At 39.0% G+C, this 72,089-nt stretch overlaps 3 protein-coding genes across 10 annotated transcripts in view; 2 read left to right on the forward strand and 1 right to left on the reverse strand.

The window, feature by feature from the left end:
• LOC103718345 (protein argonaute 4B-like) overlaps positions 1-2,904 on the forward strand; it is an 8,519-nt gene extending 5,615 nt beyond the window's left edge. For 4 of the 5 annotated variants that reach the window (XM_008807123.4, XM_008807121.4, XM_026808956.2 and 1 more), the window contains exons 16-24: positions 1-123; positions 321-451; positions 689-754; positions 1,211-1,274; positions 1,383-1,497; positions 1,625-1,698; positions 1,984-2,078; positions 2,170-2,201; positions 2,472-2,904. The exon at positions 1-123 is cut by the window's left edge and continues 15 nt beyond it. In XM_008807123.4, coding sequence (XP_008805345.1) covers positions 1-123; positions 321-451; positions 689-754; positions 1,211-1,274; positions 1,383-1,497; positions 1,625-1,698; positions 1,984-2,078; positions 2,170-2,201; positions 2,472-2,647 — 876 coding nt within the window. In that variant the 3' untranslated portion in view covers positions 2,648-2,904. The remainder of the gene's footprint in view (positions 124-320; positions 452-688; positions 755-1,210; positions 1,275-1,382; positions 1,498-1,624; positions 1,699-1,983; positions 2,079-2,169; positions 2,202-2,471) is intronic. The other variant, XM_039130996.1, reaches the window with a different exon arrangement.
• Positions 2,905-9,928: 7,024 nt separating this feature from the next.
• Positions 9,929-35,591, reverse strand: LOC103718344 (la-related protein 1A-like). Of its 4 annotated transcripts, XM_039131002.1 has the most exons (15): positions 34,997-35,590; positions 25,795-26,371; positions 25,556-25,715; positions 24,916-25,006; positions 24,712-24,783; positions 23,871-24,562; positions 19,885-19,954; positions 13,261-13,365; positions 12,718-13,058; positions 12,469-12,612; positions 12,273-12,336; positions 11,596-11,741; positions 11,373-11,477; positions 10,193-10,441; positions 9,929-10,107 (listed from the first exon to the last, which is right to left on the reverse strand). In XM_039131002.1, exons 1-14 carry the CDS (start codon positions 35,339-35,341, stop codon positions 10,237-10,239), a joined length of 3,117 nt encoding a protein of 1,038 aa, XP_038986930.1. In that variant the 5' UTR covers positions 35,342-35,590; the 3' UTR covers positions 9,929-10,107; positions 10,193-10,236. The 4 variants fall into 4 exon arrangements, 3 of the variants coding, with proteins under 3 accessions (XP_038986930.1, XP_026664756.2, XP_038986931.1); XM_026808955.2 differs by having other exon boundaries at positions 9,929-10,441; positions 34,997-35,589; XM_039131003.1 differs by lacking the exons at positions 11,373-11,477; positions 11,596-11,741 and having other exon boundaries at positions 9,929-10,441; positions 34,997-35,591.
• Positions 35,592-52,950: 17,359 nt separating this feature from the next.
• LOC103718355 (NAC transcription factor 32-like) lies at positions 52,951-54,223 on the forward strand. The gene is made up of 4 exons (XM_008807138.1): positions 52,951-53,116; positions 53,250-53,617; positions 53,762-53,899; positions 53,993-54,223. Exons 1-4 carry the CDS (start codon positions 52,951-52,953, stop codon positions 54,221-54,223), a joined length of 903 nt encoding a protein of 300 aa, XP_008805360.1.
• The last annotated feature ends 17,866 nt before the right edge of the window (positions 54,224-72,089 follow it).

Raw genomic sequence — 72,089 nt, forward strand, 5'->3', positions numbered from 1 at the left:
TCTTTACTGCAAATTGAAGATTCTCCAACTATTCCATTTGTTTCCAAGACTCCCACCATTATTTTGGGTATGGATGTTTCACATGGCTCACCTGGTCGATCTGATGTTCCCTCGATTGCTGCGGTATGATGCGCATAACCTGAACTTTGTTTGCTAAGTTTTTCTCAGGGTTCGGAGTGATAGCCTTTTAATTGAATAGTGCAATACTTGTTGCTTTACTGCTATTTCCATTTGAGTAAGCTTCTTTAAATGCCTGGTCCTTGTTTTTGCTAGTTCTTGTTCATTTACTAATCGTGATTTATTTTTGTTGTTCTCGTTAGGTCGTAAGTTCGCGACAGTGGCCACGCATTTCTAAATATAGAGCTTCTGTGCGGACCCAGTCGCCGAAAGTTGAAATGATAGACAACTTGTTTAAGCCTTCAACAGATGGTGATGATGAAGGCATAATTCGGTAGGATCCTAGGTTATAGTGATGGCTTATGTCTTTTCTTGTAGGCTGTTGAGTTTCAGATGTCTCTGATTTTTATTTATGAAATCTAATTTGTTGCCTTGATGTTAAAAAAAATATCCTATACGAAACATGATGGCCATTATCTGTCTTTCAATTTTTTTTTTTAAATTTTACATCAGTATTATCTGCTGACATGATTTATTCGATTGCTCACTTGATTTCATTTGATAACTAAAGGGAACTGCTGATTGATTTTTACACCAGTTCTGCGAAAAGAAAGCCTGAACAAATTATTATTTTCAGGTATGCTTTTTTGCCGAGGTTGTCCCAAAGTCCTGTCTTTTTTTTAACCTGGTTGAATGCAATGTTATGATCATTGAATTTTACTATCATTTTATGGATATCATTTGTTTATCTCTGTTGATTGCTACCTATAGTAACCTTTCTTGCTTTGTTCTGATTGATCTATCATGTCATCTTTTCACTGATTTGCAAGAACTACTAATTTAACTCCTAAGTTGTAAAAGATGGTCAAGGTGACATTTGGTGTAAAGTGAGAGCATTGCGTTTTGGTTTTCTTGCATAATTATTGTAAATCAGATTTGCAGAAAATTTTAGCTGATTTTTCCAGTTCTACTTTTTCTTGATTATATGTGGTTGTGGTTGCACCTTTGCAATTATATCTTTTTTTAACCATAAATGTGCTTGGTTTCATTGTTGTCCACTTAATTCTACCTAAAGTCAGTAGTTGGATTTTAGGGATGGAGTAAGTGAGTCGCAGTTTAATCAGGTCTTAAACATCGAGCTGGATCAAATTATTGAGGTACATAGTTGCACAACTTGTTTTCTTTTGCAGGGCAAACTATGTCAGATTTACCTTGATTTCTTTTCAAAGGTCCTTATGTTGGCATTTTCTGTTTTATTATTTAAGGCTTGCAAGAATCTTGATGAACAGTGGTCTCCTAAGTTCACTGTGATAATTGCTCAGAAAAATCATCACACAAAGTTTTTCCAAGCTAATAACCCTCAAGAGAATGTTCCACCTGGTATGCCTATTTAAGCTTGAACTGTAGTATTTAATTTCACAATCTACTTTGAGTTTTCAGTGGTTGAAACCTCCAAGATCCTTGAAACATGATACACTTACATTTTGCTTTCTTTTTCAATGTACAGGCACAGTAGTTGATACCAAAATATGCCATCCACGAAACTATGATTTCTACATGTGTTCACATGCAGGGATGATTGTAAGATTTCTGCACGTCTTAATGCTTGGTTTGGCTATATATTCTTATGGATCTACTGCTAATGACTGTTTAATTTTGGTATCTTGTTTTGCTTTGTCGACCTTTTGTAATTCTAATAATATTTTGGGGATACATTATTATGTTCTCTTTTTTGATAAATTTGTCCTTGTCATTTTGCTATTGATGATTAATCTTCTCACATGTACATATAAAATTTGTGGAAGCTTATGATTTATCTTTGTAATATAACGGTTTTCCTTTTCTTGAACCAAAATTATCGCACAGGGTACCACTAGGCCAACTCATTATCATGTTCTTCATGACGAGATTGGTTTCACAGCTGATGATCTGCAGGATCTTGTACACTCGCTTTCCTATGTGTACGTGTTTGTGTCTGAAAATTTGCTTATTGACTGCTCTATTATACAAAATTGATGTTTTTGACTGATACAAATTTTGGCAACTGTTCAGTTACCAGAGGAGCACAACTGCCATTTCTGTAGGTAAGCCTTTGCACTAATTCTTGGTGAACTGAGTTTTGAACCTATATATATATATATATATATATATATATATATATTACTGTGGACTCCTAAATCATCTCTCTGATATGCTATTTCTGACTGAGATTGATCTTTACTAGGTACTGAGATTACTGATCTCTGTGGCTTACATATTTGTCCTACATTACCTTTTTTTGAAAAAGTGTCTTGATATATGAATGCATGATTGGTTTCAAAATATTCACACCCGAAGTGTTGCATTTCTCCCAGTTGCACCCGTTTGCTATGCCCACCTAGCGGCGACGCAGCTGAGTCAGTTTATCAAGTTCGACGACATGTCCGATACTTCTTCAAGCCATGGTGGATTCTCAGCAGCTGGGGGTTACTCTGTTCCAGAGTTACCCAGGCTGCATGAAAAGGTGTGCAATTCCATGTTTTTTTGCTAAGGTGGCTGTGCTGTGTATGGCAGAGCCATTTTTTGTTTATCAGGATAGAACTAATTTAGCAGTTGCTGGAAACTGTTTGCGCATGTCTTGGCCCTTGTTGAATTTGGATTATGCAAGACACTTGCAGCCAGGAGATTTGGAAAACAGGATGCAAGTTTTGTCCATAGTGGTTTATGTCTGCAGATTATTCTGTATGAGCACATATTATTACTCTGTCACTGGAAGCTTCTTAGTTTCTCTTTTGCATACAGCTATCATTCTGAATTCTTAAATGCCACATTGACCCTCTATTTAAGGGGCAAGGTAGTCCTTCCCAAATCCCAGGAGGTTGGCCGTTTGAACTTGTTCTTGGTCCTTTTAACGTCCATGTTGCAAAATTGTTCTCCTTCGATTTTTTTTTGGCTGGTCCTCTGATATGGGTTTTGGTTAAGGCGTTATTGTAGTAAATCTTGATAGAGGTTAAAATCATCCACATGGGTTTAAAGTTATGCAGACTATTTGAGGTTAAACATTAGGGATTATGAAGGATTTGTTTGTTTTGCGGAATTTTTTTTTTATTGAAATATTTTTTTGGGGAGAGTAGGTTTTGTGTATGTGGTTGGTTATGGAAAGATGGTATATTTCAAAATAACTAAGGAAGTTGTATAAAGTATCTGTTTTACTCTTAATAAAAAAGTTATCTATCTTATCTAAAAGCCCATGTATTTTTTAAAATATTTTAATTTTTAGCCAAAATACAAGTTATTTATTTTAAGCAAGATTTTTTTAATATTTGATTGGGTTATTTATTTTTTTGAAAATTTTAACCAAATACAAGTTATTTTTTCTTTCATGTTGTGGAAATTATTCTGCCATGTCTTGAACCCTCATTAGTCTTTCCAAAATATCCTTCCATCCCATTAAACCGTCATTTCATTTTCGAGAGTTGCCTCAATGCCGGTGCCAAGCTTCTGCTCGATATATCTGACCATTTTTATTTCTGTATTCGTTTCAGGTCTTGTTTAGATATTATTTTTTTGGGGATGTGGATGTGGATATATTTGATTTTTCTGGATTTGAATTTAGATCTGAAAATAAATGAAAGAAATATAGATATCGCGGTCGCTCATGACAGTAATTAAAATATATTTAATTAGTTTTTTTTTATAATTCTGTACATTGCTCAAATTTTTTATCCATTTTATTTTTTTCTCTCTTTATTATATGATGAAAACCGAAAGAACATAAAAGAAATAAAGGTCCGGTTGGCGTTACATTTGTTTTTTGTTATCTTTCCTTTTAAAAAATCATAAAGATCAAGAACTTGTGTGATATTATTTATTTTTATTTATTATTTTTAAAAATTATTTTATTTTTTTTCTCACACAATAAATTAAGAAAATTTTCTTCTTAATAATTTTAAGAATAAGAAAATTTATGATTTTTATCACTACTGCTGACTTCGTCTCTACCACCGTTATCATCTGCGAAGTGTGCTACCATTGCCACATTTATAATAGCATCTCATCTATTATATTTATCGTCATCTCTATCATTACTATTATTATTTTTGCCACAAAATCATTGTAAACATTGCTAGCTCCACCGCATAGCAACTACACTTGCTTCAGCAACTACTCTCGCTATCATTACTATTATTGTTTTCAGAACAAATTTCCTTTTTCTTTTTTCATTCAAGCTTCCTACCTTTCATTCCCTTTCTTTTCCAATTCCACTGTGATTCATTTCTTTTTTAGGAACCAAGCATGGTATTAGATTTTTAATTCAAGAAAAGGAAATACATACCATGGTTATTAGACAAATAAATGCAAACCTTGCTAGTCGGGCAAAAGATTCCTTGGGTATGTTGATGCGGCAACCAATGGCATTTTCCATATAATTTTAGAGTCACACCCTCGAATCCTTGTTTCAGGGATTTGGCCCTACATGTGTCCCACCAGTTAATGAATTTAGCATAACTTTGCTCACAGGGGTTTGTCCTTATCTACTCTTGCTAAAAGATGTTACTAGTCTAGTTTTCAAGTCTGTGGATCTACAAAGCTAAAAGGCGGAAATAATGACCAAGCAAATATCAAACAAATTGAGCTCAACAAATCTATATAATGAAATAATACATTTTCACCAAAGTGAAAATTATTGTATTATCCATGTAGTGAAATCATCCATTTTTACTAGGGTAGAATGTGACATCCAAATTTCATATTTAGAATTGTACTCGTATTCAGAATTTCATATATATATATATATATATATTATATATATATATATATATATATATATATATATATATATATATATATATATATCCAATACAAAATATTTGCTTTTACAATTATTAGGACAATCCAAGCATTTCAAAATTGAAGCCTAACTTGGGCTTCATGGGATGGGATAGGATTGCCATTTAAGCCAGAAAACTTGCTTTCATGTATCCGATCTCAGACTAAAATGAAAAAAAAAAAATTTAAAGCTATTGACATAACTAATAATTAGAGGATAAGATTAGTTTTTTATTCTTCAAGTGTTTTAGTATTTCCAAACATGCACAATTTACAACAATATTTCAACATGCTATTTTATTTGTAAAATGATTTTTATAACATAAAATTTTACATGCTCGATCCAATTTGTGTAAATATCTGAAATATTTGCAAAATAACGTGTAGAAACAATGCATGTAATTAAAAGATATAATTTAACATACATCAATCATGAATTTAAATATTTTCTGAATATATCTAATAATAGTAAATCTAAGAACTTAGTTCATACAATTGAAAAGATTTCTTATGTGACAAAATTTGAAGTTACGATAATTTGCACATTATTTGGCAAAAGATATTTTACAAAATTTTAATAAAATATTTTATGAGTATAGAATATGACCTACCTTGTATGCACTAACAATTAAGTAGATCGGTTACCTCACAAAGGTCTCCGAGACGTAATAATCCCAAATCGTAAATTAATTCCAACTCTAAACTCTAAAGAAAAAACTAATGAGTCACACACTAAGTATAGCAATATACCATATAGAGCAAGAATTATTGTGTACACTGCGTGCATGGCCATGCCGGCATGTCACCAGTCGTTCTGATAATATTATGATAGGCCATCACCGAGATGAGCGCATGATGAATGGAACCCATGCTCACACATCTTAGTGATTGGTGGTGTGTACCAATATGGGTGTGCATGCAGAGCATGCAATAATTTCTCCATGGAAAGAGACGGGAGGTGCGATAAGGGCTATCTAAATTAGGTTAGAGAGAGGGTCGCTATAAGTGAGAGAGAATAATAAAGAAAGAAAGAGAGGGAGAGTAAAAGAGACAAGATAGAGAGAGAGTAAAGAGAGGGGCTTTGTACCCTCTCACCTTCTTCCTTCACTCGTAGACACAGAAAGAGAGAGGGGATGAGGGAGAGGAGAGAGAGAGAGAGAGGGTGGATGAGAAGGTTGTAAGGGCGAGGCGGGAGTATGAGAGAATGAGCGAAATGGGAGACACTGGTAAGTATAGGTGGCAAGGCAATTTTAGAAGCCACTATAACAACCCTTTCTAGTATTTCAAATGGACCAATAAATATAGGGTTCAGCTTATCTCGAATCCCAAACCTTGCAATACTTTTTGTAAGGGACACCTTCAAAACACATGGTCACCTACCTAAAAACTGTAGTTCACGCCATTTCATATCTTCATAGCTTTTTTGTTACTCTGTGCCATATAGAGCCATTCTCCAATCAATAAGATCTTTTTCACTATTTATTGTATAAGTTAAGTCCTATAAATTTTTTCTCACCAATATCATCTCAACATATAGGTGATCTATATTTTCTTCCCCTTACAAGGTGGCATTTCAATACTAGCCTGGTAACTATTATTATAGGCAAATTCTACTGGAGGTAAATGTTCTTTGAAGGAACCCTTCATATTAATGACGCAAGCTCTCAATATATCCTCCACTATCTAAATTGTTCTCTCTGATTGTTCATGTGTCCGAGGATAGAAAGCATTACTAAAAATAAGTTTAATTCTTAAGGCTTGATATAAACCTTTCTAAAATTCATATGCAAATTTAGTATCCACCATGTGATACAATAATCATAGGAATGCTATGCAACTTCACAACTTCTTTGATATAGAGTTTAACCGACCTTTCAAGAGCATGACCAACTATGCAAGCCAAGTAATGAGTTGAATAGTCGATCCACAATCACCCATATTGCATCATTGCAATTAAGGGATTTAGGCAAGCCTATCACAAAATCTATGGTGACGTGGTTCTACTTTCACTTAGGGATGGCTAGAAGTTTCAAATATCATTTTGGTCTATGATGCTCAGTTTTTACTTATTAACGTGCTAGATATTATACAACAAACTAAGTAATTTCTTTCTTCATATTATTCTATCAGAATATTTTCTCCAGTTCCATGTAAATTTTGGCACTAGCAGTGTATATTATATAATTAGAATTGTGAACCTCCTCCAGAATTTATTTTGTCAAATCTGAATTATTTGGTATTGCTCACTTTTCTAAAAGTTAAAGGGGTTGGACCAAGATGCTTAGCTAGACCAATGCGTAGACGTGCCACCAGTTTAAAATGGAAAAGATAGCAAAATAATAGTAGGTCATGCTATTTTAAACCTCTAAGAACTTCCGCTACTTGAGGAGTTGTAACTAAGCAACTAGACTAAGAGAAATAAAGAATAATATTAATTAAAAATGAAAAAGATACAAATAATATAAATGTGGTCATGATTCTGGAAAAAAGGTCCTTCCTCCATAATTACAAGCCTTCCTAACTGCTGGATAAATATCTAATTGTTAACTGGCCATTTACCGACTGGCTTGCACCATTCCACCTACTTTTTGAGAGTTACCGCTCTCGGTTTAATTTTTGTGCATCATCTCCACTCTTCACATGTCAACTTTCGGTAACCATCCACTGAGGTAGTTACATCCAATGCCTTACCCTGGCCTAACATTTCATCCATTCGGATCACATTCCAAGTACCTTGCATCAAGTTAATAGTCACTTATGCTCCTCTAAGTGTGTAAGCTGAGGCTGATATCCTTTTCCACTTGGCCTAACATTTCATGTTTGGCTTGCACTCCAATATTCATTTTAGCATTCATCCTTACTGCCAACACTTTGGCTTTAGTCAGCGGCTTCCATACTTGACTTGTGAAGTCAAAACTCGGTGCTGGGTCTGTTCCTCGTATCTTGGTATATCGATCTATTTTCATTACTAAGAACGAGTCCTTTCTTCTATTATTTCTTGGCTTCTATTGTCATCACATGGTTATTACCTAATTGACCTTTGGACTTCTATTATGGGCTAGGATGTGGTGTAAACAATGCTTTCCGAACATCCCATCAATGGATGATGATCAGGAGGGTGATGGTATGTGTCGGGAAATACATCCACCGTTATGATGCGGTGACAGTTTGATTCAGCATTTTTTTTTTTTTCAAATTATGTTACCCCATGGACTCCTCATGTCCCTCATCCTTTTGTTTAGTTATGACGTAGTCCCGTAGACCTTTTTCACTCATCCGTGGCAATTTCTGTGCACCATATGTCTACATCATGGAGGTGATCCCGAATGGCATGCATGATCTCGTTACGTTTGTTATCCTGTAATCCACTGGAATCCTTTTCAAGTATACCTTGGTAAGGCACGCCTAGCCTTATTAAATATAGCCCATCTTTTTTTTTTTCCTGCATTTCATCCTCCCTTGTAAATCCTAGCAACCATGATCATCTCCTTCCTCCAGCTTTCCCCTTTACAATTGAGTCTTCTCTCTTAGGATCTTTCTTTCCACCCAAGATGAACCAGGATACCTCCATGGTTAGAATTGTAGCCAAGCAGGCTGAAGTAAGGTAATAGCAAATGGCGATCTCGGGCCTTTTAGGTCCAGTTTCACTATGTTCCTCTTGGCTTTCTCATCCCGCGCCCTATTTCGAAATAGGTGTCCCTCCATCCGAGGTCAAATTTGAAACTTGTGTCTAGAAGGGTTAACAGCCCTCATGGATCTTGGCCCACTAAATTGAACCTCTGGGACCGATCTGGCTTTATCATCTTTCCAGCCAAAAGGCCTCCATTTGGGAGATAAACTTTGAATCCCTCCTGTTACCAATCGATCCCTCCTTCTTGCAGCCCTCTGTTTCTGATCGTCTTTGACCAATGCGTTAAATTTGAATCATGGCATGTCTAGTCCTAGTCTTTGGGATTTAGAAATTCTTCTTAATCTCAAGCCTACTGGTGAGGAGTTTAATGCTAACACCCTTGTTGACATCCCGAGGAGGAGTTTGGGCTAGATCTAGGCAAGAAGGCTAGTAGCTAGTATGTTTATATGGGGACTTACGGTTAGCGAACCAGCCATATAACCAAACAGGAATACATAGATTTTTTCTTAGTCCAGATTTGCAAGTATCTTCTTTCACTTGGTGACTGCCCTTGCCGAAGCTCAGCTCTTTGCTTCAGGTCCACTGGTTTTAGATAATTAAAACGAAGGTCTTAGAGAAGTATTCTGCAGAGCTTTATGACATCCACTAACTAATTCTTCTGGGACCCACCTGCTAGGTTTTCTTCTTGCTCGATTAGAAGGGCCTTTCCTCTCTTTTTTTCTGAGTACTTCAAAAAATTTCATGAGGCTCTTGGCTCGTTGAACCAATCCCTTCTTCTTCCCAATCATGCGGGCTCCAAAACCTTCTTGGCTCTCTTTCCATGCAGCTGACATCTTCTGTCGTTTCTTATTTAGACCGCCATTTCACAACCCAGCTTTCCGGAAGGCAACCTTCTTGGATCCATTCACACGGCCAGGCATCTGTTGTAAATATGATGTAAATGCAATGCAATGCTTGCATCTTCAAATATTTATCAACCAACAAGATAAGTCTTCATCATGACCAGAATAAACTAATAGCAAGTCACGGACCGTAATCCTCCAACCACCTCTTTCTTCGTGTATCCTAGTTATTCATGCGTGCTATAAGTTCCAACTACAAGCACAGCAATGAAATCTGCCAGATCTCGTAGCATCGAACTCAATTCACACAAATGACAATTGATTATTAATAGTAATGTGCAGCCACCGAAAGAACAGCCGCTCATACCATCAACAAGACGTGCGCTTGGACAGAGTCGAGTCCAGAGACCGCGCCATGTAACCTTCCGTTGGTTACACGACTCTTCCCTAGTTCACTTATATTCATGGAGTACATGAGAGAGATAGGATATTTTACTACCAAAATCTAATTAGGAAAAGCAAAAGGAAGTAAGGGCATAAATTTTTTTAAAATAGCATGGCTAATTCCAAGCTCTCTTATTTGTCATTTCCACAATTCCAGATACAGTCATTATTTATATTCCTTTACCTTATGTACAAATCCGGGATGGAGGGAAAAAAGAATTCCTGACCCAGCCACCTTTAACTACCGGCAGAGGACTCCAAAATCTGCACAAGATAAAAGCCTACTGACTCTGAACCCTCCTAGCCAAACCAAAGTTTTCCATGTCAACAGCCCAAAATTCACACCAACCTATGCCTTGGTTCGTGCACAGAGAACAGATGCTGCAGCCATAACTAACAGTTGGTTGATCTATCTCGATCGTTAGAGCCACCGCTTCTGCTGCTGCTGCTGCATTCTTTCCCTGATGCCTTCTCCACCTTTTCCTTGGCCTTGAAATTTTCCAAGCTACGATATTCTTCCCTAAGTAGCCTATCCAACTCTGGGTGCTTCTTTAGAGGCCGATTATGGCCCCGCATCTCTCGGAAATGGTGAAATGCCCTGCCATATGAACAAGAAAATCATAAGAAGTAGAAAAAAAAAAATAAAAAGATGGCATAGTGGCAATCTCTGTTCATGCTACTACCCAGTTACAATTTTGTACCAACATTATTTTGCTCATGTAACTACCCTGTGTGTGTGAAATGATATCAAATAAAAACCGCATAATGTGTGCATCCAATGACTCTGATGAACACCAAGTAGATAGAATAACAAAGTAGCAGAGATAATAATGGCTGCCAAAATGGCTAACATGAGAGTTCAATACTGAAGCTCAAATGAGTATTATCAGAATGGTTCTGATAGTTACAGCAGCAGGCTATATCCGTCCATCAGAACAGTAACATATAGAGGGAGGACTACAGGTGGTACAAGTAGAAGCAACCAACAAGCCTCTCAAGCACATAGCACCTGATGACAAAAGTATGTAGTGCACTCTCCTAAGGTTGCAAAAGAAAAAAAATATATATACGCAGAGATAATCAGACATAGCTTTTTGATATGGATTTGGCGCACAGATTATATAACCAAATTCTTAGGTCAGGAATTACCATCTCTATTTGAAATATAAAATCCGAGCCTCATGATTGAAAAGGTGGTGGTAATTCCTGACCTAAGAATTTGGTTATATAATCTGTGCGCCAAATCCATATCAAAAAGCTATGTCTGATTATCTCCAGTCGAGGATGGAGCAGCCTCCATATTACAGTTATTACAAAAGTCTACACATGAACTGTGGGTCAAGCTAGGAGTTACTTTTCTAGTGCAAGGAAAAGGTTTTCTTTTAAGATAGTATTGGTTCACGTGAAAAATTTCTTGATTTCTGAAGGTTGAGAATAATGAAGCTGAAGTATGAAAAAATATTCAATTAATAAAGAGACCTGCAATATGAAAAATGAGTATAATAAATTAAATTAGCATTAAGTACTACCAGTATTTTTCGAGGCCATAAATACTGCCTTTATGGTAAAATTCAAGCGTAAGCTGTTCAAAGTCTTCATACAAATCCTCTTTAAAATTCTTCTCCAAGCCATAACTGGAAAAATGAAAGTAATGAAGTTTAAAAAACTGTCGACTAACATGTCTAAACAGAGCATGACTCAACATTCAATTTCAGCATCTTTTTTAAGGTCAAAAGCTTGCTAAATAAATACCTGTAAAATCTAAAGAGACACTCTAGCCCATAATTATATTTAGCAGCTGCATCTTCCAGTGCTAGCTTACGAAATTCATTATACATGGATTGGTTGAACATGTCTCTCAGAAAATATGACCAAAACCGATAAAGTGTGTTCATTTCCTGCCACATAAAAGGCAAAAGCTGATTCACACAACACATATATTAAGAATAGAAACCATGTGCTTTGATAAAAGGCTAAACCATACTTGTTATTACTAATGATAGGAGACAGAAATATCTTGAGAAACTAATTTTTAGCAAATATAAAATGAAAATTGACTAAAACTTGCAAAAAAATAGAAGTCAATGCACTGTTGTGGACAAGCATCAGAAAATGAAAGAATTGACACTGGAAAGAGTTGAATACGGCCTAAAAAAATGATTAATAAGTGTAATAAATAGACATCATTACTCACTCAGGTGAAATTTTCTACAAAACCGATGTTATCGGGAATACATTGAAGATAATAGTCAGAATGACTGAAGTGAGGAACACAAGGTGTCATGCATAGATAATTTGTTAAATCGACTTTACATATAAAAGCCCTCACTAGAACCAGCAAATTTGCAAAACTGAAATATCTGACATGAAATATTTTTGAACATTTCAGAAATAAGTATCTGACAGAAGTCCTTTATGCTATAGCCTACCTCACTACAACCAACTCCTAATCTCTTACGTTCATTAAGACAACGCTTATGATACTTCAGGTACCTTCATCAACAAATAACAGAATCAGAATGATTTGATGGTGCAGTTTGAAAATAAAAAGTAAGAAGAAAATTTTGATGAGAGGTGGAATTATGAAAAGTATCAAAATATACAAAAAAAATCCAAGTCATCTACTTTTGCTGCTTAAATTCATTTTCTTCCAAAAGCTGATGGCTTGGGTGCTGAAAAGGTGGAAAAGGTTTTGGCATTGATCCCACTGGCGGGCTGCTTCCAGAAAGAATACCATGAGGAGACCCACTCAATTTTGACAACATCAGGCTGCAACAGTAAATTCAAAAGATCAACAATACAGATCAGGGTTAACATGTAAAATAACCAGAGCACGGTGAAGTAATTCAACTGGAATAACTGAAAAGTACTCACCCACAATTTTCAGGTGGTGTTGACCCAAAGAAAAAGCCAACTGAATTGCTTGGTGGGCTTTCTGAAACAATTCCATTGCGGTGACGGCCATTGCCATGATTTCTAAAATTACCAGGAAACAACCGCTGTTTATGTGAGGAATGCGACTTGCTGGTGCCTTTATTTTGCCGTCTCCGGGAATTAAGATGTCCACCCTCTTCCGGGCCATTATTTACAACAATGTTCACATTTGCCTTTGAACTCGGAGATGAATTTCCAAGGCTGGAAGGTTTAAAGTCACCATCTTTCATCTCCATTCCATGATTATTTCTTTGATTATTAGATCGTTTGGCTCGCAACTCCTGCTAATAACAAGATTTTTAGAAGGATTTAAACAGCTAATTCTCGGATGGTGATAGTAGTAGTACTTCAAAGATGTATTTGTATAACTGAAAAAAATAAAATAAAGACACATGCACCATCACGTATATACGACATTCCATTCATGCAAGGTGGACAAGTCCCCAAGTAAATACTTTTTTGTATGCAATAGGAGGGCATAACCTGTTCATAAAAGTAAAGGCCATCATTGATGGCAGTTGCAAGCTCATTCGAGATAGGTTCAGATTCCCTTGAGCCAGTTCTATCATCTTGTTCTATCCGAATATCCTGTTTAGAAGTTAGACAAAATGAATCCATAAGTCAATATAGAGGCACATCGTGATATAGATGGATAAAAACCCTGTTGTTAATTATTAAACCCATGAAGGTTGAAATTTGCATATATCATGTCAACTAGACTTGTTCATGGGCTGTGTTGGGCCAGGCCAGGGCCGAGTTTGCCCAAAGGTCAGCACAATTTTCTTAGGACTGGGCTTGGCCCGGCCAGCCTTCGGAGCTACCTTCTGGCCCGAGCCCAGCTCTCACTTGGCTTCGGGCTTCGGGCTTCGCCCTAGGCCTTGGGTTTCATGACCATTCTTTATTTTTTTAAAACTACTAAAAGGCCTCAAAATATTTTAAAAAATAAATATAAATAATTAAATATTGCTAACAACCTACAACATGTCTGTTATCCCATTACTCACATATCAACAACGACTGTCAATCAAGTTTACAAATACATTAAACATAAATAAATAAATGGCTAGGCCAAGGTCAAATCCTCAAGCCTGAGACAAACCAATTTATTAAACAAAGCTATTTTCTAGGCTCGACCTAGCTCAACGGGCCTAAAACCTTCAATCCGAACCCATCCAAAAGGCTTTCGGGCTCAAGCGGGAGAGCCTGGCCCATTTATTAAGTGGACCTATATTCTAGGCCCAACCTGGCCCGATAGGCCTAAGACCTTTGGCTCAAGCCTATCCAAAAGGCTTCAGGTTAGGGCAAGCTAGGTAGTCCACAAGTCCAATGTCAACATTATTTTTTTCCTTTAAGAGAAGTTGATGGAATAAAGTTGAATCATGGATAAAATTAACCAGTTCTAGCAAAAAAAATCACAAGCAATGACACAACCAAAACTAGTTGTCTCATTTAGGAAAGTGCAACACAAGAAAGCCCATAGAGATCAGCTGGAACACTTTAAAAAAAAGGCTATATTATGGGAAATTGAAATTATGCTAGAGAACAAAAATGTGAACTTATAACAAACCTGAAACAATAGACTACGAAAAAGCAATACAACATTTTAAAAACATAATAATTAAGCATCACATACATATTATACTGCCATTCATGCCAGTCAGCATTGAGTAGAATTTATCCTGCCTGTGCCAGATGCTTAACATGCTGCAGATCCAGTGTATGCCCATGTTTGCTAGGTATCGGAATGACCCAGTTGATCCAATGCCAATGTCAGTGCTAGGCCGGTATTGCAGAGGCATGCAATACTTTAATCCTCAATTGCATACAATACTTTAATACTCAATCACATGCATGGCTCGCTACACCACCCTGAATTGCCTGGTTCAGGGCGTATCAAGCCATATTGACGCGGACCAGCATGGTTCCACCCCTTAGATCGAGACACCAGCGAGGGAGAAGGAGAGCAAAAGAGAGAGAGGGAGGGAGAGGGAGGGAGAGAGAGGCCGAAAGAGGGAAGGGAGGGCTTTCGAGCCCCCTCTCCTCCAGCACTGCATAACAAGGGTGGAGCCCCTATTTCGATATGAAACACGATTTCCGACCCCTTTATTTTTTTTTTGAATTTTTTTTAAATGAAGTGGATAGTTTCTTACCACTAAAAAATTCAAAAAAAAAATTTAAAGGGTCGGAGCTCGTTTCATTTCAAAACGCAGAGCCCCAATTACGCAACGCCGAAGGAGAGGGGGATTGAAAGCCCTCCCTCAGTCTCTCTCTCTTCCCTTTCTCTCCCTCTCGCTCTTTTTCTCATTTTCCTTCTCCCTATCCCCTTCCCTCTTCGGCTCCCTTTGGTCGGTATGCTGCAATAGCATACCTTACCGTACTGTTGGGCAACCGATATAGATCTCGATACCAATTCCACCAACCTTGATCACATGCATGGACTGGTCCCTAGCCGGTAGGGCTATGAAAAACGGTTCTGGCCCTTATGTGGCTGGAGCTTAGCAGTTTCGGCTGCGTACCGGACCGGTTCGCACCGGCTCGCGCGTGGGAACCGCACCGGCGAGCTGGAAACCGCACCCGCACACGGTTCCTCGCACCCGCGCGCTGCCCCGCGTGGGAGGGTATTTAATGGCACAGAATGGCAATTAACGTGGACACGTGCGTCTGCACGCGCGTCCGAATCGGAACCGTACTGGTCCAGTAGGCAACCGGTATGCCTACCAGTATCGGTACGGCGTACCATGATGACATGTATATGAAATATGAGCAGTCAAGCAAAAGAATTTGTTTTGGAACTAGAGGACATATAGAGCTTCTATTATATAATAAAAGGTTGACTTTACCATCACCTGGCTGGTGTGGGAGTAGAAGAGGTTAAGCCAAATCAGAAGTTAAAATATAAGTGATATGTTAAGCCTTTAATAATGAGTCTGCAGAACTTTAGCATCGCTTTTAATGTGATGGAATATTAGATTAAGTAACTACTTTAAGGTCAAGGATTTCTTTTCATCAAATCCCCAGACTTCATGGCCAACAACTTTCCTTTAAGGTCAATGAACCAAATGGAACAATAGCCTTCAAAAGGAATATAAAGCTAAAATTAGAACACTTATCTCCAGTTCAAAGCATGGCATCAAGGGCATTAGTTCACTGGTGCAACCTCTTTCTAATTTATACCCAATTTTTCGAGAGGTGTTGAAGTCATCTAGAAGACAATTTCCACTCATTTCACTGGTGCAACCTCTTTTGTTTATGTACATAAGCCAAAGATGTTCTACAGTTGTATCCATTGCCTCTTGCAAAGCAAATCAGTTGTGATGTGAACCTAGCATCAAATAGATACATGATCAGAAACCTTGGTAACCTAAAGATCATAATCCAATTATAAGAACAGTTGGTGTCTGTCACAGGTTTACAGTCTTCAAGAAGCTGGATTTGTTTTGGTTTATAATTTAGTTAACCTATTTTAAGTTTCAGTTTGCTTTAGTTCCAAGAACTTTGTACTTTGTACTTTGTAGGTTATAGTTCTAACCAGGATTTAAGCATTTTAGCAATTACACAAAGTTTAATGTACTACATGGTACACTAACCAAATAAGCTTTAATTCATATCATAGACCCTCTATTAACAAAACTTTACATAAAAATATATAGTACATACAACCTTTCAGGAAGCATGTTACTCTAGATAATAACTAATATGTTATAATATCTGCTATCTGAATTTCTTTGTTGGTTTTAAAGCACAATATTAGGTATACAAATATTAACATCCACACAAATAACCTAATTTGCAACCTAAATTAGTAAGTATAGAACTTAGACCTACATGGCTACACTTGAGCACTTTATTTGCAGGTTCAGATCTGATTTTAGCCAACCCAAATAGTTCAGACAGGGCTTGATGGTTATTGTTATTAGATTTCGCCGAATGCAGCACATGGCACATGGAGAATCACAATCAAATCATTCTGTTAAATCAAGATGTGGATTACATTCCACATGCTTTGATTTCTTGTCTTAGACATTTTTGAATTAGATGTGGTTCAACCCAACAGACGAATTCAAAGGACAAGTTCAGTTCCAATACTTGCATAAGTCCTATGCCAAAATAATAAGGTGAATTTTCAACTGAAAAACTCTACAGCTAGGAGTGTAATGGTCTAATCTGACAACCTGATCGAATTGTTATTTTCAAAAAAAGACTTTGAGCACTAAAACCTAACCAATAAGACTACTGGATCAGGTTTGGATATGGCTAGAACTAAATGGATCGCCTGATAAATCCAATCATAAGTTGCATGCATAACTGAATAGATAAGGGATAAATTAACAAGATTTTCACTAACATCAAATTTTTTATGCTAGTCTATTACACACTATTTTTTCAGTTTAGACTCTGTTTAGAGAAAAGTTTAGACAGACTGTCAAAAAACTAGAATCTAGAACTTGTATGATGGCCCAGAATCATTAGTCTCCTATCAGGTGAAAACAACATAGATTCATTAAAAAAATTCAAAATATGATTGTGCTAGTTATTTAATTAATAACCGCACCATTATAAGGTTATTATGTCAATAGCAAAGATTATTTGAGGAAAAATATCTGCAAAAACAATGATGTTAGAATTTCAGTAACATTTAATAATGGATCCAAACAAATCAATCCAATAAGTAAAAGACTAACTTGAATTCAGATCGGATTTTCATCAGTTTAGATTCAATATCTGCTAGACCCAACCCATTTAATCCTACTAACAACTGATATTTTCTACACTTCACAGTAGTTACACAATAAAGAATATGATGGTTATTTATTCGTTGTTGGTCTAACAACTTTTTTGGATGACAAATCCATATTTCTTATTAATTTATCCTTGAGAAGTGTTGACAATTGTCTTGGCTTTAAGCTTCTAAGCATTTGGCAATACGATTTTCTCAGTAATTTGAGGTACCTGATTTGAGTCAAGTATATAGAGGAGATACAAAAGGTGATGTAGTAAGATAAATATAGCAAATGCCAGCCATGGACTATCAACAAGCAATGTTCAAAGACATGAAGAAGGCACCAAAAAGGGGAAAAGATGGAGGATACAATTCTGAAGCAGGCCTAATGCCCTCATGTATGTGAACTGATCCGTCACAACTCTAATTCATATAGTTTCTTTCTCGATGAACCTTGAGACATTTTAATGCAAGAAATATTTCTCTTGAAGGTACAATTGAAGCAATGGATGGAAGTTATTTAATAAATAATTGATCTATACCCAAAATAGCGTATATATGGAAAACCATGTAAAACCAGTAGCTTTAACATCCTAGTCAAGCACTAGGAAATTACTAAGTACCTACAAACCTTTCTTAGCACCCAATTAAAAGGTAAAAATTTCTCAAAGCCCCAACTCACCGAAGAAAACTTTTTTTGCTGCAAAATGTTCCAATAAATTTCAATTTACTGTAATAGAAAAAAATCTAGTAGTACAAATAAGCCATGGTCATTGAAGATCAGCTGCTAAGACCTAAAGGAAGGCATAATGGCTACAAGAATCATTTCAAGAAAAACTTATGTTGCTAGAATTAGAAGTATAGTCAAGGTATTTTAGGGGCTCACCCTGCTGCTAGGAACATTTACCAAACAATGAGCAGCTGGAATTTCATCCAACGGCTCAAATTTAACACTTCTTAATTAGCCTTTCCATTTTTATCTTTATGCTTTCAAATCAGTTTTCACGTTAATTAGGGGTTATTCTGTTCATGCATTTCTGTAATATAAATAGATTACTACCATTCTGGCTGAATTGGAAATGTTAGTAAGTCTTTGGTTAACTGCAAGGTTTTAAATACCAGCAGGATGGTGGGGGGTCCCATATCAAGACGAGACACCATCCTGACTGTTGGGACAGGATAAGTCGGAAAATGGACTAGGATGGGATGGAACATCCACAATCCTGAGTATCCAGATACCCACTTGGATAAACTAGGAGGACCCCATCTCACAATATTTAAAACCTTTGTTAGTTGCGTAGTCAAGGAGATTTTGACAGGATTTGCTTTCTGATGTAGTGAAGTCCTAATTAGACTCAAAATAGGAAGCTGGTGGTGGTCTGTTAGTTATTTATGGGATTGCTTTAGGTGTCCTAGAGTGTGTAAACTGGTTCGGCCGTGCTACTCCCCTCTGTGTCTCTTTCATTCTCTTCTATTAAATTATCTTTCTTTCTAAATCTATTTCCATTCCTTTTGATTCAACTCCTCTTTCTTAATCTTTCTCTTAGTGCTGAGAACTGATTTGGTAGTTTCAAACCTGAATATACTTTTGATTGTTACATGTTTGGCATCTGGCTGAGCTGGTTTAGTGTAGCCTAAATTACTGGGTACTTGTGACCAAGATTAAAGTCTAATCTTGCTGTTTTTGAACTCTCTTGCTATTATTCTTAAACTCTCCTTCTTCCTGTACTTAAATTCTGCATACTGCACCACTGTTATCTGAAATTTTTCTAAAGTAAACATTAAAGCTGTTTAAGATTGCCATAAAAGTTTCTGTATTAGGACACTAGCATCCATTAGGAACCCCTAATAATTACTGCATAGTTATTTCAGCTTTTGTTAGGCAGGACTCTTTAATTTTGACATATTCTGTCCTGTTTCCTGAAATGGGGCAGCAAGTTTAAAGCATAGCCTAAAACTAAGGTTTTTCTTCAGTTTAGATCCTTAAATGCATTTTAGATCATCCCTAATTGGTCAAATTAACAAAACTTTCCACTCATCTACAATTTCTGATATCTTGTTTGATAAACGATGAAATTTTAAGAAATCATGACTTCATATTTTTTTCCCAATGGAAGCCCAGGCATGAATAACCAGATGTTAGATAAATAAATTACCGGACCCAAAAAAAATCAAACTTCAGCAAAAAAAATATAGCTAATAGCCCTGATTGACAAAAATCAGCCTGATAATATATATAACTGGATATGTACGTATTAATCCGCCCATCTCGGAATCATATTTGATGTTTCTTCTCAAAATAAAAGTCCATTAAAAGGACATAGTTAATAAATCCTGCAGGGGGGAGGTTGAAGCAATGGAAGTCAAGAACAATAATGTAACCTTACCTGGGTAACGATTATAAGTTTATGCACATCTTGGTCATTAACATCCATCTCATCCTCCTCCTCATCAATCCTGTTCAGAATAATATTATTTGGGAGAACAAAAGGATTTTGCAAAGAATAAAATATATTAACAGAATATAATAACTTTTTACTTAAGTACAAGTAGATGGGATCCAAATGAAATAACAGTTTTAAAAAGCATATATAGAATATTCCTCCTTGTAATTGTCATTACTGCCACTAGCATTTAAAGATGATAAGCTTGTGAAAAAACATAAGCAATTTGCACTAATAGTTGCCATAAGCTCATGAAACATGTCATTGAAATCTGGAGGCTAAGCCAAGGATTCAAATCCAGGGGGACGTGGTTGTCCTGACTTTCTAGTGGACTTGGACATGCTGCATCCCAAAACCTAGGATAGTGGATGTCCCTATCACAGTGCCGTCCCGTACCAGTCTCGTCCCAATGCCTAGAATGATATCCCATCCCAACACTCAGGATGGTAGGATGCCCTGCCGTCCCACCAGGAATTAAATCCATGGTCTAAGCCTCCAAATGGGAATTCTTAGGATGCCAATTAACCAACTACCAGTCCGCTAACACCAAGTCTGAGTCTCCTTTCAATTGATGTATCTACATGACATATTTTCCCTTTCTGATAGCCATGAACTATATATGTAGCCACTTCAAGATGCATGTACTCTTCTCAACAAAAAAACAATTTCTTTATTGTTTTATTTCCAATAAAATATCAATGAATTATGCCATTACTGGTTTGTACAAGCACCAGATTCCTTTAATTCTTTTTTACTTTTAATATTATTTAGATAAATATCATGATTCATATCATTATCAATTCCCTAGTCCTGCATCCAGATCCACTCGCATTGACACTCTTGCTACTGCTCACCTAATATTTGTTTTATGCAATGCTACAAATAGATATTTTGGTGGCCTAATAACAGAAGGTTGCTTTCCTACAAAGTCAAAACTCTATGGTATTCCTACAAAAGCACGATTTCTTACATCCAGAAATACAGTGATTAACTAGTGCATCCACAAAATTAATAGACTTTAACTTTTTGTCCAGGAGAATCAATTCAAGCGTTTAGCTATACAATCACATTAATCAGTATCTCTGAAATTAATCTTCTGGAATATCAGTAACACTATCATGATTCACAGCTTACTGATTTCATAATATCATAGCAAAGGTGCTAAGTATGAGGTTTAGTGAAGCATATGAAGGACAAGTTAGTCACAAGCAGCAATATTCATTATAGATATATCCAAAAAAGAGTGAACTGAGCCATGAGATTATATCTTAACCACTGAAAGAGAAATGGAAAAAAAGTCAACTAAAATTGAACTATAAAAAATTATCTAAATAGGGGTTTAAGGATGTATCGACTCATTTCTGGGTTTTCGGCCTCTATAGATTGAATGGATCTGCCAGTAAGTCCTCTTTTAACTCTTCTATCTTCCTTTATGATGCTTTATGAGTTTTTTGCAAGTTGTGAAGGCCTTAAAAATGGTGACCACTTTCACCATATATGTTGCAAAATAGAATTAAACTAGCGTTGACCCAAAAATGGCATCAATGACGAATGTCTTACAGTGTTATAAAGCAATTCTTCAATTTGCTAGTGACAACCTCATCTTTGGACAAGCCATCTCAGATCAGATTGAACACCTTTTGATACTTCTATGTTTGAGAATAAACTGTAGAGAGGAGTCCTTTAATTTTAACACACAAAGACCTTGCTATGTCAAAAAAGGCATATTGTAAGCCCTAAGTTTGAGAACCTCCCTGTTACTCTTGACAGCCTTGAACCATTCGGACCTAGAACTGCAAGCTAGACTCTTGTGGCAACTATTAAAAGAAGATAATCTAGCCAAAAGGGTGAAGCCTATACCCCATAGAATGCTAAAGCTCTCGAGCATTCCACCTCAGTTCATGTCAGTAATCTCTTTTCCTATAGCACCTATTGCTGAAGTGATAAACTAAGAAGTACTTTATTTGAAGACTAGAAGCCAAGATTGGAAAAGTTTACCCCCTCGAACAACAGAGAAGAGCATGTGAGAATAAAGTGCAAGGGAATTGAAGGGTTCCCAACTAAAATGTGTCGTTCAAAAAAAAAAAATAGCGCTTCATAACGTATGTGCCAAAACAGATGCTTCATAACATATGTGCCAAAACAGACACTAGGACAGGTGAAGAACCCTTTCTTTTATCATCTAGACTCCATTTAAGTGCTATACTAAGACATGGAAGTCATGAAAAATTGAATAAGTGCAAAAAACTTTTCAACAATAGATAATAAATGAATGACCATCTGCTTCCTTTTTCACTCAATCTATTGATGCCACCTTCACAACCAACCACTAGTATGACATAACTTTTACCCACAAGGACCTGTCATGTCCTTAAAAATATCTCTTGAGACATCATATATATAGTTACTTATTGAGTAGCTTGAACTCAATGCAACATAAATATCATATATTCCACTGAAACCAAGTTAATTAGGAGTGTCAATGAGCTCAGATCAAGCAAACAGGGTTCAGCTTGAGCTTGGCTCGGTAATTATCTAGCTGAGCTAGACCTTACTTGAGCTCAAGACAAGAAGCAATGACCCAGCTCAAGCTCAACTGAGATAATCCAAATAGGTTGACATCAGCTTGATTTGGTGCATGATGGTCAATAGGATTAGGAGAAGAAAAATTGGTCGAGCTCTGTGGTGGTCACAGGTGGAGGTGCAGCAAGGAAGAAGGGAGATGTAGAGGCCAAACAGCGAGAGCGCAACACGCATTTGGTTGGCTGATGTGAAGGAACTGAAAAGATTCAAGTGGATTGAGGAGAAACTCAAGGTATGAGTCAAAGACAATGGAGGCAGCAAGGTTCCCGTGGATGAGCAAATACCACCAGACACGGTGAAACAAGAAGGATTCAATGCTAGACAGGGAAGTGACAACCATGATAGAGAAGGAGATAAAGGGAGGAAGAAGAGAGGAAGGGACTGCCCAAAAGCATAGTTGACTTTAGGTTAGGGCCATTGGTGTCTGTCCAATCATCCTTAAAAGGCTAGGGTCTCACCTTTGCCATTCGATCAAGACACGATAATTTAGATAAACCTCTTCTATATACATTTGTTGATTATCAACCAACAATTCCTACTATCTATGGTTATGTATGGCTTAAGCAAATTCACCATCTTTTTTCAGGCCTTCTTCGCTCATTGATCATTAGTTTTAAACCAAAAAAGGAAAAAAAGAAAAGATGGCAGCTGAAGTGTTTATGTATCAAGTTACTTACTTATTGGAAATAATCTTTGTTTATTAAACAAGTGCAAATGTGATGGACCAAGACCAAAAACATACATCATCTCACAAACTAGCCTTACAGTAAAAATCTTCTAACCCTGTCTTGAGGTTGATTTTTTAATGAAACATATTCCTATTCTTGTTAAAATTTATGATTTTTTTATTTAATTGGCAGAGCACGTATTCTATTTAAATAAGCTGGTCCACCGGGTACTGATAGTATATTCATTATTTAATCAATATGTTGCACATGCCTTTATTATCTTCCTTGCTCTATCATGAGAAAAGTGGCCAATATCAACCAACTATAATGTTAAGAAACAAGATTTCCCTACTCTAGTTGGATTGGAAGATAATGAAAATGTTATGTTGAAGCCAAAGAATTACATTTGTCAAGCACATGGCCATCAAGAATGTGCTTGAGCAGACTACGAATAAGAAAGCAAAACATCATTATCATTTAATACATGCAATGATTTAGGAATATGACTGCAATCAGATAACATACATATATCTTCAGATCCTAATTATTTTTATATTTGTGAGTTCAGAGCATTCAACAGGATTACAAGATAGGTAACGATTATTTTAAATTCAATGAATTGAGAACCTGGTAACCATAGGCTCAAGAGATAACAAAGTAAAAGAATCATTTTAATACCTTCTGTTTGACGAGAGATGGCCTTTTTGGCCTGTTGTCTGCTCTAATTCCAGTTCTTCATCAAGCATGAATGTGCTTTGTTCCCCAGCAAAGCTGGGAGACACATTATTTGCAGAAGCATTAGAGAAACATCCTAGACTAGGCATGTCAGGTCTCCTATTTGACCTCGTGTTTACTTTCTGAAGGTCAGGATTACCACTACTGGAAAGATTGATTTTTTCCTGTGAGCTTACAGAGCTAACAGAAATATCAATGCTGCTATACTTAACATCAGAAATGCTGCTGACAGAATCCTTGTCTAACACACAGCTACATTCACTACAAGGTTCTCCTTGTTTAGTGTCCAAAAATGGTCCGGATGCTAATTCTTTGCTCCCTTCCTCACCATCTCTGTTGCATGCTATTGATTCACAAACAGTTAACAGCTTCACCATGTTACATTCCATATTATTCTTAACTTCTGCCTTAGAATAATCATTCAATGAAGGCAAACACTCATCTTCATCTTCACATGTAGTTTGGCCACCATTATTCTCAACAGAGATGCCAACATTACTACTTCCATTATTGTCATCTTTTTCCATGCTGACAGGAGATTGGCCCTCTGTAGGCTGAGATTTTGTTGAAACTGCCTGCTGAGCTAATGCCGGAATCCATTTTGACCAGTCATTTCGCCTTCTTATCTTGTCATCCTATAAATTAATATTTAAAACGAAAAAGACATGACAATCTATAGAATGGCAAATAACATTTAAACGTTAACATGTAGTAGATATCACAAGCACAAACAAATATAAATTGGAATGGTTATATTATCCGACAACTCGTAAGAGATAATAACCTCAATTTCTATCAACTCTGAACTCCGCAAAGCATCCAGAATCAAGGATATGTTTGTTGTCATTTTTCTAACCTGTGACGTCAAACATTGAAATCTGTTAGGTAATATTTTTCTCAACCAATAACAAATGAATATCCATTAAAAAATGAAAAAAGCACAACTATTTAACTCTGAGAACACAATTAGCATCAAGATACAGCATACCCTATTAAAGTCCGCGATTTTAGATATAGAAACCCATCCCTGTTCATCCAGTAAAGATATCAAGTAATGGTCCTTCTGCAAATTCTCATCACTGCAATAAGGATGATTACTATTATAGCTAAAACAGTGAAACAGCAATATATATATATATATATATATATATATATATATATATATGTACATATGTGTGTATGTATATCCATGTATGTACATACATGCATATATAAATAGTATATAAGCATATGTCCATCCATCTATTTACCTCTGTATCTAAATCTATCCATCCATGTGTGGGTACATAAAGTGAAAGCAAGTTGGTTAAAGACAGTTTGCAGACTTCCTTTTACAAGCAGAATAATGTCCCATATTGGATAAAATAAATCACTTTCAGTATAAAATGACGAACTTATTTCATTCTAATTGACAAAATTGGAACGCTTTAATGAATTCAAGGTCACATAGATGTTAAATAACCGACTCATGGATCCAAACAAAAGGTCGTGCATGCTCGTGACTGAGAGAACCCAGAATTGCAACAATGAATATGTTTTCTCCTTGTGATGATTGTGAATGAAAAACTGCAAGGACTAATTGCATCTAGGCTTAAAGAACAAATGCAGCATCAACTAAAATTATGTACCTGAAATAGTACTCGATTTGTTTTACTATGTTAGCTCTCAAGTCTAGTGGCTCTTGTGTCACAACAGGATATGTAGGAGGGGGAGGATGTGAAAAAAAACGAGGACCCCTCATCATCTCCAGAGGAGCAGCAGGAACATAATACATCGGAGGAGCAGGACCTGCATTTCGAGCATTATTAATTTATGATAAGGAAGAACAGGAGACCTCAAATGGAATTCATAATATTTAAGGCATTACCAGGATAACGAGGTCCACTAATAAACCCTGGAGCTAGACCAAAAAATTGTGGAACTGGCCTGATGAAAGTCCTGGGTCCAATACCACGTGGCATATTTATCTTCTCTCTTGGATTCCGTTGATTATGCCATGTCTGGTTGAAATGGCTACCAGGCTCATGACCATTATTTGGTCTGCTGCCAAAATTGCTGGCACTGGGGCGCCAAGCATTTGGATCTCCACGGGGTGGCGGATGGAAATTTCTGCTACCATCATTTCCTCCAGCATGGCCAGCTGGAGTAAAAGCCGGCAAGGGAGTTTCACATCCAGGCTTTGCAATATGTGGTTCACCATTAGGAAACGGTGCAGGGCACGACTGATAGGCATACTCATGAACCACCAGAGGTGGAGGTGGCACGATAGGGTATAACATCGGTTGACCTGGTTGTTGGTGGTATGGCAGGGGGACAGGAAATGGTGGCACACCATTTGAAGGGGCATTTCGCTTGGGACCATGTTTATGAGGGTGCACTGGATGATGCCTATTGGAAGAATTACCTCTTCCAAATCCATCAGATTTACGCATTCCAATTGATCCCTGAAAAAGAACAATCCAATAAGCATTGTGTACCAAAATTTCTACTAAATAACAAGCAACTGCTGCCCATGAAATAAATAAGGTGTCGTTGAAGTAATGAGAAAATTCAAAACTAAAGAAAACCCAGTATATCGTCATCTTTAGAAGGTGGCAATGATTAAGATTTCATGGATTACTATAATATCTTTACCATATCATCAAAAAAAAATTACCCAGGAAATGATTTTCCTTAGCCAGTCTCCACAATTCATGGTTGAGGTGGTTCTTAAACTCCTTTAAGACCAACCCTTATGTTCTCTGAGACTATGGAGATTCCCCAGAAAAATTGCTCATTTATTCATGTCAATTAAGTACATCTGAGCCCACTACCCGATCACCTCTCAGGAAGTGTTAACTCATAGGTTGCCTACCATTCATCTTGCCCAGTGCATCATCTAGATTTTCTCCAGAAAAGTAGGACAGAATTAGATTGTAACAATCTTATTGATTTCATGATTTTACATTTTCAAATAAAGAGGTGGAGAATAAAGATAACTGTGATTACAAAAATGTTGATAATTGCCAAGTACAAGAAGAGAATAAAGAAAATTTAAAACGGAAAAAACAAATCTAAACACTTGCTGCTTCTTGTTTTTAGGTGAAATTGAAAATAACAATCATTTGATCTAACTAATCCACGATCCAGATTGCAAGGATATGGAGTTTAGGACCTAATACAACTCTGCGATCTGAAAACTGTGAGTTTGGATTATCTCGATACCATATAATCATGAAATTTCACTGCTGCTCACATTAACAACCAGATGCAAAATCTAAATTTGTCATTTTACCATATTCATCAAGAAAATAATGCCTCAGAATCCACAGCAAACCAGGGCGTATCAGAGAAATCCTTGCATCAAAATTTGAAAGCAAAACCATACTACCCATACCACCAAACAAATCAGTAGCAGAAAGAACAGAGAAATGTCCTCAGAGCAGGGAGTCATCCAAAACAGAACCAGAAAACATGCAGAAGCAGTTAATTCTTTTATTCCACAAAAAAAGGTCATTAAGGTCTTTAGACATGGGCAACTTCGGTAGTGTAATTAAAGTTGTCTAAGTTTAGGAAACTAGGAATATGTATAAACTTAGTTGTCTACCATTGAATTTGTTTCCAGTTATAATTTTTAGGGCCTATTTGGCAAAATCCCTCTGGATCCATGAGGATATGCAGGGTAAGAGCGTGGGGAGCAGAGAGGAAAAGAGGGCGCAGGAGAGGCAAGATCGAGAGAGCAGGGGGTCATGGCCCGTTCCTGCAAGGATTATTTATAAAAAAAAGAGGGACCTCTTGAGGTCTTTTTTCTCCACCTGCAAGAATTGAGCCCTGTGACCTTCCATCTCCTGCACCTAGGCCATCCTGCCCGCCCGCCCCCATGTTCTCTCTCCAGCAAATACTCTAGATCCAGCAGGATTACAACCTGGATTATATTATAGATGTTGATCAGGAAGCCTGATTGGATATGCATGAAGAAGTGTTAAATGTACAATAAAGGTCCATGTTGACATAGTTAAAGACCCTTAACTTGCTTATACATGTCCCACTGACAAAATCGGCCTAAGGGCATGGCCTATGAGGGTGCAAAACAACAAGAACAACATGATCAAAAAAATTTAGGTTTGTGATCAGGTTGGGCAGGTAGGTTTCTGGTCAGATAAAATTTTAGTAGATCAGGATCTGGCCCAAATATTACAAGGTCTATCTTTGGATCCAAACACAACCCATAGGCAGGCATATGCATTCCGATTGGGTCAGGCTAGGGTCCCTGCCAAGTATGGATCTGCAGGTTGTAGTGGCAACCCTAAACTATTACTGGAAGTTTTTAAAAAAATAAAAGCATCGATAGCTTATCCATCATCTTGGACTTGAATAAAAGGTTGGCACTAACTTTTTCAGTGGTAAAGTATATATATACTCAACCAAAACTATTCTACTATGCTCATTGTCCCCAAACAAAAACTTGTACAACATTAAATTTCCCTTGTGGTAGCTTAGACACGAAGCTAAACTTGGATCTGACAGTCAACTTCCAATTGTCACATCTCTTCAAATCATCAACAAGGGCATGTCATGAACTTAAAAACAAGCATATGAGAACACAAGAATGTTACGAAAAATGATGGATTTTGATATGAATAATTAGCCATCAAGGTTGACCCCTAAATAAAATAAAATCTGACCCTACGATTTTTTCTTTGCAATAGCAGATTCTCAATATAAATTGACACAACATGAGAAGCCCATCTGCAGTATTATACCAAAGCAAATTTTTTTACAAAAAGGGGAATAGATAGCCTAAAAGGAGGAGAAGCTTTGCAATCAGATTTCAAAGTTATTTGAGCCTTTTTCTCTGACATCTATTCTGTTAATGGCGGCTTTCTTTCTATGCATTTCCTCTTTAATTAATACTTGAGCACTCTACTTGTTTCTCATCATCAGTCTCAAACCATGATAATATGATAGAAATCCCTCCATGCTGATGTCCCTATCATACTTCTCAAAAAATTTTATCAACACATTTCCTTATTCTTCTCAAAAAAAGATCGTTAACAGAACCCATGTAAGAGTCTTACAAGTTATTTGAGCATTTTTCTCTTACAGCTATTCTGTTAATGGTGGATTTCTTTCCACACTTTTCCTCTTTATTTAATACTTGAGTATTCTACTTGTTTCTCAATACTGGTCTCAAGGCATGATAATATGATAGAGATCATTTCATACCGATATCCCAATCATACTACTCAAAAAAAATTATCAACACATTTCCTTATTCTTCACACAAAAAGGGATATTAATAGAATCCATGTAAGAGTCTTACAAGTCAAGGTTCAGCAGTTAACCTACAAAGGCAAGAATACCCTTGGTAATTTAAAGGGAGAGTTACAACTTTCAAGAATTATAAGAGAGATGGAAGATTGAAGAATGTTGAGGTATAATAGCGAAGAAGAGTATTCAAAAAAATTCTCAATATGGTTTGTAATTTTTTCAGAAAATTGGGGAACAATTTTTAATATGGATTTTTGAATATATATATATACCCCTTGAAATATGTTGTGTTGCACATTTACTCCTCAAAAGTTATTATTATTTGCATGGTGGTCACATGAAATCACTTTTACAAAATTTAAGAGCATTTTAAATGCAACTCCAAGCACACTTGACGACTGTGAAAATTGTATCGCTTCCTCAGATATGTATTTATCCAATAAATAAATTATGTGGACCTTGGCAAAATCACAATGCGATGCGGATAATATATCACTTTGATGCTCACCAACAAAAAGCATTGGTCAATAAGAATTGTCTTACCATAAGCAAAACAAAATGTCTTTTGCATCATCTGGCATTATTTGTAAGTGCTCTCTTTCAACATAAATCCAATGCTGAAATACAAAATGCCTTACCGATGCATAATATACCTGAAGAGGACAGGATCCACTAAGGTTTAGGATAAGGTTAGGCCTATAGGTTGCTGGAAACTTCAGCTCAGTTGTAGGTTTTAGATAAAATTGTAAAATAGTTAGGAAATCAATGCAAAATAATCATGAAGAAGGTGAACCTAAGGATATGGATCTACAGTTGGATGAGGGAATTAAAGGGCTTCAGGTTGCTTAGGTGTGAAATACTAGCTTGCTATCCCTTATGTTCAATATTTGAAATTTTGTTACTAGTGAACAAGCAAGACTAATTTTCTAAGAGAAAGAAGGAAAAGATAAAAAGGTATGGATTTTGAGGTAAAATTTAAGGTATGCTGTTAGTAACATTTCCAAAGAAAGGGTGCAGGTATCAGGTTTAAGATTTGAGAGAGTAAGATTGGACACTTCAGGAACTAGGGACTGGGGTCAAAAGGACAAAAGTTAGCGTAGGGTCAAACTATTAAAAGTAAGGTCAGAGACATATTTCAATCCAGAAATTAAGAAAAATGGTATGCCAGAGAAGAGAGAAGTGTTAAGAAACAGATGATTCTTAGTAGAATCCCACCACCAAAAAGCTCACATCTAAGAACTAACTCCTCTCACTTCCATCCACAGATTCATGTGGGAGAGAAAAGAACGAGAATAAATTTTTCATATTTTTTCTTCCCATTCATCACTAGTAACTAAATGAAATCGAAAACCATACAAAAAAAAACAAAATGGAATCACATAGAAGAGATAGCAAAGAAAAGAATATACAAACTAAAAATATTGTAGGACCCTAACTGCTTAAGGTGATGGACGGCTATGATTTATCAGGAGCAAGCTGCTTGAAGTCCCAAAAAAATTAGCAAGCCCTCAAAATTTACTACTGATGTTTCTCACAAGCAAAAGGATACTCAAAGGGGAGATAGACACATGAGCTTTTTTCACAACTCTGTCATCCATTCTTGATTAGTTACAAGCAAGGTTCATCGCCTCGGAACCAGATCCTGTACTAGTGCCACACTAGCACTGCATCGGTAAGGTACAATACGAAATCTTTTCGGGATACCGAGTATCGGTATGCCACCCATACCAGATATCGGTACAGTATGGTACATCTCGTATCGCCCGAACTGGCACATTATGGTACGTCCTGTACCACCCAGTTCGAGCCGGTACGGCGAACCATGGTTATAAGAATATACCTCTCTTGGACTCCTTTCAAGCAAGAATCTTTTTTTTTGGTACAACAAACAGGTATCCTTTACCAACTGCTCCGTTTAAACGTTTCTTTGATTTCCTTTCTAAATGAGGATTCCTCATCTCATGGTTCTTCTCAAAATTCATATATTTGACCACAAAAAAGGAAAAGTCGTACGTGTGAAAAATGTTGTCAGGATCAGGTTGTATCATAAACTGCAAAAGGGTTTAGATTGGATCATCGACTGCATAGTCCTTTTGATTCCTTTAAACATTCAAAAAAAAGATAGACCAATATCCAAAGCAAGAAACATGATCAAACTGTAATTTTAAACGAACTAAAGGTAAGAAGCCATCATTTAAGGACAATCATTTTTCAACAATCATGAGCCCATCTTCGACAACTCCAAGACACAAACACCATGCTTAGTTATATGATGTAATTTTTACCACCATAGAAGATATCTTAATTTGACTCAGGGAAAAAAAATTGCATGTAAGGATGGGCTTTATTAGACTTGATATATCATCTCCCCCATTATTTTGGCTCCTGATGAACAAAGTTTTTTCCTCTCCATATCCATTAGTTGAACTTTGTACAACATCCTGATATGTGTATTCTTGTCTTTACAAACTAACTACATCCTAATTTTAGTATAACCAGCGAAGCAAGATTTGCTCCTGCAGATGCATCAACTCAACTCTTGTTTAGTATAAGCTTGTACAATAAAAGGAATCATGGTTTTAGAAATGGTTGCAAACATAGGAAACTTTACCTCTAGATCTTACTTAACTCCCAATTAAGTTTCTTTTTCTTTACTTTGAAAGCTGAAATCACTTGAAAGATTGCTAAATTTTATGGTCTGAAAGGTTATGAACGATGCTTTGGTCATTCTAAGAGTCCAAGATATTAAATGGATTATAGAAAGATGGATGTTCTAATTGCTTCAATATGTAGCAAGATTATCCAGAATTGGATCTTGGAAACCACGAACAGATCTTATGATCCAAGTGAATATATGATCTAAATACATCCTGACTTGGGTATCAGAGCAGAATTGCGAACGGCCATTTAATCCAATTCAAGGATCAATTATGAATGCTAAGATCCTTATAGTAGTGCATGCGAAGCCTACATAAAAGTACTCCCCCTTTCAGAATTCCTGCCTTTAGGATTTTCAAATCCTAAGCATTAGTAACATGAACCTCTTTACATTCTAAAAATAAGTGTTCTGGACATAATATGAAAAATCTAAAGCAGTCAATCATCAAAATCAAGGAAATGGCCTCTTATTTTCGCATTTTTGCTCTTGCCCTGCTGCTCATCATTTCTTTCTTCTATAATCTAACTCATTTTCAGTCTTCCACTCCTTTTGTTTTAATGTTTCATCCTGTAAACCCTCTTGACAACAATCAAGAACTTTGCAACGTATTTCAGTCCATCAGCTGCTCAAACCATCTGAGGCAGATTTTTCTCACACTTATCATACACTCTTGTTGCATCTAGCGAGCATCTAGATGCTAAAAGTATCCTTCCTAGCTTTACTAGGCATAGAGTTTGACATCAAAATCTTAGATACGTTTGTATTTAGTTTGTGGGACTTTGACTACATAATTGTTCAATAAAAATTCCAAAGATATTTTCAACAGTATACTCTTATCCAAGATACACTGAACCGGTAGGCGTACCGGTTGCCTACCGGACCGGTTCGTATATATTTTTTTGGTTCACGAACACGCATGGAAAAAGATTTTTTTTTTGGTTCGCGTCCGCATCCGCACACGGACGTGGCAGAAACATAAGTTTATTTTTCTACCACATCCGCGCCAGGGCTGGCCACTGTGGCATTTATGGCACACGCACTACCCCGCGGGGATGAGCTAGCCCGCAGGAATCGCGCCTGTGCGCCGTCAAATCGTGCCGCGCGCGGGAGGAACCATGCACGGGCGTGCGGCCCCGCGTCCATGCGGGGCGCTCTGTCCCGAGGGAGCGCATGGCCCGCTCCCACGCCACAGTGCGCGCGCTGTGGTTTAAAATCCACAGCACGCACTGTAGGTAAAAAAAAAAAATTGGTACTGGTGCAAATCGACCGGTTCGCACCGGTACGGACCGGTACGCAGCCGGTATGCATGCGTACCGGCCGGTACCAGCCCGAAAATAGCTGGAACCGGTATCCACACTGTTCAAGTACCCGTTCCAGGCCGGACCGGTCTGTATCGGGCCGAACCGGCCGGTACAGACTAGTTCGGCAGACCATGCTCTTACCTCTCTTAACCTTTTACTAATTCACTCTTTTCTAACTGTTATTAGTTATTCATCTCAGCATCTAATTTCTAAGGCACCATATGCTTATAACATACTTACATATCTTCTTGCATAACATTCTTGCAACAAAAATATTTAATAGTGTAATGCTAAAAAAACAGACAAAAAATCAACTTCATGAACTTGCAACTTTTTGAATATTCACACACTTGTAAGTATAGTATTTTCTTTTTTTTAATCAACTATAAAGCTGACTTACAAGGTTCTACTTATATGCCTTCCATGAAGGTGCAGATAAATGTCTTCGCATGTTCCTTCACTACCTTCCCAATCACCACACCCTTAATGACTATTATATCTCCCAGCTTAATCATTACCATTAACTAACAAACATAATCATTTAAATAAACTGAAGTAAAAATTTATCAATGATTAAAAATTAAAAGAAAAAAAAAATTATGGATTGCATGTTATGCCTATTAGCATTAGAACTGAGATGAAAGACAACAGAACAAAACAAACCTCACATAAAGAAATTCAAAAGAAAGAGATACATAAGATTTCAGAATTCATATAAATTAAGACGGTAATATATCCCTCTATTGAATGAATATTGGGTTGAAACAGTGTCTTTGTCCTTCACATGCATGCGCATCAGTAACCATAAGATGCACTGATGTAATTATATGGTGTGAAAGAGTATCTTAGTAATTGACATCAATTCAATGCATTTATGATCATAATTCATGAAACTAAGGAGCATGGCAAAGTGATAAAATATAGCAATACTAAGTTCATGTCATCCCCCTGCATGCATGATCATGAATCATAACACAAAAGCCAATGAAATAAGAACCTAGTTCCAGCGGAAACAGTTGTAAGCTTTGACCAACTTATTAGCAGTTATTTAGACAATTAACAATTTGCAGTCTGACTTCAGACTCGCACAGATATTCTCTCACTTATATGGGAAACAGGCTATATAACAACAAAGAAATGAAAAACTATATACCTTTCTCGAGAACCAGCAAAAAGAAAGGACCGTAGAAGAAAATTCCAGGTTCACAATTCAGGGTAGCCCGGCTAAGCCAATAGCTAAATTCACAAATCAGTAATGAGCAACACCAAAAGAATATAAATCCCAGCTTCTGATGTGGGGTAAAAAAAATAACTTTCCAAGTATAAAATTGCCTATAAAGAGTTCCAGTAATTTTTATCTATATATTGGCACATTCAACAAGATGAACACGAATATGGACACGAAGGAGTGATATACTGTGTTCCAACTGCATCTAGGGTTGAGAACACTAAGCAAGGAAATCGAGAAGGGAAAATTTTCTTTCATCAGGAAATCAAAATTTTAGATAGGCTGCTTTCAGCAGTGTATCATACGGTGAGACAAAACAAGAACATATAAATAGAATTAAACATAAACACTAGCAAGCATCGAGTCACCGACACGTTGAGAACCCCATCAGTGATTAGAATCCTGAATATAAGACTCATGTTTAATTTAATCTATAGTTTCTTAAATCTCTTTCCTTTCATCCTCATCACTCGAGAACTCCCAATTAATCTTTTCTTTCACAAACAGCAGAATGGGATTCGATTGAAGAAACCAAAGTTCAAACCAGAAAGCCGTCACCCAAAATCGATTCTTTTTAACTGATGATGACTATTCATTTCATCACCTCAAGAACGAGTCCCAAAAAACTGACCTGAAACGGAAGAGGCGGTGGCAGTGGTGACCCGTTACTTGGAACCGGACCCACAGTCCCCGCCGGGGACGCCGCCGCCGGTGGAGGCACAGGTGACGGAGCCAGCCTCGTCACAGCAGCATCATAATCAGCCTTCGTCCTGGCATCCGTGAGCGCCGGCCACGACTCCGCCCCCATCACCGGGCCCTCGGCCCTCCTACCCTCCGCCGCCGCAACGGGCGGCGCCGCCGGCTTCCTCCACGGCGACCTCACCGCCACGCCGTCCTCTCCCGTGATCTCGGAAGCCCCGCCCTCCGGGGTCTCAACGGGATCACTGCCTCGGGCCATCGCCATGTCGCTCTCCATTGCCAGTGGGTTTGGTTGGGAACAAATCTACCTTGAAAGGGATCGTACCGCACGAACGAGGTCTCGCATCTAGGGTCTAGATTCTCGCCGATCTCCGCGGATTCGGCGTGTCACTGCCATCTCCGCCGACGCCAGCCTAGGGTTTTTGGAGGACGGAAGGCGGCATTAGGGTTTTTGGAAGCAGGCGAGTGACAGTTTTGCGAGCGGAGAAGGAATAAAATACGCGGTCGCGATTTTATGAGAGAAAAGAGCGAGAGGCCACCTATTGCGAGCGGAGAAGGAATAAAAGCATGTGCTAGCGCCGGATATGCGAAGTGATCGTGACTTTACCATTTTTTTCTAATTTTTTAAATTTATTCAAAAAGTTACTTGAGTGACGAAAATTAATTGCTACCGCTTCTTTTAGGGCTGATATTTATTTCTAATATATTATACCGTTGTACTCGAGCCAACCCATACTAACCCAAATAGGATGGATTTTATTGGACTGTAGCTAATAAAACCCATCCCAAACTCGGCCGATATATATAATTTTTTACAAATTCCTCCCTATTTTTTGCTCGAGTCGTTCTACCCGTGAGAAAAATTAAATATATAAAAAGTTATGGACCATGATGCTTAGTTTATTTTTAATTGATTTTTTTAATTTAAAAAATATTTAACTTCTTAAAAAATAATATTTTTTTATTTATTGAAAATTTGATCCGTTAAGTTCTACATTTTAGACTCTTATTTGATTTAATATTATATAAAATACTAAAATTTATTTTATTAGTTATTTAATTAATTAATTAATATGAAAAAATAATTTTTGCAGTTTTATCGGATTCAATCCATCCAACCCATCCTGTCTAACTCTATCTCTAATCCCACCCCACTATCAATACAGAACAGGTACAAGCAATGGCCTATCCAATCTGTTGCCATGCCTAACAGCTTTTGAGATTTAGAGTAAGAGTGTAAATGGGCCGGTTTGGCCCACTTAGAATAGGTGAGAACAGCCTTTTGGGCTTGTCTTTGGCTTGAGTGATGATTCTTTAATTTTGGGAAAAGATGCCATATGCGATGCACGTGCAGATGTGAAGTTACTAAATAATTTAATTGGCATATGTGGGATTGTAGCATACTCTTGTGTATCATTAAGCACTTGCTTCAAATCAAATAAACAGGTTTCTTTGGCTTTATTCTTTTTGAGATATCACTAACAATCATTTATTTTATTCAAGTTTTATATCAAACTCGTAAGATGTATTCTACCTTAATACAAGAAACTTAAGTAAAAATATTATTCTAATTTGCAAATATCTAAAAATTCAATGGAAAAATGATAATGATAATCATGACAGATGATGATAATAACTACTACGATTATTAAGAACTTGCAACTTCTAATACTTGAAGTAGTGACATGGGAGAGGATAGGCAAGTTGTGGGGGGGGGGGGGGGGGGGGAGCGCATGGGCGTGAAAGCTGTCGATGACTAGTTCTCAGCCGGTTAGTCTGTTTATCAATAATCTATTAGTTAATAGAAGTAACTTAATCAAAGGATGCATTAATTATTATAAATATGTATGGTCTACAAAGATTTTGTTCATCTTATGACCTGTTAGGTCAAAAAAATAGGTAAGGTGTTTCTGACATAACATATTTTATTATTCTAAAGAGCATGCAAAACAGCAAGCATAATGAAACTCTCAGCCCATGCCTCCCCATCTCAATATATTATCAACTAATTGTGCACAAGTCAAATGAATTTTTTCAATGTTCGAGTGCAAAATATTTGTGAATTGCTTGTGTTTAAGTTTGAATGATCCATACACCGGTTGATGATGTTTAGGTTGAAGAAATATGTAGGTCCGATGACTGTGTATAGGTTATTGTGAATTGGTTGCGTTCAAGACAATGGAATTTCCATAAAATGTGTTGCTGTTCATGCTTGGGTACTCCACATACTGTGTTGTTCTTCTTTTAAATTTGATTGATTGCATATATAGATTATTTTCAGCTGGTTGCGGCTCAGGTCTGGACAATCTAATGCATGGGTTGAGATTTAGGTTGGATTGACTGTGTATAGGTGAGTTTGATATGGTTGGGTTCAGTGAGAACTAATGTATTGGTTTTATAGCTGAAAGTTATGGCTGCGGCGAGTTCCATGACAGGTGAAGCAAGAGAATTGGCATGAATTAAGCATTTCTTTGAATGAGATATAGTTGTCTTGAAATAGAATTGTTGCAAGAAATACTCGAGGTATCAACTAGTTTGGGAGAATGATTTCTTGATCGCAGGGACAGGTGTAGTTGGTTGTATGGTAGCTGAAAAGTAGCAATAGTAAGGATAACTGAACTAGTTGCATATGTGATATTTACCATCTTTTATAGGATATACTACTCTGATTTCTTCTTCTCAAAAGATATTGTTGGTCTTGTGATTCTAGAGATTTTCGTTGATACCAAGTCTTGTCAGAGGTACTAATATGTTGAAGCATGTAGCATAAAGCCAAAGAGTTATTTTATCCCTTTTCAAGACAAAGTAATATGGTGTCATGAACTGATCAGTGAGTATAAAGTATTCCCTTAGCTGCTCAATTTTGATCTCTTAAAAAAATTAGAAAAAATAAAAAAAGGAGAAAGTGGGATCTAATTTTCTTTTTTTCATTAATATCTTTTAAAGGGAGTTGCATAATCTCTAGATATAGTAGTGAGATCTACCGTAGCACAATTTTGGTCAGATTTCTGTTTCAATTAAAAAAGGATGCGTCTTTTCTAAAATAAACATAATTAGCAAAAACAATCATGAAAAAAAGCTAAAATTTTAAATAATGTGGTTTTTAATTTCTACATCGACTTTGCCTTCAGTCATTCTACTTAATTATTCCCAAATTGAAAGATATATCCAGTCAAAATCTTTTCTAAAAAGGAATTTTTTATTTGATTAGTCCATTTCAGAGCCCAAATGATAGAATTTGGCTCTATTCGCTCGATTTGCTGCACTTTAAAGGGGTGGTACTACATGATAAAGGTAAAAAGTTACTCGATTAAAAATAAAAACCAAACTGCATTGCATTATTCGTGCTTTGTCCACCTTTTCCCTTTTTTTTGTTGCTATGCAACTTGATTCCGTTAGGAAGAAAATGTGACCTTCGCCTAGGAAGCTTTATTCTTATTTTGGAGCTATTAAGGCTTCAATTTTCAATCCTTAGCCCTCTCAAGACAGTCTGCTTTTATGTAAAAGACAATTTGACTTGGTTAAACCAGAATTATCACTTACAATTGCTCGTTGCTACTTTTAGGATGGAGTCTTCTATACCAAATTATTGGTAAATTAGCACTATTCATAACCAAAATTTGTAATAGTTTTAATATCTTTGTTTAGTTTACTTGAGGATATTTTAGGGGCTAGATAGGAAACCATAATAGGATAACAAATGCTGAGAAGAGAAAGCATGGTTATGCCTTTAATGTGCAAAGAGATAACAAAGAATCAAGCATTCGAGCATGCACTTAAGCAGTAACATTAAAATATTATGGAAATTAAAATTAAAAAAAACAAAGAATTGTATCTTTGATGAACCTAAGGTACGGTAAATGTTTGCTTGTTCAAAAATAGATTCAAGTAACAGAGATTCTAACAAAGCAATATAATGAGCAACAATAGAAAAGAAGCATGATTAAATCTAGAATATGGATACAACATTTCTTACCTTGAGGAGTTAGTTTTTCTTGCCTTTGGATGACATAAAACCAATCATCAAAAGGAAGATACCTTACAATCTCTAGCTCCAACATCTATATAAAGGGGGAAGAACATTTCTGTGGTATGTAGGCATCACAAATAGCGAAGAAATTTAGTCGCCAGAACTTGAAACTTAGGTTATGAGGAGGAGGATGGAGTTGTGAAGATCAGATTCTTACAAGGGAACTATTGAGTCTAGGACTATAAACCAATTAGCTACTAAAATTTATGGCTTTCATGGCTCTGGAAGATAACTCCCAAAGACTTGATTGAGGTGGCACATTGTAGAATATAAGATATAAGGGACTTGATAGTCGTAGTAGAATGCAAAACAAAAGGCTAAGAATAGAACATTTGGACGAAATGCCTTATAAGAAAATTATTAAAGTGCAGATCCTATGATCAAGACTCAATAGAAAGGAGAACATATGGCTATCATGGCTTTAGAGGTAGCTCTCAATGATCGAATAGAGGCGGTCAGACTTTAAGAAAATAATAAAAATAAAAGCAAAAATAAGGTTGCAATTCATAGTTTGAGTTTAAGACTGTCCTCTTTTAGGATTGCTTTTGGAGGGGTTAAAAGCATTTCTAGATCTCGGTGATATAAGGGTGTTTGGTAAAAGAATCCTCAAACAATTTTTTGGTCCTCCTAAAAGCTGAAAAACCTCCACCTGGCAAAAGCTCTTATTTAAAAATTTTCTGCAAAAGCTCTTTTGAAATCCGTCAGAAAACTACTTGTATAACCAAAATACCCCTAAACTTTGTAGTTATTACATTGTTTATTGTAATATTTAGATTAAGATAAAATATACAAATTATAGATTAGCAATACTTTACATTATACTATATCAATATGAAATAATATTATAATATTATATTAAAATAATAATATCATATTCATATATTATAATAATATTATACTATAGAATAATATATCAATATATAATAATTATAACTAAAAATTATATTATAATTATTAACTAATAATAAATGTATTATATCAGATTATATTATATATATTATACTACGTGATATCATAATAATCATATTTTAATAGTATAACATAATTATATTTCTAAAATATTATACTATTATGTTACAATATTATACTATTCTAATATTCTACTATTCAAAATAATAATTTGTAAATTAAGAATACATTATAATATGTTGCCCAGAGATGGTCACCCAAGAGGGGGGTGAATTGGGTGTTTTAAAACTTTTTGACTAATTAAAACAAAACACACAAGTGTATGTGCAAAGGTAAAACTAAAGTAGCAATTACAGTCAAACGCAAACACACAAAGATTTATAGTGGTTCGGAGCTTCCACTGCTCCTACATCCACTCCCCAAACACCTTTGGAAATTTTCACTATAATCAGCGATTACAGTACGGTAGTTTTGCGAGTTCACTATCCAACTCGTTGTTTTACCCCGGGCTAACAACGAACCCTACAATCCCCCAATTTAACCTAGGCTTGGGACGCCTATCCCTTGTTCCAAGTCCCTTGACTGGAACAAGCACAATAAACAAAGGTTTTACAAAGATTTAAAAGCTCTTAATGAAGCGAATATAACAATGAGAAATAATAAAACCCGGAAGAACCCTTTTAGCCGTTGGAAGCGTGGGTAATGGTGGTTCTTCCGATGTGGATCGCGTTGGCTTGAATGTGAGCTTTGAATGCCGAGTGGGAGTGAGTAGTTGAGCACGAAATCAGATGAAAAAGCTTGAATGCACTTGATTTCTCCTCTTAAAAGCTCTAACTCCCTTGAACCTCTTTTTCTTTCTTCTCTCTTGAATAATCTTGTGTTGGGTTGGTGAGAAGTTGTTGGAAGGCACTTAAAAGCTCCCTTTTATAGCCCAAAAAGCAATAGATCCGTTAGACACAAAAATATGACCGTTTGAAATTCAAAATTACCTGCAAAAGTGTGTCAGTCGCGTTCCAGGCGCTCCGGAGACGTCTCCGCTTCGACGCGAGACGTCTCGGCTGTATAAAATTTCTCTTGACGTTGTTTGGAGTCGACTCGGCACTTTTACGGGGACGTCTCTGAAGAAGAACGACTTGAATGCTTGTTTTTCTGTTTTTCTGAGAGAGTCGGCTCGGCACTTTACGGGGACGTCTCGGGATGTTTGCGCTTTTTGCATGGGGACGACTCCGCGACGTCGGGGACGACTCCGTAGTTGTATCACTGAAAAACACGTCCTCTGGAATCTCCTGAGAGAGTCGACTCCGCGCTCTCTGGGGACGTCTTGGGAAGTCCGCTTTTTACTCGTGGGGACGACTCCGCGTCCTTCGGAGACGACTCGCGCGCATCCCTTGAAATCGGCCTTTCTGCCGCCTCTGAGAGAGTCGACTCCGCAGAGTCAGGAGTCGACTCCGACCCTGCGAGACGCCTCGCCAGGTGCCAGGGACGTCTCCAGACGTGCCAATTCTTCCTGTTCGTGCCAGAGACGTCTCTGGGACAACCCGGAGACGTCTCGACTGTCCCTGATCTGTTTTCTTCAACTCAAAAACTCTTCAATAAATCCTTGAAAAATATGGGAACTTGCCTAGACATTTCTTAACAATATTCTTAATTAAACACCTGAAATCCTCAAATAAATTGTTAAGATAAGGGAATTATACTCTAGTGTTTTGTATTCATATCCATCAGGGGGTCAACAATCTCCCCCTTTTTGATGATGACAAAACACTGAGTATATGCAAAATTCGAAATTTAAACATATACACAGTATTTGATCAGATGTACAAGTATTGTGTTTTGGTTAGAGCTAGATACAGTGTGCATAATTCAAAATAGTCAACTTTCAGTTCTATCCTTATGCATAAGTATTGATCTTAGTAGCTCTTGAGCAATTTTAGCATATCAACTGAATTTGAATCAAGTTAAGATGTAAATTGATGAAATATTGATGCTGAAAACAATTGAAAGCTAAGTACTTTTTGACTCCCCCTTTCTTTTTCAGAAGGGCAATTGTCTTAAAGCCAATATTCTTCAATTTTATCTTTTCTAATTCAACTTTTAAGTATGAGTGTAAATTTTGTATTTTGCATTCCATATATTTGTTCTAGGTTCTACTCCATATTCTACTCCCCCTTTTTGTCATCAACAATGAAGGGGACAAATTTTTCTTAGGTATCTAAAACACAATTTCTAGTAGAATTCAGCATATTACCATGAATCACTCAAGGATATTCAAGTTATGCTCCCTCTGTCCAAGTTATTTTTATTAATGAATTCAGCATTCATTTCACTCCCCCTTTGTTTTGGAATTCATTTCAGACCTTTTAAAAATAGTTATCACAGGTTGTGCTCCCCCTGTTTCATATTCATTGATAAGTTGTGTCAAATTTGAACACTTAAGGTATGTTATGAGATTTTTATGGCACATCACAGAATTACATACACAAAGTTTGATTCCACAGAATTAGAAACATACAAAGTTTCAAAAGGAATTGTATGATATTCATATATCATTGCAATCATTTGAAGTCATTACAAGGTTAAAAAGGAAATCATTACAAGTATTGATTCCTAATACAAAAGAGGTTTCAAAATGAGCCTAGGGTTTTACAAAAAGGTGAACCCTAGATGTTTACAAAATGTCCTTCAACGGCGACGTTGCTCAATAGCCCTAGCCGCTGCCTCTATAAATCCATTTATTGAATCCAGTAGAGTTCTAAACTGATCTCCCTGAGATTGATGGAAGGCTGCCACTAGTGCTTCAAACTCAAGACTTGCCCTTTCAATTTTTCCTCTAAGTTGGGCAACCACGGTGCCCGCATTGCCTCCAGGGCTCGTCAACTCTTGAAGACCATCTGATATGATCTTCAATTTCTCCTGTAGCTCAATTGATCTTAAAGTTTGGATGGTACCCACATGAACCAATTCTGATGCTGTAGCTTCTACCTGAGCTTTGATTTCCTTCAATTCTTGTAGGAGAGCTTCATGTGAGGTACGGATGGGGGCCAACTCAGCAGAGACTATCGATCTCATCTCTTCCCTCATCTGCTGGCATATCACAGATGCTAGAGTGTGCATCTGTTCATCTGATAGGGAGAGAGATCCACTGACTGGAGGAGGAGGAGGTATAGAGGTGGATGGTCCAGCCGAGCTGGAAGGTACATCAGGGAAGGCTATAGGGCTATATGGAGGAGAGTGGTGGTCAGGCTCCTGATGTGGAATCTCGGGCTCTAAGGTTTGGAATTTTCTTTTAGGGACCTTAACCCAAGATCCATCTTTCTTGTGAAACTCCATTCTATGCAATGTGCTCTCATTGTAGTAATCGGTGTTTCGTAAAGATTTTGCCGGCTCATTTTCTGGAATTGGAACCTTGAAATGTTTGAACAGTAGGGTAAAAATCATCCCATATGGTATGCTAAACCTAGAATACCTATGACATGTGGAGATATAGTTCAACATAAGTCTAGGGAGGTTTAGGGGAATCCCTAGCAAGATGTGGTGCATGATGGCTAAATCTCGCTCCGAAACGAAATTGAAGCGACCGGTTTTTGGAAACAAGACCCGGTTAACAATGCTCAAAAGCAATCTCATCTCGACATTGAGGTCTTGGGAGTTAACTACGTCAAGAGGGCCGCAGTCCTCTCTTCCTAGAAGTAGGTTTAGGGCAATCTCCCTTTGGGGATGTGAGGTCGGAGCCTCACCGTATTTAGGGATTTGTAATAGGCTAGATAGAATATCCTCATTGATTTCTATCAATGTCCCTCGGACATATCCAGTGTACCCCGAGTCCCCTAAGGCCATATTGCTAAACATTTCTCTAACTAGGCCGGGATAGGTTGAAATATTTAGGGTACATAGGTATTCCCAACCTTGGGCTTGGAGTCTCTCTCCAATAGAGAACCCCTCACTAGCTAAAAATTGGAAATCAATGTACCTACCCGTGGTTACTGTGCGATTTGCACAGGAAAGAGTCACGGTTGGCAGAGCAACCAGAGGAGACGGCGCGGAGGGCTCTTCCCTCCGTTCTTCGTCGTCGTGCGCTACTCTAGGACGCCTCCCACCCGTTCTCCTAGCTTTCTTAGGTGCCATAGTTTGAAAATCTAGGGAAATGGGAGAGATTTTGGTTCGGTTTGTGGTGGAGAGAAAATGGAGGCTAGGGTTTGTGTTTTCGTTGGGGACGAAAGAGGATATCTCGGGTCGGCTCGAGCTGTTTCGGCCTAATTTAAAAGACTTTCGTTCGGTCTCCGAGACGTCTCCGCGACTAATGCGAGACGTCTCGCCGGGGGGACGTCTCTGTGATTTGCCAGAGACGTCTCCGGCACTGAAAAATTTCAGATTGATTTTTATCTTTCCCCAATTTATTTTATTCAACCACAATAATCAACGTGATTTCTTTTGGTGAATATAGAGTGAGTTTGCTTGTGATCCTTCCCTTCAATAATACATCCTACAAAAGTTTTTATAATGATTTTTGAATTCATCAATATTGAAATGAGGAATGTTTGACCAAGTTTCGAATGCCTATGAAATAGGCTCTGAAAATATCTCCATGAAGAGTCCAAGGGAGGGTAACCATCCTCCGGAAAGTCAAACAATTCATCATCTAACTTTGATAGATTCATGTTTTCACTTATTAGATACTAGGTTTGCTATTTGTCACCTTGAAGTGGATTATTAGTTTGAGTAGCAAGGCATTGCATTACAAGTTCAATTTATTTGCTAGGATCATACAAGCACAAAGCATTCCTTAAAAAGTTGAACCTATCTTTACTAAGGGGCTTTGTAAAGATATCGGCCAATTGATTTTCAGTACATACATACTCAATCATCACATCATTTTTCAGCACATGATCCCTTATAAAGTGATGCCTAATCTCTATATGTTTTGATTTAGAGTGTTGGACAGGATTTTTTGTTAAATTAATTGCACTTGTATTATCACATCTATTTGGTATGTTGTCCATTTTGATACCGAAGTCTTCAAGTTGTTGCTTAATCCAAAGAACTTGGGCACAACAGCTTCCAGCTGCAATGTACTCAGCCTCAGCTGTGGATAAGGCAACTGAATTCTGTTTCTTGCTAAACCAAGAAACCAAATTAGCACCCAAGAATTGACATGTGCCACTTGTGCTTTTTCTGTCGAGTTTGCACCCGGCAAAATCAGCATCGGAATAAGCAATTAAATTTATGTCAGATTGTTTAGAATACCATAAGCCTACATTAGATGTCCCTACTAGATATCTGAAAATTCTTTTAACAGCTTGCAAGTGTGATTCCTTAGGACATGCTTGGTATCTAGCACACATGCAAACACTGAATAATATGTCTGGTCTACTAGCAGTAAGGTAAAGTAAAGAGCCTATCATACCTCTGTACAATTTGCAGTCTATACTTTTACCTTTTTCATCTTTGTCAAGCTTGCAACTTGAGCCCATGGGCGTGCTGATTTCCTTTGTATCCTTCATCTTGAATTTTTCCAACATTTCCTTGATATATTTGGACTGACTGATAAAGATGCCTTCCTCTGATTGTTTTATTTGTAGCCCAAGGAAGAAGTTGAGCTCACCCATCATGCTCATTTCAAATTCTCCCTGCATAAGCTTGGCAAACTCTTGACAAAGACTATCATTAGTAGCACCAAAAATTATATCATCCACATAAATTTGCACAAGCAATAAGTCATTCTCTTTTCTTTTAATGAAGAGGGTTTTGTCTACATTTCCTCTTTTAAATTTATTTTCAATTAGGAAATTACTTAATCTTTCATACCATGCCCTAGGGGCTTGCTTAAGTCCATACAATGCTTTATGCAATTTATAAACATAATCTGGATGTAAGTGGTTTTCAAAACCTGGAGGTTGTCCTACATAAACTTCCTCCATTATATAACCATTTAAAAAGGCACTTTTTACATCCATTTGATAGAGTTTGAAATCCATGAAGCATGCGTATGCCAAAAGTAGTCTAATAGCCTCTAACCTAGCAACTGGAGCAAAAGTTTCATCAAAATCTATTTCTTCCTCCTGATTATAGCCTTTGGCAACTAGTCTAGCTTTGTTTCTTATTACTATTCCATCTTCATCTAGTTTATTTCTATATACCCACTTGGTGCCTATAATTGAAACATTAGGGGGTCTTTTCATTAGATTCCAAACTTGATTTCTTTCAAATTGATTTAATTCCTCTTGCATAGCATTTATCCAATTTTCATCCTTTTCGGCTTCCTCTAGTGATTTGGGCTCTATTTGTGAAACGAATGCAAGATAATTACTAGTATTTCTTAAAGAGGATCTTGTCCTTACCCCTTGTGAAGGATCACCAAGGATTAGATCCCTTGGATGACCATGTGCATACCTCCATTCCCTCGGAAGATCTTAATTTCTTGCTTGGGGTTGATCTTCTTCATCTTGCTGAATTGTATCTTCCTTGACTTCATCCTCAAGTTGTTTGTCTTGTATGGAGAACTCCTTCATTCTGTCTTCAAGTATACCTGCATCACTATCTTCTTCTTTTCTAGAAGAATCTCCATTAGCTTCATCAAAAACAACATGAATGGATTCTTCAACAATGAGAGTTCTCTTATTGAAGACCCTGTATGCTCTACTAGATGAGGAATAACCTAAGAAGATCCCTTCATCTGATTTAGCACTAAATTTACTTAGATTGTCCTTTCCATTGTTTAAAATAAAGCAACGACAACCGAAAACATGAAAATAACATATATTTGGCTTCTTATTTTTCAGCAATTCATAAGGTGTTTTCTTTAAAATAGATCTGACTAATGCACGGTTTAAAATATGACATGCAGTATTTATTGCTTCAGCCCAAAAATATTTTGGTAGATCCGATTCGCACAACATGGTACGAGCCATATCTGCTAGTGTGCGATTCTTCCTTTCTACCACCCCATTTTGTTGGGGTGTCCTAGGGGCCGAGAAATTGTGATTTATACCGTTTTCTTCACAAAATTTTTCAAAGTGCTGATTTTCAAACTCGGTACCATGATCACTCCTAATTGCTTTTAGTTTAAGATTAAGTTCATTCGAAATCCTATTATGAAACTTGATAAAAGCGGGAAAGGACTCATCTTTATGTGCAAGAAATGAAACCCATGTAAAACGTGAAAAATCATCAACAATCACAAGACCAAATTTCTTACCCCCTAGACTAGCAGTTCTAGTAGGTCCAAATAAATCCATGTGAATTAGTTCTAAGGGTTTTGATGTCGAGACTATGTTCTTAGACTTAAAGGAACTTCTTGTTTGTTTTCCTAGTTGACATGCAGCACAGATTTTGTTCTTTTCAAAGTCTATTTTTGGTAATCCTTTGACTAGATCTTTTGTAATCAATTTAGAAATTAAATCCATGCTAGCATGCCCTAACCTACGATGCCATAACCAGCTAGTCTCATTGACTTTGGCATCCATGGCTACAAGACATTGGCCATCCTTCATGGTGAGATCATCAAGATCTACCATGTAAACATTTCCACGCCTATGTCCCGTAAGTATGATTTCATTGTCAATTGGACTACTAATTATGCATAGTGAAGATTCAAAAGACACTTTAAAGCCTTTGTCACAAAATTGACTTATACTTAATAAATTATGTTTTAATCTATTAACTAACAATACATTGTCAATAAATGAGGAGGGTGATATGGAGATTTTACCAACGCCAATGATTTGACCTTTAGCATTGTCTCCAAATGTGACTACTCCTCCTTCTTTCGATTTCAAGGTGACGAAAAGGCTCTTGTCACCGGTCATATGCCTTGAGCAACCACTATCAAGATACCACATTCTCTTTTTACTCCCGGCTGCAAGGCATACCTGCAAAATAATCATGTGAAGCTCTTAGGTACCCAAGTTTTCTTGGGTCCTTCTTGGTTAGTGTAGTTGGTCTCCTTAGGCACCCACACTTTAGTTGTGTTTTTACCTTTTACAAATGTATTCTTTTTAGATTGAATCTTTCTTTGAATGCAAGAATAGGCTTTATGTCCACTTTTCCCACAATGAAAGCATGTAGGTTTTTCAGTTTTGGTATCTTTTGCTTTCACAAAAAAGTTCTTTAGATATTTTTGTTGTTTGCTAGTTTTGTATCCTAATCCGGCTTTATTAAAAACAGCTCTTTGATTGGATAGAATAAGATTTAATTTTTCAGAACTAAGTGTAAATTTCTCCACAATTGGTTTGTACTTATGTACCTCATTTTTAAGAACCAAATTTTCTTTAGCCAATTCTTCCTTATCATTTTTAAGGGATTCGACATTTTGCGTAAGTGAGGTATTACTATTGAGTAGGGATTTAACTTTTAGATTTAATTCCTTAATTAGTGTTTTTGCCGTTTCGTTTTCAATGCTAAGCTTTGAATTTTTATTTTCTAGGTCAATGGTGTTAACATTTTCAACGCTCTCCTTCTCAATCAATAGGTTTTTAATGTCATCCTTTAGTTTTTGATTGGAGGCCTTTAATTCTTTATTCTTTGCTCCTAACATACTACAATCACTCATGAGCTCTTGGAAAGCTTCATATAATTCTTCTAAAGTAAAATTTGTGGTTGAGCTTTGACATACCTCATCGTCTTCGAATGCCATGAAGCACAAGTTGGCGGTCTCTTCCTTCTCTTCCTCGGAGGATGATGTGTCACTATCATCCCAAGTTGCTTTCAACGCCTTCTTCTTCTTCTTTCCAAAGTGCTTCTTCTGTTGAGGGCATTCGGAACGGATGTGTCCCGGTCTCTTGCAATCATAACATATGATTGGGTCTCTTTCTTTTTCTTTTTCCTTTTCCCAATCATTTCTCCCTCCAAACTTCTTTCTTGGGAAGGGTTTCTTTCTTCTCATGAATTTCTTGAACTTCCTTACTATTAAGCCCAAGTCCTCATCTTCGCTTTCTTCTTCACTCTCACTACTTTTTCTTCACAAACACTCGAAGTAGCCTTGAGTGCGATTGTCTTCTTCTTTGGCAAATCTTCTTCATGTTGCTTCATTGTGAGCTCATGCGTCATCAATGAGCCCAATAGTTGTTCAAGTCCCAATGTGTTGAGGTCTTTAGCTTCTACGATCGCCGTGACCTTCGCTTCCCATGCTTTTGGCAAGGACCTGAGAATTTTACTCACAAGTTCTGGATTAGTGTAAGATTTACCCAAATTCTTTAGACCATTTATTATATCAGTGAAACGTGTGAACATGCATGAAATGGTTTCGTTGGGTTCCATCTTAAATAATTCATATTTGTGAACCAGAATGTTCACTTTAGATTCTTTGACTTGATTGGTACCCTCATGGGTAACTTCAAGCCTATCCCATATTTCCTTGGCGGAACTACATGTGGAGACTCTATTAAACTCATTCACATCTAGAGCACAAAACAATGAGTTCATGGCTCTAGCGTTGAGTTGAACCATCCTATTATCATTCTCATCCCAATCCTCCTCAGGTTTGGGAACTTGAATGCCATTAACCATGTGAGATGGTTCGTGTGGTCCCTTGATTATAACCCTCCACAAGGCATAATCTTGTGCTTGAATAAAAATCCTCATTCTAGTCTTCCAATAGGAATAATTTGTCCCATTGAAGAGTGGAGGTCTATTGGTTGCCTGCCCCTCAGCAGGAACATTGTTGAAGGGTGTTGCCATCTAGATCTTTGGCTAAGACGGTTAGGTCTTCAAGAAATATACAGAGCACCCGCTCTGATACCACTTGTTGCCCAGAGATGGTCACCCAAGAGGGGGGTGAATTGGGTGTTTTAAAACTTTTTGACTAATTAAAACAAAACACACAAGTGTATATGCAAAGGTAAAACTAAAGTAGCAATCACAGTCAAACGCAAACACACAAAGATTTATAGTGGTTCGGAGCTTCCACTGCTCCTACATCCACTCCCCAAACACCTTTGGAAATTTTCACTATAATCAGCGATTACAGTACGGTAGTTTTGCGAGTTCACTATCCAACTCGTTGTTTTACCCCGGGCTAACAACGAACCCTACAATCCCCCAATTTAACCTAGGCTTGGGACGCCTATCCCTTGTTCCAAGTCCCTTGACTGGAACAAGCACAATAAACAAAGGTTTTACAAAGATTTAAAAGCTCTTAATGAAGCGAATATAACAATGAGAAATAATAAAACCCGGAAGAACCCTTTTAGCCGTTGGAAGCATGGGTAATGGTGGTTCTTCCGATGTGGATCGCGTTGGCTTGAATGTGAGCTTTGAATGCCGAGGGAGTGAGTAGTTGAGCACGAAATCAGATGGAAAAGCTTGAATGCACTTGATTTCTCCTCTTAAAAGCTCTAACTCCCTTGAACCTCTTTTTCTTTCTTCTCTCTTGAATAATCTTGTGTTGGGTTGGTGAGAAGTTGTTGGAAGGCACTTAAAAGCTCCCTTTTATAGCCCAAAAAGCAATAGATCTGTTAGACACAAAAATATGACCGTTTGAAATTCAAAATTACCTGCAAAAGTGTGTCAGTCGCGTTCCAGGCGCTCCGGAGACGTCTCCGCTTCGACGCGAGACGTCTCGGCTGTATAAAATTTCTCTTGACGTTGTTTGGAGTCGACTCGGCACTTTTACGGGGACGTCTCTGAAGAAGAACGACTTGAATGCTTGTTTTTCTGTTTTTCTGAGAGAGTCGGCTCGGCACTTTACGGGGACGTCTCGGGATGTTTGCGCTTTTTGCATGGGGACGACTCCGCGACGTCGGGGACGACTCCGTAGTTGTATCACCGAAAAACACGTCCTCTGGAATTCCCTGAGAGAGTCGACTCCGCGCTCTCTGGGGACGTCTCGGGAAGTCCGCTTTTTACTCGTGGGGACGACTCCGCGTCCTTCGGAGACGACTCGCGCGCATCCCTTGAAATCGGCCTTTCTGCCGCCTCTGAGAGAGTCGACTCCGCAGAGTCAGGAGTCGACTCCGACCCTGCGAGACGCCTCGCCAGGTGCCGGGGACGTCTCCAGACGTGCCAATTCTTCCTGTTCGTGCCAGAGACGTCTCTGGGACAACCCGGAGACGTCTCGACTGTCCCTGATCTGTTTTCTTCAACTCAAAAACTCTTCAATAAATCCTTGAAAAATATGGGAACTTGCCTAGACATTTCTTAACAATATTCTTAATTAAACACCTGAAATCCTCAAATAAATTGTTAAGATAAGAAAATTATACTCTAGTGTTTTGTATTCATCAAAATCCATCAGGGGGTCAACATAATAGTACTTCTTGATTGTATGAGGAGTTAAAAAATTAAAAATATTATGCAATATTCTTTATTAATATTTTTTCAAACTAAAAGCACTTTCTCAGTTTAGTTATGAAATAGACGTTAAAGTTCCACAATATTTTAGAAATATGATTAAAAAATAATAAATATTTTTTGGTTAAAAACTCTACTAGCAAAAGCTCTACTAACAAAGGCTCCACTACAAACATCAATCCTAAATAGGGTTGTAGGTTTTAGGATAAAACCTTGAACAACAAAAGAAAATCATAAAAAGCTTAAGATATACAAATGGTAAATTATAGTATCATTAAAATAACAATTGGCCGGAGTACGATGATTGATATTTATAAGATTATTGTTTACAAATTATCATAATGCAAGTTGACCAATGGAATCCAGCAGTCCCAACTTCTTAATAAGATTATTGTTCAAACTTCTTTATAAAATCAATTGGCCCAATGAGAACAATGACGGGCGATCAAGAACACCAATTCAGAAATCGGCAAGATAATAAGGGAACAATGCCGAGAACCCGGCACGCCAGGTCAAGACTGGCACGCTCATTCAGAAGTCGGCAAAAGGTTGAGGGAAAAAAGCCGAGAAACCGGCAAGCCAGGCCAAGACCGGCGCGATCTATTTCATAAGTGCAACGGTCTTTGTTTACGTAATTTCCTGAGTTTCCAACTCATATTCGGATTGGCAATCTAACGTGTATTACCACAAGGATTAGGAGCTGTGTGATCTAACAGGGATACAGCTGTCCCAACGGTAAATTCCTCTCCTCCGTTCGATTAGGATGGTCTCAACAAGCAGTAACCATGGGATGTTTCACAATATTATCGACGTATGCTTCCGAAACTATATATTGCAACAGAGGGTTTGATCATTAGACTTAGTAACGAGTCCCAACTCTCTCGCTTCCTAAGGATTTCTTTCCGCTCTGTCGCTTCTTGAGACAATCCTTCAGCATTGTCGCTTCTTGATCGAGAAGAAGAAGTCTCAGGTCTCCCGCTTCTTGAGGATTTCTTTCGACTCCGTCGCTTCTTGAGACAATCCTTCAGCATTGTCGCTTCTTGATCGAGAAGAAGAAGTCTCAGGTCTCTCGCTTCTTGAGGATTTCTTTCGACTCCGTCGCTTCTTGAGACAATCCTTCTGCTCTATCGCTTCTTGAGACAGAAGAAGATCAAGGAGAAGTCCCAGGTCTCTCGCTTCTTGAGGATTTCTTTCGACTCCGTCGGTTCTTGAGACAATCCTTCTGCTCTATCGCTTCTTGAGACAGAAGAAGATCAAGGAGAAGTCTCAGGTCTCTCGCTTCTTGAGGATTTCTTTCGACTCCGTCGCTTCTTGAGACAATCCTTCATCCCTGTCGGCTATCGCTTCTTGAGACGGAAGAAGAAGAAGTCCCTGGTCTCTCGCTTCTTGAGGATTTCTTGCAGCTCTGACGCTTCTTGAGACAGAAGAACAGGATTTCTTCCAGCTCTGTCGCTTCTTGAGACCGAAGAACAGGATTTCTTTCAGCTCTGTCGCTTCTTGAGACAGAAGAACAGGATTTCTTCCAGCTCTGTCGCTTCTTGAGACAGAAAAACAGGATTTCTTTCAGCTCTGTCGCTTCCTGAGATAGAAGAAGAATCTTGCAGCTCTGTCGCTTCTTGGAAGAAGAAAGGAAGAAGAGCGAGCATCACCTAACGAGAAAGATGGAGGAAGAGGCAAGCGAAGTACCGTCGGGCATTCGATTTCGGCCAACTGATAAAGAACTAATCTTGTACTATCTACGGCCTTGGTTACGCTGCGAGAAGCTTCCGTGCAACATCATTAATGAGGCTGACCAGTATGATGGCACTCACCCTGAGTTTCTCACAGGTATATCCCTGATTTTCTCGTAGGTATTTATGCGGATGCCTCATCCAGTCCCTGTTAAGAGACATTAGTTACTTCTTGCCCTGATTTCTTGAAATATTTCTGCGTTAGCTGATGAATCTCTTTTCATGATCAGCACTGTACGAGCCTGCTGAGCATGGTGGTCCATGGTACTTCTTCATGCAAGTGACTCCAATCAGCTCTAGCAAGAAGAGGTTGAAACGCTCCAATGAAATAGGACAGTGGAAGATGAGCCACAGCCAAGACCTAAAGAATAAAAGAAAGGAGAAGATTGGTGTCAAGAGCATGCTCAACTACTATGAGTTTCATGGAAAAAATAAGAAGAAGACCGGCTGGATTCTGTATGAATACAGAATCGCGGGATACGAAAAAGCAATCCGAGTTGGTGACTGGGCTTTATGCAAAATATATTTAAACCGTTCCAATAAGAAGTCCAATGATGCTGATCGTATAATAGCTCCCACAATACAGCACCCACCAATGGTATGTATTTGAGCACATGAAGAACTGATCTATTTTTCTTATTTTTCAGGACATTAATGTCTTCGTTAGTATTCAGATAGATCAATAAGGCCATCTGTTTCTATTTTTTTTTCATACTTTTGCTTAATTCTCCTCGTATTGTAGGCAATGAGCAGTTTTCCAAGTGGTTTCGCAGCACTTCCACCACCATATAAGATAGGAGGAGGACATGAAGTGCAGCAAGGGAGTGTTGGGTCAGGCCCTCTTGATTCTGACCGTGACGTGTGTCGAAGATTGGCACCGGTATGTAATGTTCAACACGTGCAATTTATTAGAATTAATTCTTGGATTGATAGATCGAGTAGTTGTGCTAATATGTATATGTTCTATTTGCAGCCATCTTGTTTTGCTCCAAGCTTCTCCTTTCCATCTATACTCGAAGCAGGAACAAAAGCTCATAGTCAAGAGGTTGGAGCTCTTGGAGGAGAACAATGTAGGGGTTCAAGTACTCAGCTACTAGACCTCCAAGCAGAAGATGTAGCTGGACCACTATGCCATGAGGATGACTATAATCTTAGCATCACTTTGGATGAACTGGAGGAATTTCTCAGGGAAGATAACGAGTAATAGTTGTCATGTTCTTTCCCAAATCATTGTTCACGTTGTTATGTATTTTCTCGATATATATTTTTTTTTTCTTTCTTGGGTTGGGAGGGGGAGGGGAGGAGAGATGGTTTGGCTTCCATTTACACTCATGAAATGGTTGTCAGGAAAATTTTGGAAGCAAAATCAAGAACGGCTGTATTCCATTTTTCAAATTAATTGATATATATATCACCAATGTAATACCATGCTTCTGTTTTATTTCTCCAGGGCCATGCTACTAAAGCTTGAAAATGGTGCATATTATATGATTTGAAGAAATTATACTTCAGCAGTTCAATTGCAGATATATAATTAAGTTATATATAATCATATGATGTATTAGGGGAATGGAATATGATTACATGTTTTTGTATGCCAACATTTATATATCGAGATGGTTTTGTCATCTTCCCCTCTTTGGTTTGCTTTCTTAGTTTTACATAAATGAACAACCTGATCTATGACTTTATTCTTCACTCTGCATTGTGACTACCATTTTCTTTATGTTGTCTATATGCTAGCTCCATAAATTAATCCATAACATTAGTACATTTCTGCTCTTTAATTTTGTAACAAAAAAATGTCTAGACTGCTGTATCAGTTCCACATTATGCTGATTGCACTTTCATGTCCTGTGTACAGAAGGGAAAAATGAAACCTTTAAACATATATACAATTTGTGTGTCACAATAAACTCTTGCTGTCTATGCAGCATGGGCATGAATATTAGAATGCAATTTCTGATAAAGTAGGATACGATATGGCTAGGATATATATTAATACGCTAACGTATATAAGTAACCATGAAGCTTAGTAGGTTATGAAAAATAATAGCATCCATATTTTATATGATAGCATCAACCTTTCAACATATCACTTAGTTATCCTTCACATCTACATACCTCAATCCACACTTCATTATCAGCAAATATTTCATAGAAGCTCCAAATATTCTCCTCTGCTTTCTATCAGAACTTTCAGCCAATATTCATGAGGCTCATCATGCACATGTTTCTTGCACACCAGGTACAAGGAAATTCATCCTTCTCTACCTAAGTTCGTCCACATTTCAAAGACATTATGTACTTATGCTAAATATGTGAGACGTCTCTAATTTAAATACATTCTGGAAGAACTATGTAAGCCTGACCAGTGACCACTATAAAAAGCCTGTTCATTTGATAAGTTTGATACAAGACTGGGTGAACGTGCCAAAATCCACTGTACGCTTTATTTTTTGTAGAGGCAATGCTAAAGAAGCTTGTCATGTATGCTCGGGCATAACATGTCATGCAAATAAACAATTTCATCAATATAGTAATAAAAAAATAATTCATCCTCACAGCATCTCTATACAGAAGTCGTTATATACTGTATACATACATAATACTCCTTTAATTTCACCAATTTGATAGTTCTATATTTACTATGAGCATAATATACCTCCCCAGAGAATCCAAAGCTAGACCACCTTCTATCATATCATCAGGTTCTGGTCCTAAGATCATCAGTCATTGCCTACCTACCCTTATTATTTTGGTTGTATCCCTCAAAATTTCAACAGTAAGCTCCAAAGAGGCATCTGTCCTTTGCATGCTATTGGGGACACTACTAGCTAACGTGAAATTATGGATGTTAATTATTAAAATATTAAAAAAAGCAAGCCCACGCATTCATGGTGATATTTTTGGTAAGTTCAAAAGTTCATATGAAAAACTTTGGTAGTGTAATTCATGATCCAGTGCATTGCTTTAACTTGCTTCCTGCATAACTTGAGGCATAATGAGTATCAATCTGTTTTTTCTTAGGCAGTTATGTACCAGAGGATTTACATCATAGAATACAAGAATTTCATCTTAGTTGCAACCAAGGAAATGTAACCTTTGCTTATATAATTAAATGTAAAGATGTATATACTATTCTGCAACCTGTTATTCCCTTTAAGCTCATATAATACTTTCATGAATCGCATGGAAAAGCATTTAAGAGCAATATCTGAGTGAATCCGCGGCATATCAGCCGATGTGAAACGATGTCTCTGATCTCAAAACTCCCTATTCACGCATTTGATGCCATGCAATGTGAACATACTGCCGATAAAAGCAACCCCAGGTTTTGAAGCTTATCATGCGGAACCAAAAGCCTCTGCCAATTAGTGCCAATTTTTTTAGCTTTGTTATGTGTCTACTACCATCCATACTCAACGGTTCCCTGTCCTGTGGGGCTCTTATGTGGCCACTAGCAATGGAACTTAATTTCTAGAAGGAAGAAAACTTCTGGAGGAAGAGAGGTCCTAGGAGAGCTACATGGCTCTTTGAGGAGAGGGAGGTTGGGGGGAGGGGGTGTGTGAAAGCTTTGCATTAAGATAAATATGACCTTCATTTGAGGTTTACCTTCCTGTTTTGCTTGTTATTTCAATAAGGTAGCATTTCAGGATGAATGAAATTTCTAGCTTGGTGTGTCATGTCATGAAAACATTGTTCAAAGATTTCATATTGGATCTTTCGCCATGTTCTTTGTTCTTGTGCTGTCCTGATTTGAAGCCAGTAGTAGCTTATGTCACCACTATTTCAAACTCATCTCATCAATTTTTGTTTCCGAATTCTACTAGAAGCAAACTACCAAAGCTCTGTGCCTTTGAGGTTTTTTTCAGGTCTCTTTCTGCAGAGACTGGAGTTCCGATGCTATTTAATAGTGATTACATTTTGATGATCATGATATGCACCGCACATGTAACTTTGTGTATTTTACCCACACTCATGTTCTCTAGAGAAACCACAAACAACTATTCTTCTAGCTCATATTTTTTTCAAGCTTTTCAAAAGAAAAAAAAAGACCCATTCTTTAGGTTCTCCAATTGTTCATGTAAACAAAAAGATCACAAATTTGGAAAGAGTTTCCTAGCATTCATTTCCTGTTTTATATCCTCTTCAGGCTCATCAGTAAAGGATCCGTGCCAATCTGTTGGCCTTGCCTAAATTATACATCCATGCTGCAAATTGTCCTTGGATTTTCATCCTTTTCGGGATTGTTGTCCTTGAACTCTAGAAGTCAGACCAATTAAATCAATTGTACGTTTGATATTTAAACGAATTATATATATATATATATATATCTATATATATATATATATATGTGTGTGTGTGTGTGAGTGTGTGAATTTTTTAATTTTTTATATTTTATTATATAAAATAAAATATCAATCTGAAAAACCAAACTAAACTGAACCGAATTTTTTGAGTCGATTTTAAGCGATTTTTGTAAATGGTGGGTTCAATTTTGGTTTCGATTTTAGGAGACTAGTTTAAATCATACTTTAAATTAATACCCTGCGAAATGATATTCTCATAATTATCTCAAACTTTTGCAACAACATACCAGCATGATGCAGACTACTGTGATTCATCCCTTAGTTTTGATCCAATATGATTCTCAATGTCTCTATAGCACTTCCATCCTTCTTGATGAAAATTGACCTATCTCCTTCATCCATAGGGTAGTTTCTTCTTGACCTACATCATGAGGGGGGATGGAGAAAGAGTTAGAGAGAGCTTGAAAGACTGCACTATAAAAAAGAACTTTGACCCTAACCTATGTCATATCAACCTACCAAATCCTAGCGTTGGACTATATGTTGTTAAAGATTTCCCTAAATAACCCCACTACATGCTCTCTCCACCACTTGACACCATGAGCTGAGTTTACTACTGCCTTATTAAAGTAGGATATGTCCTAAAAGCCATTTGCATGTAACTATTAAATATTATTTGAAATATGACATGAATATTTCATTTGCATAAATGCTAAACAATATTAGCTATGTGTCACACATCGGTAATAGAGTAAGAAAAGAATTCGTGAGTGCTTGTAGGAATTATTAAAGTGGCTGGAGTGTTTACCATAGGAGGAATTGGATATTCCCGGGCATTTGAATATTTCACATCTATAGGTGAAGTTGGGCATCCTACTTATATGACTATTGAAATGTAAAATGATTATATGGAGCTTCTTCTCCATTGCGGTGGTGACGTTGCATTGACACTTGGATGTGCTGTTATTTTGAATGGTCAACATTGAAAATCCATCTTGGAAATCACTAGCAAGGGTTGAGGTGTGAACCAAAGACAGCATGTTGCAAATAGTTCTAGGGTCAGTAAATTTGGGCCGAAACTTGTGTATCATCCATGATACCTTAGATAATATTCTTGATAGGGAGCAAAGTTGTTTATTGGGTCTAGATGCACGTGAGAGTCAAGCTATCCAGTAAGGAAACTATCACATGACATTGTCTCCACATCAGGATGGAGACATTATTACATATAGGAGTCTTGGATCCTAGGCTATTGCTTGTATTTTGAAAAAAAAAAAGATAATTGGTTTGCAAAACTATATTTTGCAAAAGGTTTTGCACAAATGGTTTTTATTTGAAATGTGTCTAAATGATCCAGAGTCCCGTTAAACCATGGCATCACATGATTAAGGATCAAACAATGCATATGATTTCAATAGCATGCAAGGATACTCTAATGATGGGGACCAAATTACAATTATAAAGCTTGTGCAAGAAGAGAGAGATGACTGATTTCATCTTAGCTCACTAGGGGTTCAATAATGCAATATGGGCATCCTATACTTATATCGTGCCATGTTGCTAATGTGTGGCATAGTGGACGTAAGGGGTAGTTTATTTGCGATATAAGGAACTTGAGTTGACTTTCCCTAGTAATGTGTCTATCTCGTATGACCTATATCCAACTATTAATTAGAAACAGATTCTTAACCATTATTCTCAAAGTTTTGAATTAGTTGGATCAAGTGTGACCCAATTGGAAATTTAATTGAGCCTTAATTGGGTCTAGTATAGCCCAATTAGATTGAATTAAGCCATATCAAGAAAGACTTGGGCTTTGACCAAGTCAAATCTAATTTAACTAGGTTTAAAGGAGCGGATGGCCACCTTTCTTGGTTTGTTGGCTCTCTCTCCTCTCCTTTCAATGGTTGGAAATGAATTCTCCTAGGAGATTTTTTGTTATATTAATAGTCATTTGCATACAATTATAAATATTATTTGAAATATTATATGGATTTTTTCTTTTTATGATAACTCAAACAATATAGAGAATGTGCCGCATATTAGCCTTAAGCCCCGTTTGGGAGAGTTGTTGGCAGTAGAGCTTTTGGAAGTAGAGCATTCTGAAGTGGAACTTTTATAAAAAACTATTTGCTGTTTGCTAACTATCTTTCTAAAGTATTGTGCTGCTTTAATATGTGTTTGGTAAACAAACTGAGAAAGTACTTTTGATATAACAAAATGACCATAAAAGATATTGCATAGTATTATATAACAGAGCATAATACAATATAATATGTATTAATACATGTTGGGGAAAAATAAATCGTCCCGAAGCACGTGAGCACATCGCCAGCACGTGATCGGAGGCGCCCAACCTGAAGGCGCCCGACCTGGAGGCGCCCGACCTGAAGGTACCCGACCAAGATGCGCCTGGCTTCAGAGGCGCCCAACCTCGAGACTCTCGACCTGGCGTCCGACTTCAGGGCTCCCGATCGGGCGTCCGACTTCAGGGCTCCCGACCTGGCGCCCGACCTGGCGCCCGACCAGGCGCTCGACTTCGAGACGTTCGACCCGAGCACCCGACCTCAACATTCTTGACCTCGGAAGCCCGGCCTCACTATCCACCTGTTGCGGTCACATCCTTCTGCTGCTCGACCAAGGACCACGCCCTGCTACCGCTGTCAACAATTAATGCGCATGGCCTCTGCTGATCTCCGACTCACTCAACAATCAATGCGCATGCTATCTACGGATCTCAAGCCCTCCACGGCAAACGGCTGACCCGCTCAGTTACGTCCGATCAGCCACAACGACTCATTGGCTCCGACCTGATCTCCTACGACAATGCATTAATTCACACGATCGTGCATTCATACGACATGCTCAATCATGATGGTAACCCGTTCGCCCCGTCATATCACAGGTAATCCTGTATCCCTCTATAAAAGGGGAATCCCTCCATCTTAGAAGGGGCTGGACACTGAAACTCTGGGATATATTTTCTCTCCCTCCACACATTTGCTCCCTCTGACTTAAGCATCGGAGGATCGGCGCCGAAAACCCTGGCCACCGACTTTTTGCAGGTCCTCCGGAGGACGCCGCTCGTCGATGGACCGCCACCCGCCATTTCACGTCGGAGCTCCTCCTTCTCAGCCACTGGTCACCCCCGGGTCCAAATTTCCAGCAATAGTTGGTGCTAGAGGAAGGACCCGAGTTGTGGCCATGAAGTTGAGAAGCAAAGGAGCCTCCAATGCCTCCCGGCGTCTCCCACCAAGTTCTGGATACTCTGTCCAGAATTCGCCATCTCCGGCTGACCCAATTCTCCAAGTCCAGCCGGAACAGTTCAATATCCTGGTGCAGCAGGTTCAAGCCCTGGCCGCAGCCGTCCAAGGCCTGCAACCTGAGGAAGCCCCACCTATGCCACCTCCGCAGGCCCAAGTCCAGCCAGTGCTTCCTCCAAACGGACCGGTGCCCCAGGGCTAAAATCTTCATGGCTCCTCGAGGGCCAACGTTGAAGAACGATGCTGTTGCCAAGGCTCAGCTCGAGCGTCTCCCCGGAGAGAACTGCCCGGGAGGAGCGTAGATAGAAGGCCGCAGCGCTCAGAAGCTGAGTCAGCCCCGGACCGACACGAGCTGGAGCAGACTACTGTGGCAATCCCCCAGGCTGGGGAGCTCGACGAAAAGGTCGAGAAGCTTGAGCGTCAGATTGAAGCGCTTCACAGCAGGAAGGCAAGGTGTGAGGGTGACTTTGAGTTCACCACTAAGTTCCCCTTTTTCCGCCAGATCAAGGATGAGCCAGTCCCACCGAGGTTCAAAATGCCCCAGGTGGAGCCCTACAATGGAGCTACCGACCCCCTCGACCATTTGGAAAGCTACCGAGCCCTCATGGCATTGCAGGGGTCTTCGGAAGCCGTGCTTTGCCAGGCCTTCCTAGCAACTCTTCGGGGAACGGCTCGGCTCTGGTTTTCTGGACTGAAGCCGAGCACGGTATCCTCTTTCGAGCAGCTCGACAGGCAGTTCGCCACCAACTTTACTGCCAGCCGACGTCAGCGGAGAACGTCAGATTTCCTCCTCGACATCAAACAAAAGGAGGGGGAGTCCCTCAAGGATTACCTCGACCGTTTTATCGCTGCAACCTGGGAAGTCGGCGAGCTCGACCAGTCGATAGCCATGTCGGCACTTAAGACTGGGGATCGATCCTACAGGTTCCTTTTCTCCATCGAGAAGAGCTTCTCCGCCGATTTCACTGAAATGCTGGCCCCAGCTCGGAAGTATGCAAAGGCCGAAGAGGCTATCGCCTCCAGACGGGGCGCGACCGAGCAGGCCTCAAAGAAGTAGAAGAAACGCCGTAAGGAGCGCAGCCGCCCGAGAAGTCGGTCTCCCCGCCGAGATAAGAACATGCCTCGGCTAAGGAGTCCACCTCGGTAGCAGGGACAGCTTCGACCAAGATCCTCGCCTCGACCGAGATCTCCACCGTGACCACGAATGCCTTCGGGGAAGTACGAGAACTACACTCCCCTCAATATTCCCCGGGCAGAGGTCCTAATGGAGATAGAAGGTCGAAACTACTTTCGACCTCCACCCCCGATGCGGGATACCGGAGCTCGGTGCAATCCTAGGAAGTATTGTCGCTTCCACCGGAACCACGGCCATGATACAGAGGATTGCTTCCAGCTTCGGGATGAGATCGAGGCATTTATCCACCGCGGAGTACTCAACCGGTTTGTGCGGAACCGGCGTGAGGAAAGGAGGCCAGTGGAAAATGCTGCACTACCCGAAGATCCAAATGATAATAGGCCTATCGCCGCCACCATCAACACTATCGGAGGAGGAAGTTCAACTGAAGATCCAACCGGAAGAAAGACCCCTCCGAAGCACCCGCGCACCTCCGAAGCCATTTCATTCTCGAACGAGGATCTGGAAGGAGTTGAGACTCCTCATGATGATGCTGTGGTCATCTCCATGATTGTAAACAAATTTGATGTAAAACACGTCCTAGTTGATAATGGAAGCTCGGCCAATGTTTTGTACTACGATGCCTATCAAAATATAGGGATGACGGAAAACCAGCTTTGGACAATGAATGCTCCACTGGTCGGATTTACCGGAGATTTGGTCCCGGTTGAGGGCGAGATCGGCCTCCTTGTCACGGTCGGGCTCGCTCCCCGAGAAAGTACTGTGAGGACGGATTTTTTTGTGGTCCACCTATCTTCGGCCTACAACGCCATTCTTGGACGACCAGGGCTAAATGCCCTCTGAGCTGTGGTCTCGACCTATCACCTGCTCATGCGGTTCCCCACTGACCGAGGAGTAGGCGAAGTTCGTGGGGACCAGTCAATAGCTAAGCGGTGCTATATGGCGACTTACCAAGCAAAGCAACCAGCTAAGGCACCAAGCCAAGAGGAGCCACCGGCCAAGGCGCCAACCCAAACATCAGATCAGACGCTGCCCATCGAAACCTTGGAAGTGCGGGACAACCTCCGAAAGGAACGGGTAGAACCTGGTGAGCTTCTTACCCGGATTCCTTTACAAGAAAATTGCCAAGAGTTAACCGTGTAGGTCGGCTCCGGCCTGAGCTCCCTCGAAAGAGACCGCCTGATTGAGTTCCTTCGTTCCAACATGGACGTCTTCGTCTGATCGCCCGCCGACATGCCGGAAATAGATCCTAAGGTCATGGTTCACCGACTCCAGGTGAAACCGACCTGCAGATCTGTGCGGCAGAAGAAACGGGGCTCCGCCCTGGAACAACAACGAGCAGCGACCGAGAAAGTGGACAAACTTCTCGAGGCCGGCTTCATCCGGAAGGTCTCCTATCCAGACTAGCTCGCCAACGTGGTCCTCGTGAAGAAATCCAACGGAAAGTGGCGCATGTGCGTGGACTACACCGACTTGAACAGAGCCTGCCCAAAGGACAGCTTCCCACTCCCTAGCGTTGACCAGCTTGTGGACTCCACCTCGGGACACCAGACCTTCATGGACGCCTTCTCGGGATACAATCAAATCCGAATGGCGCCAGAAGACGAGGAGAAGATGGCCTTCATCACCGACAAGGGCATTTATTGCTACAAAGTGATGCCTTTCGGGTTGAAAAACGCCGGAGCAACATATCAAAGGCTGGTCAGCCAAATCTTTAAAAATCAAATAGGCTGAGACATGGAGATCTATGTGGACGACATGCTGGTGAAGAGCCGAACAGCGGAGGACCATGTGGCTGACCTCAACGAGACATTCTCCATACTTAGGAAGTATCGGATGAAGCTCAATCCTGCTAAGTGCGTATTCGGAGTCACCTCAGGCAAATCTTTGGCTTCGTAGTCACCCAGCGTGGAATTGAAGCAAATCTCGAGAAAATCCGAGCACTGCAAGAGATGGTACCACCAAAGGCGGTCAAGGAGGTACAGCGGCTCACTGGGCGGGTCGCAGCTCTGGGAAGATTCGTTTTCAGGTCGGCCGAGCGGTGCCTCTCATTCTTCACAATCCTTAAGCGACCAAAGAACTTCCTATGGTTGGAGGAATGTCAGCAAGCTTTTGAAGAGGTTAGGCGCTTCTTGCTTCCCCTTCATTACTCACAAAACCCCAGTAGGGTGAGCTCCTCTATTTGTACCTAACCGTCTCACCGGTTGCAGTAAGCTCGGTCTTGGTTCGAGAAGAGAACGAGCTTCAAAGACTAGTGTATTATGCCAGCCGAGTCCTAAGGGATGCCGAGACTTGATATTCCAAACTGGAGAAAACAATGTTTGCCCTGGTCATCTCGGCTCGGAGGCTCTGACCCTACTTCGAGGCCCACATCGTGGCTATACTGACCGACCAACCTATGAAGCAGATTCTGCAACACTCGAATCGCGCCGGAAGGATTGCCAAGTGGGCAGTCGAGCTCGGAGAGGTCAACCTCGAATACCGTCTGAGGCCGGCGATCAAAGCCCAAGCGCTCGCCAATTTCATCGTGGAGTACACTTTGCTGGAAGATCCCGAGCTCCCACTCATGCCAGTGGAAGAGACCCCGAGGCAACCATGGGTCCTATATGTGGACGGCTCCTCGACCACGGGGGGTAGCGGAGCAGGTCTTATCCTTACTAGCCCAGATAGGGTAATTGCGGAGCAGGCCCTACGCCTCGAGTTTCCAGCCTCGAATAATGAAACAGAGTACAAGGCGCTCATCGTCGGGTTCAAATTAGCAAAGGAGCTGAAAGCAGAGGACCTGAAGGTTTTCAGTGACTCCCAACTGGTCGTGAGTCAGATTCTGGGAGACTTTGAAGCAAGCGAGCCATCGATGCAGAGATATCTCCAAAAGGTGCGAGACCTCACGTCCACCTTGGGCTCCTTCAATATCCAGCACATTTCCAGAACAGAGAACCTAAGGGCAGACCAACTGTCGAAGCTGGCGACTTCCCGCATGAGCGAGCTTTCTAAGGCAACAATGCTCGAATATCTCCAAACGTCCAGCATAGAGGAGCCTAAGCCAACCCTCTGCGTCGACACCGAGCCGAGCCGGATGGACGAGCTCGTCAGCTATCTATAAAACGAGACCCTCCCCGACGATTAGCTCGAGGCTCACCGAATCAGGCGTCTAGCCTCCCTATACATATTATATAAAGGCAAGTTTTACCGAAAATCTTTCACCTCTCCCCTCTTCAGATGCCTCCGCCCGTCAGAGGCGGACTATGCTATGCGAGAGGTTCATGAAGAGATATGCGGGAACTATCTGGGAGGCCGAACACTGGCCCATAAAATCTTGCGCCAAGGATACTACTGGCCCATAAAATCTTTCTATTTCGTTTTAGCTATGCGAAATCAACACTCTATATATAGACTAGTGTCAGGGTAATCTTTAATTGTATTATCATTTGTATTGCTCTTCATTACTTTGACCCCTGAAACCATATATATTGTATAGTTTTTTTTTGTTTCAGCTTTTGTTATGGGTATTTATCTTTCAAAAACACCGGAGTTTGCATATTCTTGGTTTTGATTTTGGTGGGAAGTCTGTCTACACATAAAAATATATGAAAAATGACTTTGGTAAGAAGTTCCTGGAATGGTCATTGGTTTGGGAGATTGGTCATCAGCTTCAGATCTACATAGCCCAAGTGTTTGTGATACTTATTTGTGTGTGCTCAAGGTTGGTAAATGTGACACAACTGGTGAGAACAGTGTGTGCTCAATGTTGGAGAGATTAGATGCTCTTGATTATTATTATTATTATTCTTATTATTTTTGAGAGTTAACGTACAATATGTTGAGAGCAGTGTGGCCGGAATGGTGGCTTGCTTGGATGAGAAAAGTCCATGCTTTCATAAGTATAACCATCCGGCCTCTCCCCAGCCATTTGGAATCAGCTTTATGTTTCCTCATTTACCAAGTATTCATGCTTCTAGAGGTCTTTAACCTAATATACCGGTCATGGGCTGCATGTCATTTTGATTTAATGATAGAGGCAACAATGATGTTGCTGGATAATGCTATCTCAATATTTGATCTGCTTCTATAAAATAACTTGATATGTTCTTATGCCAGTAGATATTTTGAAAATGAGAACACCAAATGATATTAGATGCGAATCTATATAGGCATGTTGCTAAGCATAGCATCATGTGGCTGCACATGAGGTGGACAACTTGCTAGCTTGTGTGAGCAGCATGGATTCAGTCTGTTGGTTGCTAGACGTACGTTATGGCTGGTGCGGATACATTTGTTTTTAATGATGATAACTTCATAGTAATGCCAAAAGTTGCTATTGGGGAGTAAATGGCAAGTAGTAAGGAGCAATTGTTAGTTCTTGCTGTTATTAATTTTTCGATTCTTATTTATTGTTACTTCGTATTATTTTGTATTTTTACTTATTTATAAGATATTTAATAAAATAACAAGTGCACGTGCACCCACTTTTGTGTCTGCATACTGCATATGTGCTATATGATTTGTTGTCCTCCTGCGTGGGGCCTCTTGCTTTTGGAAAATTGAGAAAAATGTGCAGCACTTAGAGAGAATCTTGCTTACAAAGCATTTAGTGTTGTGGAGCTCATAATTCAACCAAAAAAAGAGAAGACAATTTAAAAGATCCATCTCACTAATGCAGCAGGATTGCAAGCCAATGAGTTAAAATTTTAGTAGAGAGAGATCGTAGGAGGAGAAGGAAATAATGTTGAGGAGCACTTGATGTGCTCGTTGCAAAGTAGACCAGTCTTGGTATTAGGTCTCAACAATTCATGGACATTGCAGGTTCCTTTGTAGTGAGCTCATGAGTTCTTGACAAGTTACACCAACTTAATCACCAATGAATCCAAACCATCTATTTAGACTAGCTGATTACAACTATCCAATTAAGCTAGATAAAAAAAATGATATGCACACCCATATTCATTTCCTGCCATTACTATTCGTAGGCTTGCTGGATTGCTTATGTGCACCTACATGGGAACCTTACTTTGCAATGTCACTGAGATGTTCTGAAACGATATCCTATGATGCAAAATTCAACTTCCAGAAGTAAATAAGAGACTTATTGCGGATGCTATATTGGTAAAGCTGTAACTTATGTTATTTGGTTACGATGCTGTGGTTGAAAAGTAAAGGGGAATAGGTAATTTGAGAAGTTTCTGCTATTAGTTTCTCACTATTGGGTGTGGGGTTATATCTGGCATGCTAATTAAAGTAGAATCCTTGTATAATCATACGAAGCATTTTAAATATTCTAGTGTTGACACGTATACTATAGCATTTGGTGAATTTCATATTTCATAAGAAATATAAAGTTGATGATCACTATTTAGGATTAAATATATTTTTCTTGAAAAGATCAAGGAAATTAAAAGCTTCTTGAGCAAGGATTGCTGTGCCGGTACCGGGCCTTAGAGTGGTTGTCCGACGGCATGGGTCGGTACGGCTCTGTGCCGTGCCGGGCTTGTATCAATACAGTAGAAGAGGCAGGGGAGAGGGAGAATGGAAGAGATAAAAAGAGAGAGAAGGGGGAGGCCGGCAAAGAGCCAGCGGAGGGCTGGAGAGCTGCCGCGCAGAGGAGGCGGTGGCTGGGGAGCCGCCGCATGGAGAAGGCGGAGGAGGGGCTCCGTTTCCGGTCCCCTGTTTCGTTCGAAATAAAAGCCCGGAAGGGGCCCCTTTTATTTTTAGAAGAGTTAAAATAAAGTCATGTTAATTCGATTCTTGGTTTATTTATGTAAGTTTATTTCATTCATAATAGTGAAAATACAGTAGAGTTTTGGAATTGTAAATTAACAGCGATGGAGTTTATAGATGTTTAAATATGTAGTGCCTGCCTAGTTGGCTATCAGCTGGGCTGGAAAGGTCTCTTTAGGTGCCTAGGTGTTTATTTATATGACACTTTTTTGTGGTTCCACCCTCTCTTATTGGTATGTCCTACAAGAAGTTTGATTGAATCTTATCTCATTATTGATCTAATTAAGTCCTGGAATAATGAGAAATACCATGAAATTCATTTTTGAGAATGTACATCAACATTGGAGGATCGAAGAAACCAAAACTGCTGTATCAAAAGCATATGCTACATTCAAGATTTTATTTATCATTGCATTGAATTATGTTTCTGAATTTTTCTACCATCTGCTTATGCATTATCTTCTACATGTTCTAATATATATGATGCCCGTGTTTGCAAATTCTGTTTCGAGTTTTAAGTTATGAAGGACTGAAAATATAAATATTGCCTGTGGCTGCAGTTGCATCATTGTCTTGTAGAACATCTCTATGTCATTATGGTTCCTACTTGATGTTAAGTGTTTTAGTATGTCTTTGCTGATCCTTTTTTTGGCTTTTTTTGTTTGGCTTGTCATCAATCAAAATGCTGATTAATCTGTTTATAGTTCTTGGATACTACTATGTATTAACACATTATCATATTTGTAAATATCTCTTCATCTTTGCCAGTTGAAACGTTGATATGGCTGTAGGTAGTTGAACAACTTTTTCCAAGATGCTATGCTATATCTTATTTAAGTTCTATTTGACATTGCTTTTGGAGGGCTGAAAAGCTCTTTTTGAAAAATGCTCTTTTGAATGATTTAAGATGTTTGGTAAAAATTTTGTAATAGCTTTCTGGTTTCATCAAAAGTTGAAAAAAGTCTGCTAGGAAAAAACTCTAATTAGGAGCTTTTGAGCAAAACATCTACTTGCGATGTGTTTGGAAGCGCTCTCTCTCTCTCTCTCTCTCTCTCGGCAAAAACTCACTAGAGAGACCTTGGTTCAAGTCTCCACAACAGGAAGTTTTTAAATATTAATTTAAAAATACTTTTTATGACCATAATTTTAAGTTGGTGTTTTTTATGCGAGAAGGATTTTGAATTTATTTATTATATTATTAGGAATAAAATATTTAAATAATTCACAACTTAACAATATCTTATAATAACAAGATAGTACAATATAATAATAAAATAGAATTAACTAGTGTACTATTAATAGAATACAATATTGTATTATATTTTATTGTATTGTATTACATATATTATACTAAAATATTGTATTGTATTGTATCATATATCATCTTTATTGTATTATGTTGTTTTATATTATAATAATATTATATCATCATCATCATTATTATTATTGTAATATAATAATGTATTATAGTAATATAATATCATTGTGTTATAATAAAATTGTAATATAATATAACATTTTTAAAATAATAATATCATATTATTATCATAGTAATGTTATTATAATTTCATAATATTACAGAAATATTCTTATATTTTTATAATAAATATAAAAATTTATTATTTATCATATTATCTAGATTAAATATCAAGATAATTTATAATTTAAGAATACTTTGTAATAGTAGTTTCTGATAGAACAAATAGTTAGATAATTGAAACTATTATGCAATGTCTTTTATTGTCATTTTTTGATCCTGAAAATACTTCCTCAGTTTGGTTGATCAACATATGTTAAAGTTGTATCATACTTCAGAAATGTAGTTACCAAACATCAAACGGCTTTTTATTAAAAGATCTACTTGTGATAATTTTACTACCTAAGGTTCTATAGATAAAAGCTCTACTACCTAAAGCATTGCCAAATGGGGCCTTAGAAGTTGAATTCAAATGCTTTTCATTGAAATTGATAATTTTACTATCTAAGGTTCCATAGATAAATGCTCTACTACCTCACGTCCACCTTGGGCTCCTTCAATATCCAGCACATTCCCAGAACAGAGAACCTTAGGGCAGACCAACTATCGAAGCTGGCGACTTCCCGCATGGGCGAGCTTCCTAAGGCAACAATGCTCGAATATCTCCAAACGTCCAGCATAGAGGAGCCTGAGCCAACCCTCTGCGTCGACACCGAGCCGAGCTGGATGGACGAGTTCGTCAGCTATCTACAAAACGTGGCCCTGCCCAACGATGAGCTTGAGGCTCACTGAATCAGGCATCTAGCCTCCCGATACATATTATATAAAGGCAAGTTTTATCAAAAATCTTTCACCTCTCCTCTCCTCAGATGCCTCCGCCCGTCAGAGGCGGACTATGCTATGCAAGAGGTTCATGAAGGGATATGCGGAAACCATCTGGGAGGCCGAGCACTGGCCCATAAAATCTTGCGCCAAGGATACTATTGGCCCACACTTCAAAAGGACGCAACGGACTTCGTCCGAAGGTGTGATCGATGCTAGCGGAACGCCAACATCCAGCGCCGACCCACGGCCCTGCTGATCTCGATTAGTGCCTCCAGGCCATTCGCCCAATGGGGGATTGACATCCTGGGACCATTTTCCTTGGCGACCGGGCAGAGAAAATTTCTGGTCGTCTCCATCGACTACTTCACCAAATGGGTCGAAGCCGAACCAGTGGCCCGGATCTCCGAGCAGAAGATGCGAAATTTTTTTGGAAGTCAATAATCTGCAGATTTGGACTCCCCCGCATCCTTATATCTGATAACGGCTGTTAGTTCGACAACACCCATTTCAGAGAATTCTGCTCCGAGCTCGGCATCGACCACCGCTTCACCTCGGTAGCCCATCCACAGACGAATGGAGAAACCGAGGTGACGAATCGCACCATATTCTAGGGGCTCAAGGCTAGGCTCAACCGATCCAAGGGGCAATAGGTCGAAGACCTCTACAATGTCCTCTGGGTCTACAAAACCACATTCCAACTTCCTAACGGCGAGACCCCCTTCAACCTGGCATACGGAACAGAAGCTGTCATCCCCTTGGAAGTTGGGCTCCCCTCACCAAGAGTGGAACATTATGACGCAGCCTCCAACTCCTCCGAGCTTAGGGGCAACTTGGACCTCATCGAGGAGACAAGGGAGGCAGCCCGAGTTCGCATGGCGAGATATTAACGGAAAACGGCACAGTACTATAACTCCAGAGTAAAAGCCAAGCTCTTTAAGGCGAGAGATCTCGTCCTCAGGAGAGCAGAAGCTTCTTAGCCCACCGAGCAGGGAAGCTTGCCCCGAACTGGGAAGGGCCATACCGAATTGCACGAGTCCAGCGGCCCGAAGCATACAAGCTGGAATCTCTCGAAGGAACCCTCGTTCCGCGAAGCTGGAATTCCAAAAATCTTTGGATATATTACCAGTAAAGCCCTAAGGGGTCCTCGACGATTGGGAATACGATTCTCGTCCCCTTCTCATGTTAATTCATTAACAGCTCTCCTTTAATTATTCCGTGCTCCTCCTGATATTGGGACACTTGTGATCTTCAGAAAACCCGACCAAGATCGGATGCCCGACCAAGCTCGGATGCCCGACCAAGTTCAGATGCCCCAGCCAAGTCTGGAATACCTCGCCATGATGATGTCGAGCTCGGTCTTGATCTCCATTAAAGATCCCCTACCGAGATCGGGATGCCCCGCCAGTCGACAGTGAGCCCAAGCTCCCTCGACCTCGGAAAGCGTCACCAGGTCGACAGTGAGCCCAAGCTCCCTCGATCTCGTGCTCGATCCCCTGACTAAGGTCGGGATGCCCCGTTGAGTCGACTGTGAGCCCAAGCTCCCTCGACCTCAGAAAGACATTCAACAACAGGGTAGTACCTATGCGGACCTCCGAGGCCTCCAACAACGGGGTAGTACCTACGCGGACCTCCGAGGCATCCAACAACGGAGTAGTACCTACGCGGACCCTCGAGGCATTCAACAACGGGATGGTACCTACGCAGACCCCCGAGGCATCCACCAACGGGGTAGTACCTACGCGGACCCCCGAGGCATCCACCAATAGGGTAGTACCTACGCGGACCTCCTAGGCATCCACCAACAGGGTAGTACCTACGCAGACCCCCGAGGCATCCAACAACGGGGTAGTACCTACGCGGACCTCCGAGATATTCAACAACGGGGTAGTACCTACGTGGACCTCCGTAGTGCACGACCCAGGGGTAGTACCTATGCGGACCCCCGGGTGTGCAGACGCGCACAAAGTGGACTACAAGTCAAAGAGCACCACTGAAAGCCAACTTCAGAGCGGAGTCGCTTACCTCAATATGAGATGCCCGGCTCCGATGGTGCGAGAGGTATATCCTACTCAGCACCTTCATCATTGTGCTTACCTGCTTATATTACAGAATGGTCAATGAAAACCCGACTAGTGCCGGGATGCTCTCCTGAATCGATCACGAGCCGAGGTTCCCTCGACCATGCACGTAATCTTTTGACCGAGTGCAGAAAGCTCCTCACCGTCAATCTCCGGCTCAATCTTGCTCCGGACCCCCCTGGACGAGGGCTTTGCCGAGTTCGAACGTCGACTCAAGCCGAGACGGCCTGTAACGGCGACCTCGAGCTCCGCCTGATGATGCTC

Source organism: Phoenix dactylifera, chromosome 1 (assembly GCF_009389715.1).
Source record: "Phoenix dactylifera cultivar Barhee BC4 chromosome 1, palm_55x_up_171113_PBpolish2nd_filt_p, whole genome shotgun sequence".
Taxonomy (NCBI): domain Eukaryota; kingdom Viridiplantae; phylum Streptophyta; class Magnoliopsida; order Arecales; family Arecaceae; genus Phoenix; species Phoenix dactylifera.

Excerpts from the sequence above, each read along its gene's own strand:
- LOC103718344 (XM_039131002.1), bottom strand. The coding sequence starts at position 35,341 with ATGGAGAGCGACATGGCGATGGCCCGAGGCAGTGATCCCGTTGAGACC. Across the intron at positions 24,563-24,711 it reads CAGAGTTGATAGAAATTGAG|GATGACAAGATAAGAAGGCG; the intron begins GTTATTATCTCT and ends ATTAATTTATAG. Across the intron at positions 12,613-12,717 it reads ACACCACCTGAAAATTGTGG|CCTGATGTTGTCAAAATTGA; the intron begins GTGAGTACTTTT and ends TTACTGTTGCAG.
- LOC103718355 (XM_008807138.1), top strand. The coding sequence starts at position 52,951 with ATGGAGGAAGAGGCAAGCGAAGTACCGTCGGGCATTCGATTTCGGCCA. Across the intron at positions 53,117-53,249 it reads TCACCCTGAGTTTCTCACAG|CACTGTACGAGCCTGCTGAG; the intron begins GTATATCCCTGA and ends TTTCATGATCAG. Across the intron at positions 53,900-53,992 it reads TGTGTCGAAGATTGGCACCG|CCATCTTGTTTTGCTCCAAG; the intron begins GTATGTAATGTT and ends TTCTATTTGCAG.